The sequence below is a fragment of the Colius striatus genome, chromosome 4, assembly GCF_028858725.1.
Source record: "Colius striatus isolate bColStr4 chromosome 4, bColStr4.1.hap1, whole genome shotgun sequence".
Lineage (NCBI taxonomy): Eukaryota > Metazoa > Chordata > Aves > Coliiformes > Coliidae > Colius > Colius striatus.
The window spans coordinates 73,075,977-73,136,749 of NC_084762.1; the positions used below are offsets into that span (position 1 = coordinate 73,075,977).

The 60,773-nt window shown below is 41.7% G+C and overlaps 2 protein-coding genes across 3 annotated transcripts; both read left to right on the forward strand.

The window, feature by feature from the left end:
- Positions 1-7,811: 7,811 nt before the first annotated feature.
- On the forward strand, positions 7,812-41,624 carry DPY19L4 (dpy-19 like 4). 2 transcript variants are annotated; one of them, XM_061995516.1, is made up of 19 exons: positions 7,812-7,844; positions 11,344-11,451; positions 12,414-12,538; positions 13,307-13,397; positions 15,088-15,209; positions 16,053-16,198; positions 18,007-18,130; positions 18,704-18,838; positions 19,788-19,919; positions 20,010-20,108; positions 21,292-21,365; positions 23,199-23,357; positions 25,011-25,130; positions 26,219-26,339; positions 27,798-27,854; positions 30,223-30,305; positions 32,037-32,169; positions 33,137-33,295; positions 35,828-41,624. In XM_061995516.1, the coding sequence occupies exons 2-19, from the start codon at positions 11,397-11,399 to the stop codon at positions 35,990-35,992; spliced, it is 2,100 nt and encodes a 699-aa protein (XP_061851500.1). In that variant the 5' UTR covers positions 7,812-7,844; positions 11,344-11,396; the 3' UTR covers positions 35,993-41,624. The 2 variants fall into 2 exon arrangements, with proteins under 2 accessions (XP_061851500.1, XP_061851499.1); XM_061995515.1 differs by lacking the exon at positions 7,812-7,844 and adding an exon at positions 7,865-8,025.
- Positions 41,625-48,669: 7,045 nt separating this feature from the next.
- Positions 48,670-49,737, forward strand: LOC133625375 (protocadherin-16-like). Its single transcript, XM_061995888.1, has one exon. It carries the CDS (start codon positions 48,670-48,672, stop codon positions 49,735-49,737), a length of 1,068 nt encoding a protein of 355 aa, XP_061851872.1.
- Positions 49,738-60,773: the final 11,036 nt, after the last annotated feature.

A 60,773-nucleotide genomic window follows, 5' to 3' on the forward strand; every position in this document is an offset into this window, starting at 1 on the left:
GCATAGTTTCAGATACAGAAACCATATAAATATTTGGCACTTTCATTAGCAATATGCACCAACATGTTCAATGTTTGCTCATCTGAATTCTCCATAAATTAACCTCTTCATAAATTGCTCAGTAATGATAGATCTCTCATCCACCTACTATCCAGGTTGTCTGTTTTACCTATACAGAAAGCACTTGCATCATCAACTCAAAAACGCCCAGGATTTACAAGGAAGCAAAGAATATGCTTTTGTTTTGAGATGACTGTATTCAGATGAAATGTCAAGTTTAGCCACTTTTTGCTTGAATCAAACCCATAGCCTTCCTTCCCTCTCTCCACCTGCCTATGTATATTTGCTTCTTGTGTAAGCATTGCAATCAGGTATTACAGTAACAACTCCTATAACACCAGTAATAATACCACTAGTAATAACTATCTTGCACTAATATAGTGCCTTTCCTCTGGGGATCACACTGTGCTTCAGAAAAAATCAGTGTGGGCAACTCCTCCAGACTTTCCATTTAAATAGAGTAAGCTGAGATCCCTGCCTAGCCAGCTCCTCTCTGTCACAGCATTGCTCCCTTTTGCTCTCCTCTTCATCCAAGCACATTCATTTTGCGCAACAAAGTTTCATCTAGAGCTAGTTGAATAAGCTGTCAGAGGTACCAGAAGTGCTATGACGGTGTTCACTGGAAGCAGAGCACTAATTCAAGTGTGAGGAGGGTTGCAGCAACGCAGCTTTCTGCCTTCAAGGCTCAACCAACTTGACACATGTTGGATGGGGGGACAGTTCAAAAACAAATATGCAGCTGCAAAAGGGAGTCCAAGGTGAGTGGCATAAACAGAAGGATGGGGAGACTTCAGATGAAGGAGGAACAAAAGAGACAAATCATGGCTTGTATGCTTAGATTTTTTGCCCTGATAGAAATGCATCTGTCAGGAAGAGGAAGAGTCAGTCTGCTAACAAGCTAGTGATATTCTAGTAATGTCGTGAGCTTTGGCACGTGGAGCAAATCTTCAGAGTAATTCTTCAGACGACCCGGTTTTATCACTGTATCAATCTCTCATCTTCATTAATTACTATTGAAATTGCAGTCAGTAATACATTTGCTGTAGAACAAGCAGGAAACAAAGTATTTAAAGTATGATGAATCAGTGCTTTAACTAGCCCAAACACGATGGGCAAAGCTTGCTGCCGTCACTGGTGATTCCCCAAAGAAAGCATTTATGTAACTGTATAGTTATGCATAATTACACAGTGATGCCTGGCCTGCTTATATGTTAGGTCTATTTGTTCCATATATTTTTCATAATGCCCCATGTCTCAAAAAAGCAGTTATACAGACTGATGGAGGTGCCAGTAAAAGTATTAATTTCAAATGCAGCAGTGTAATTCAGACAGCTCCAGGTTTGGGGAGCATCAGCTCTGAGAATGAAGTCAAAGCCTGGCAATGCCAGCCGGAAGTCAAAAAAACCTCAGGGAACACAACTGCCCTTCCCAGAGAAATCATACCTCTCTGTACCAAACTGCTTGGCTTACCTTTGCTCCTTGGGAAAATTACAGCTGGGATTTTCAGAGCTGCCTGGGAGTCGAGAATCCATAACCCAGACGGATGCTGCACTCTACATTAAGAGCAGTATATAGTCCCATACACTGCTTTTCCTGCTGTCTACGAAATCCTAGCAGACAACAAACAGTTTGTTAGCTTGGTAATAACTAATCTGCCTGGTTGGAGTCTGTTTTGCCTGTGTTGGAGTCTGCTTCTACTCTCTCCACTTGAAAAGCAGCAGCAGCTGCAGAGGGCAGCTTAAGTCTGAGACATTTTAATAACACTGGATGCAACTTTTGAGAAGGGATCTAGTGTCTGCTTAGTGTTAGGGCTATGAGTTGTATTCTTGATTTATAATCTTCAAGCATCAGGCTAAACTCCTTCCTGCTTAAAGTTGGAAACCCATCAAAAGCAGTGATGTTGCCCTTCCCTCTAACAGCAGCAACAGAGCAGGACAAGAACGCGGGGCTAAGGGTGGGAGTCACTCTTTTGGGATGGGGAGATGGGCCTGACTAGCTTATTTAGTGAGACACAAATAGCAGGCACAAATACATTAAAGACCACATTGCACCACTTCTCTGGAAGATACTTATATAAAACTGAGAGCAATTTCCTGGATGTGATCAGTCATTCCTGCTGACGTCAGTGCCAGGGACGGGGCTTCAGTCACTTCCAGTCATGCTAGCCCTGCCTTGCAAGGACAACACACTGCCTGGGAAGTGACCTGGATCCCAAGGTTTGTTTTGCTGAAGTGTTTGCTAAAACATCATCATTAGCACCTGTGCCTTGCTACCAACTGCACTGTCATTGCACAAGCTCGCACAAGCGTCACTGGGAACGCCGCCACCCGGAGCCAGGGAGGCTGTGCTGCTCATGGCCGAGCAGCTGACTAACACCAAGGATGCTGCACAGGGAGGCAAGGGGCCAGGCTGCCTTTCTGTGCTGGTAGTGCTGGCTGCAGCAGGGATCAGCACCTTCTTCCTCAGAAATGCAGCCCCAACAGCCAGGCTCCAGAGACAGGAGCCTCCAGGCTTCGAAATCTGCAGGTTAAAAAAAAAAAAAAGGCTATCAAACCCAAGAGGAGGGAGAAAGTGGAAGACACAGCTTTGACCAACTGTAGAAAAACAATCATAGCTCTGACCCAGCAGAAGTGGTAGTGAAATCAGAGATGTGAGCTGCGAGGGATGACGTCATGAGCAATAAAACCCCAAACTGTATTTTAGTAAGAGCTGACCAATGTCTTAGGTGGCAAAAGGAAGTGCCAAGCTGTGAGTCATGTACCTCAAAGGGTTTTATCCTTGGATAAAAGTCAAAGAGACAGCCTAGGGAGAAAAAAAGGAGTGCAGGTAAGAACAGAGGCAATGGCAGAGCTCTGGGCCTCCTTGCAGAGCAGAGGCCAAGCAGAGGGCAAAGCTGCTATTGGCCAATCACGCTCCCTTACAGTTATTTCTGTACAGGCACGTAATACACTGCATGTTTTACAAATACAGGGGTCAGACTCCTGCTCTGGGGAACTTTGTCTACAGCACAAACAAGAACTCCAGCAAGACTAGAGACAAGTGGTACAGAAAGCAAGTCACATCACTCACAGGGTGTGCTTAAATAAACAAATACAAAGTTTTTTCTCCTGTAGTTCTCCTAGCATGACTTTATTAGCGACATAGTACTCCGCAGGCACTTGGGCTGGACGAGTAATACTGCATTTAGCCAGCTGACGTGGCTTGGGCTTAGGAAGAAAGATCAGAAGTGAGAAACTAATACAGAAAATTACAGGTCAGATAAAGGCATCTGTGATAAGGATCAATGCATTTTTGGAGGGTGAAAACACAAAGAAGGGTGAGGAATTATTTAAGATGGTACAAAAAAGGGCATGGAGAAGATGACGGGATTGTTAGAGGGCAGCAGAAGAGAAAAAGGGGCGGGATGAGAGGCAGTACAGCATCACACAAACCTAAACACAGGCTGACTTGTGAGTTAGTTCTAGATTACAGGGAAGCATCAGGAGTGATGGGCAGAAGTAAAGAAAACAAATGTGCAGGATCTCATGCTGCTTCAAGGGCAGTGTCTGAAAATGTATCATTAAAGACACTGTAAATACAAAAGGCAGAGTAGAAGACAAAACAGAAGAGGAAGATGGTCATGGTAATCACATCAGTATTGCCTTCTGTTTTGGGGGAGGATAAAAAAAACTACAAAGGCTACAGTAGAAATTAAAACATAGATTTGCCACTGGAGGACTGAAGCAAAGAGAGAACAAAGCCAAAACATGTTTCTGTGTCCCCAATTCGGTTTCAGTGTGCACATCTAAATCAGCTCATTGATTTAATGGATATTAATTAAGTTTTACAACAAAGCAGGTGACAATGGAACCTGACTCACTTATATTCTGGCAAGGCAGGCAGGAGCTGAAGAGATCAAAAGCATTAGAAGCTGTGCTGAGATAAAATAGGAAGGGAACAGCAGCTCTGCAGAGAGACCTGGGAGTCCTGATTGATAATAAACTAACCATGAGCCAGCAATGTGCCCTCATCACCAAGAAGGCCAATGGCATCCTGGGATGCATCAAGAAGAGTGTGGTCAGCAGGTCAAGGGAGGTTCTGCTCCCCCTCTACTCTGCCCTGGTGAGGCCTCATCTGGAGTCCTGTGTCCAGTTCTGGGCTCCTCAGCTCAAGAGGGACAGAGAACTTCTGGAGAGTCCAGCACAGGGCCATCAAGATGATCAGGGGACTGGAACATCTTTCAGATGAGGAAAGGCTGCAGGAACTGGGGCTGTTTAGTCTGGAGAAGAGGAGACTGAGGGGAGATCTTATTAACATTTACAAATATCTAAAGGGTGGGTGTCAGGAAGCTGGGACATCCCTTTTTTCTATTGTACCTAGCAACAGGACAAGGGGTAATGGGATGAAGCTGGAATATAAAAAGTTCCATTTAAACCACTATTTCACTGTTTAGGTGAAGGAGCCCTGGCACAGGCTGCCCAGGGAGGGTGTGGAGTCTCCTTCCTTGGAGGTCTTCAAGACCCATCTGGACATGTTCCTATCTGACCTGATCTAGGTGAACCTGCTTTTGCATTGGGGTTGGACTAGATGGTCCCTTCCAATCCCTACAATTCTATGATTCTATGAATTAAACAGGTGGAAAAAATCCCCAAGAGTTCTGTATAGTTTTATACGGCTTGTGTAGTTTTTTTTGTATATTTTTCTGACTTCTTAGGACTCATTTTAATGCTTCCATATTGTCATTATCCCCCAGCATACCCCCACCTATTTCCTTGTATTCCATGTGTCAGGTGGGAGAGGACAGTGCAAAATTTCGGTCCCACAAACACTTACAAAGGCATTATTCTTCTACAACCTGGTACAACATACACAGCTTTGAGGGGGGAAGGACATGAAACAGTTAAAATAAGCACAACCTTGGGATACTGATAATCCAGAACCATAAGCTAGAAGCCAGAAAATTAACCCCACAAACAGTTGAAATCAGGAGAAGAGGTGAAATATCTGCAGCCATCACCTGATTATTGAAACTAAACTTTACAAAAAGTTTTAGGCATGGGATCTTTATGGCAGAAAAAAAAATGTTGTTTGTTTACAAAATAAACAAGTTCCTGTTCTTTACTTTTGAGAAATGACAAACATGCCCAGTGTTAATGCTTTATACTAAGGTACATCTGCATTTGTTTACCTCCTGACATCTCCAAGAGACAGAAGGAAAGGTTGTTAACCTAGAAAACATCAGTATTGCAGACTCGTAAACAAAAAGGAAAGTTACATCTGCAGGGCTTAGAAATACTATGCAGATAGAGAAAGAATGCCACCACGCAGATACACGATGCACGTTTGTACAGAGAAAGCTCGGGAAAAGAACACAACATCCCTGTACTTCTTTCTAATGTATTACAGCAGAATGTGTAGGGCACATAATAAGCTGTCAAACTAAATAACTTCCACATAACATTAGTTACACAAAGCACTTTGGAAGATTGAAGTGCAGCCGTAATAACATTTCCAACATTACTCTAAAGATGATTTCAGTGTTTTCATTCTGGTAGAAATATAATTGCACAAAAGGTGATTTTTGGTTCTCTCACCTTCAAATGTGCAATTTTTCCAGAGAAGATCTTGGGAAAAAATTTTTAAAAAATCAAGTGAGAAGGCTGGATTTTTCACTTCTCCACTATCTGTATGGTTGTGCATGTAAAGAACTTGATGTGCATTTATAGCTTTAATGAACCCAAGGTGTGGGACAATCCACATGCTGGCACATCAGCAGGAAACTGGAGTTGCACAAGAAATGTAACAAGGTACAGTATGAAAAGGCAGGTACAAAGAAGGTTTAAGAAAAACAAAACTTAAATCATAATTGAGCAGCCATTTGTTTTATTCCTGTCCATGTACTGAGGTATGAATGCAAATACTTAAAACTATTATTGTTGTTTTGATTGCAACGATTATTTGCACTAATCCCAGCAACTTACAACAGAACAAAGTTATGAAAAAATAAACCAGATCAAAATCAATTCCATTAAAAATGCAGTGGATGATTTATGGAACATTAAAACCATAAGCAACTCTTTTAACTATCCAGTAAATCAATAACTGCTGAAGTATTTTAGATTTTATTTTAAAATCCAGGAAACTTCTAAATCTCATTTTTATGTTCCAATAGGACACACAAATTGGTTTAGTGTTTCCTTCCAGCTGCTAGAGAAGTAACCAAATCAGTCTGCCAGCAGCTGATCGGCCACTAGGCTGACTGCATGTCACTCAGTCCCAAGTCCTCAGCCCACCACAGAGATCTGTGAGCAGATCTGGGGTATGGCAGGGTGAGAACTTCTGTCCTTGACAATCTCAACACAAGAACCAAGCAATCGGGTGTCGGCAAAAACCATCAGTATCAGCAGGACTCCTTCGTGGGACCTCCTGAGGTGTGCCCCCCTTGCCCTGGCCTGGCATCCCACGTGCAGCACTGAAGCAGCTTACGTTGCCATAGCTGCAAAATGAGGGGATTGGCATGGCACATTGAAACGAACCCAACTCCACCCACATAACCAACTCAGGTTCTCATCAGGATCAGAACTCAGGACTTTCACTGCCAAAAATCCAAGCGGCTACTGCTTCAGTGTGAAATACACTCTTTCTCACAGCATCGCTACTTGTGTATTAGTGCAAACACTGCTTCACAGACTTCCCAACATGACAAGCCCTTGACTGGAGGAGCCTGTGGTGCTCCTCCATGATGAATGTTGCTGTAGCCACACTATCACTTTCTTTGCATCCCTTCTTTTGACTCCCATCTGTTGTCATTTCAAGCATAAGGTACATAACTTCACTTTAAAGCCCCTTCATCATCAGTCCGGTCCCACTAACTTAGCTACTGTCTCTAATTGCATACAACAGCGAACTCCTGGCTTCCTGAACTCTTTTGTTAAATTACAGAAAGGCCTTTTCCATGCTACTCTTTACACCCCGAAGGCATGCCCAGCTCACATTCACAGAATTACCCCATTCCTCCAAACCTTTCTTTTGCCAGGGTGCTGACAATAACCACGACAATCACTAGGTGGCTCGTATTCTGAAATACTCATCTACTCCAGTCCTTAAGGATGTTTCGTTTCTTCCTTATGCTCTTTCATTGGCTTCCCTTTATCCAAACACAGCCCACTTTCCCAAATGCAGACTGCAACTTTACTGGGGGTAGGGGCATCCTCTTTTCCTGTATTTAGGCAGTCTCTGCGACAGTGGGGTACCGGTACCATGCTCTGGTAGAAACAAAAAAAGAGCCCAAAGCAGGCGTGCACCAGGGTTCAACCAACTTCTTCCATTGAGCCCTTGCAGCTGGCCCATACCTGGTGTACGACAATCACCCCTGGACTCTCCAGATAACGCTGCGCAGTAGGGACACTTCCCCTCTCAGGAAGGGACACTTCGCAGAGGGCAGGCGGAGTGCCGAGCGAGGCATCCCCGGGAGATACACTGATTAGGGCCCCGCAGGCTGCGTGGGCCCCTCTGACGAGTGCGGGCCCTCCGGAGCCACACTGGGAGGCAGGGGCGGGGGAAAACTGCGCTTCCTTGCCTGTGTGATGCTGCTTTTGAGGGCTACCAGGAGGCGGGAGCTCCGCGCCTCCCGAGCACGCCGGTGCCAGCGGCAAAGACAGCCTCTCCTCACGGCAGAGTGGGCCCGCCGCCCGCCCGCGCCCCGGTCCGCCGCCGTGCCGGTCCGGCCCTCTCCCCTCGCTCTGCCACCATAGTTCCGCCCGAGACGGTGCCTGACGGCGGGAGCAGCAGCGGGGCGGCAGGAAGTGAGGGGCCGCTGCGCGCCGCTCCGCGCCGCTCGCCGTGTTATGCGGGAGCGCTCCCGCCTCCGGGGCCGGCGAGAGGCGGGCGACAGCGGCAGCAACGCGGGCGGGGAGGCGGCGCCCCAGAGAGAGCGGCGGGGGGCCCCGGTCGCGGGCAGCGGCCGCACGCCGGCGATGGAGGAAGGTGAGGGGGGCGGCGGCGCGTGTGTCACCCCCGTCGCCCCCCCGCGCCTCCTCCACCGCCCCGGCCCGCGGAACCGTGTGAGGGGGCACGCGCCTCACGGCCGCCGCGGCGCCGCCTCAGGCCGCGGAGCCGGGGGGCAGGGAGGGAGGTCGGTGTGGTCCTGGTCGGCGCTCGCCGAGCCGTGTTGGGCCGGGGGCCGGGGTCGGGATTCGAGGCCGGGGCCGCTTCCTCCGGCGCAGGTCGGCAGCGGGGCTGCGGCTCGCGGTCCTGTGCCAGGTACGCGCCGAGCTGGGAAGGCGGGTGCGGAGATGAAACGCCCGCCTGCGGGACGCGGAGTCGGCCTCCCCCGGCAGCGCCGGTCACGCCGCTGCAGCGGCTGGTGGCAGTGCCGGCTCGGGCCAGACCCATCCCTCCTCGGCGGCCCGCTCAGGCCCCGCTGACGGGGCCTCTTCCCCGCTCAGGGCAGCCCATCGTTTGCAGCACCGAGCAGGGGGTAGCTGGGTGGATGGGAGCCCAGAAACTTGGGATCTATTTCTCTTCTCTCGCCCGGCATTGGCTCTGTGCCAAGCACCCTGGGGCAACATCCGTCGGCTCCCTGGATGCCTCTGTGAGTGTGCTTTTCCTTTGGCATCCTTTCCGTTTCCTCATTTGTATAGTTTAGTCTGTCTAGTCTCTCTTTTCACTTTTAGTTCCCTGTGCCCCCCCCTCCCCCCCACCCCCGTTATTTTTCTCCAAGTCTCTTTTGTGCTAACTCTCTTTGTGGGTATTATGAGAAGACATTTAGTTTTCTTGGGGAAATCAGCAGAGACATGGCTGTATGTGCGGAGAAGAACACCCAGAGAAGTGCAGCAGCAAAAGAAGCATATGTTATACTTTCCTGTGGCATATTTCAGGCTCTCTGCTGTTCTCAGATGGGGTACTTTATGAGCTGGACATGGTGTCTGTGTGAATAATAGTGTATGGTTGTTTGCCCTCCACAAATGTGTGCACCTACTCTTGAATCTGTGTAAACTCCTTGTATACTGAACATTTTTTGAGTAGGAGTGGTCTGTGTGAAGGTTATGTGCGGTGAACTGGTTCCTTTTTGCCTGACTCACTGGCAAGAAGGTGAATCACTGCTCTCTGTTTAGCATGTTTGAGCGATTCAGTAGCTTGTAGAGCTCTAGCATGTTTCTGTTGGTCATCCTTCTTTCTAGACTGAGGCATCCTCAACTTGATTCCTCATTCCTTGTGTGGAAGCCATTGCACACCTTTGGTCATCCTCATGGCCCTTCTCTGTCTTATCCCTCTTTAGATAAGAGAACAAGAATTGCAGACAGTGCTGAATTTGCAGGTGCAATGAGTTATACTTTTCTTCAACAGATGCACAAAAATAAGTGGAATACGTGTTGTCTGAACACTTGAAAAAATATATTGGAACATTGTAGGGTACTAGACATCAATCTCATGGAAAACAATGTGCTGGATAGAGAGATACTAGAGGCTGTGTCATCAGTTCAAAACCTTACATTATTTTTAGTTGTCTTGTTTGACTTTCATCCTATTTAAAGGATTCATAGAAGTGGAAATGGCATTTTTCTTGTTTGGGGCAGCTTCAAATAAAACAGAAGCAGCATATTTGGCTCTTTCTTTGCTGTTGCTTCAAGATGAGCAGTTGAACAGTCTTCAAAGCCGAGGTGCAGATCGTTTACTGGCTGACATGTAGTTGTTTCAGAATTAGAATTTTAAATTCTTCTTTGGGAATTTTCTGTTACTGCTGCTGACTCTAGACTTTTTAAGAGCGTTACATTTGTAATACATTTCACTCCTCTGCCAGAAAAGAGAAAGAAATGCCTTTTCCTTCAGTTCTCACTACTTTTGCTTTGGTCATAACTAGAATAACAGGGACAGACAATTGTCTTTGCAAGACCATATCTGCCCATTCTAGTGAGCTAAGGTTTTTTTCCCCCATTTTATTTTGTGCGGGACAAGTGATTTTTAATTGCAGTGCACTTGGTGTTTGCACATGGTGTCTCCATACATGTGACATGAAGAGATACTGATGTCTATTTCATTATGAATTGATGTAACGATAAATGTGGTACTGAACACTCTAAACCTTGTTTTGTTGAATGACTTTGTTGTTGCTTTGTTTAAGAAGGTAGGCATTTTCTGCTCATTCAGTGAAAAACATTGTTATTGAGATCTTGGTTTGCTCAGAATAATTTATAAATTGCTTTGAAAATCCTGCTAAAAGACAAATACAGGTGTCCTGATACAGTCAGGCACCACTTTAACAGTTTATTACTATCTAACTTTTAAATCTGATCGTTGGGAGATAAAAATAAATTGATTTAGACTTGAAGCAATACACAACCAGAGTAAGTAAAAGCTTTGTTGTAGGATGTGAAGATTGACACTTCAGGCTTGAAGTTGAAAGGCTTATGAAAGAGTGATTTCAAATCCAGAGGAAGTCAATGGCTACAAAATTGGAAGCAATGCTGGACAGTAGATCAAACTGGAGAGCTAAAAATTCTGGAGTGTGAGTTAAAACTATTAATCACACTTCTAAAATGACATAAATGTTGTGAGAGCACATCTTTAAAGTAACAGTTATAACAGACTTTTTTCAGGGAGTCCTTATGTATGAAGACTTGCACTCTGGGAATCAGCCGTGTTGCCCTGTCATAGAATAAATCGGCCAAGGCTTCAAACTGCTGTTGTTTACAGAAAACAAGAAGCCCTCAGTCTCCTGGTGTGATCTATATGGCCTAGCAGACTGGGCTTTTAAATTATTTGTTAGACTAAAAATTCATAGGTCTACTTCATTCCAGTAGACTTGGAAGCAGGGAAAAAAGGTGATAATTTACTTTATAAAAGCATTCACTATATGAGTAACAGGCAGCTCTGTTTAAAGGTAATGGACTAGCCCAATTTTTGCATTACAGTAACCTACCTTGTCCTGTGCTGTACTATTGGAGCATAAAACCAGGATGAGAGGAGAATGGAACTGGAACCAATTTCTCTCAGTGTCTGTATCAACATATCTAACCTACTGCTTTCCTTCATTTGTGTAATGTGTTAATCTTGGAATAAACCAGTTAAGCTCAAGAGAAAACTATTTTATTTTTTAAAGGATAAGGTAGGAATAGATTCCTGTATTGTTACATTGTTTTAGTTAGGCATATGCCATACTTGAATTGAGTCTTTCTCTCAGATATATCTGTTGTGGCATTGAATCAGTACCAGTGACTGACTGTTACCTGCTGCTGTGAGATTTTCTCCACACAGTGCAATTTTAGGTATTGTGTTGAAATAACTTAACAAAAATGTCTTCAGGGGCAGCAGACCTGCGACAGAGAAAGAAGGAAAACTGCACAGAATCTGACAAAATGGCTCCAGAGGAGAGAAACAAAGAAAACTCAAAGCTGGGAAGATCGCCAAAATGTAAGCTACAGAATTTTTAGCCAACTTCTGATTTTTTTTTTCCCATTATTCTTTTACATTTTATAGGAAAATATTTGTAGCACAGTAATTTATAACAGACTTGTTTTTAATTAGGCTTTTGAATGTTTTCAAGAAAAAAAGAGGCATGGACATTAGACTTCTTTAATAATGATATTATATGTATTGCAGAGTAAAATGATAGTCTGGGATTATTTTGGGATGGGGAAGAGAGGAAGGAGGGGAGGCAGAGGGGTTAAGAATCTTACTGAGTACAAATAAATATTTTTGTTACTTCTGGAATCTTTGGGTTGGAAAGCTGAAAGGTATGAAGTAATGGTACTGAAACACAAAGAGATAAAAAGTCCTTACAGCTTTTCAAGAACAGAATTAAAACCAGGTGTAATTTTAGGCAAGTGCTTGCCAAGCTGCCAAAACCTTTGTTAAAACTGCATACTGACCTGAGGGAGCTACAGGTGAAGTAGACATCCATTAAATGAACTTAGTTAAAATTCAGATTAGTTTCTTCCTCTAATATTTAAAACAAAAAAGGAGGATAGACTATCTCAGTGCCGATACTGGATGTAATATTGCCACCTCTTTTTGTTCATATCTTTAAGTCTGTGGTGTCTGGGTAAAATCTAGAGTTTGCTTTGTTTACTTGGAAGATGTTTTTTCTTCTTGGAATTCATTTGAAAATGAAGCTTACTAGAATGAAGAATAATTTGCAGTGTAGCATGTGTGTTTCATATGAGAGTCTTACACACCAATTGTAACATCTGGGAAAGAAAACTCTGCAGGACAGGAATAACAAACTAATTCTCACCGTGCATGTGCTGTTGATGGTGTGGTCATTCTGATGCCAGTAAATTTACTCGCTGTTCAGAAATGAGTCATATGTAGGGCATACTGTTTGCTTCTGAATCCTCTGGACTATTTTAGCTGTTTTTCCTGTCCCTTTTCAGACGTGTTAATTCAGCGCTTTGTGAAACTTTTCTTTGGCTGCCTGGCAGCGGTCACTAGTGGAATGATGTACGCTGTGTACCTCTCAACATATCACGAACGGAAATTCTGGTTTTCCAGCAGGCAGGTAAAGAAAAAGTCAAACTACTCAAACAAAAGCCTAATTGTGTCCTTGAAATCAAAGCTCATTCATCTCAGGATGAAACTACTTGCTTGCAAAATCCCATGTCCTTCTACTCAGGCCTCTGTCTTTGATATAGTCTCTTTTTCTTGTTTTCTTTATCATTGAAATACCTTTCTAAAATTTGGAGAAAAAAATTGAAGCATACTGGAATTGCATAAGCTAGACAACAGGCATGTATGGGGTTTGGGTTTTTTTATGTAAGGACTGTAATACTTAGTGAAGTATTCATTCAGAAAGCTGAATGAAACTCAGTTTTGTGAGTATGAAAGGATCCCGTGTATCTTGTAGTGACTTATGCTGTGGATATGAGTTGCTCTGATTCCGAGCATGTTTGCTTAGTTATAGAGAGCATTATGTACCTGACAGGTGCTCTGAAGATGAATGTTTTGTGAAATACTGTGAGGGTGGCGGAGCAGTGGCACAGGCTTCCCAGAGGGGTTGTGCAGTCTCCTTCCTTGGAGGTCTTCAAGACTCGCCTGGATGTGTTCCTATGCGACCTGATCTAGGTGAATCTGCTTCTGCAGGAGGGTTGCACTAGATGATCTCTAAAGGTCCCTTCCAACCCCTACCATTCTATGATTCTATGAATATGGACAGTGGAGTTATAACCATGTGCTGTATTACAGAAGCAGTCTATCTGAAAATATGTAATCTTCTATGGGAAGAGATTGCATGAGGTGAACTATTTTGTAATTTTTTTTTAATCTATAGGAGCTTGAACGAGAAATTACATTTCAGGGGGACAGTGCCATTTATTACTCATTCTACAAAGAACTACTAAAGGCTCCTTCCTTTGAAAGAGGTACAAAACATGTTTGTTTTATTAACCTTGAAAAGTCTTATTCCTTTTGGAAACAGTAAAAAACTCCTGCAGATAGAGGCGGCTGATTTTATACTCTCATATAGGTATATCAGTTACATGAATTAAAAACTGCATGCTGTCCTAACTTCTCGGTGCCATTTAAAAACCAGTAGTTAACCATCCTGTATTTAATATTACTCTCATATTGTCCTGTATAGAAGTTATTATTAGGTTTGCCTGTGCAACATAGTGGATTTTCTGCCATGTAAACATAATTCATGTTTTATTTGAGAAGAGGAGATGGAAATTACTGCTTTCCATCCTCTCTCAGAAGATGGTATGGTTTGTGTCAGGAGCTGATCTGCTCCATCCTGTCCCTGCCAGAGATTTCTGCTGTCAGCTGTGATGGATAGATGTTGAACACTGAGAGATGGGGACAGGAAGGAGAACAAACTGGATGGCAATGATCTCTTCTTCCTTTGCACTCCTGCTCTTTATCTGGCATTGTCTCTGGAGCTCACTGACCCATGGTCTCTAATGCAGCAGAAAGCTATCGCCATGAAAAGAAGATGGAACACTTTCATGCTAGTTTAGAGAGTTCAGAAGGGCACCTGGGTAGCATGGGGAAAAGGTGAGAGCTTCAGGAGAGAAGGGGGAGCAAACAGCCTTATGTCCCAGTGGTCAGCTGCTGAATTAGTTCACTCACCTCATGAAACCTCATCTGAACCAGTTAACCTTTGCAGGTATAGTTTTATTGGTTGAACAGTTTCGCAGCTGCTATGTAACACAGCAGCTGTATATAGCAGGTCTTTGGTACAGTCAGTTCCTCACTATCTCTGGGGAGATTACCCATGCTGTGGATAGATGGACTGCCTTATTCAGGCATGCTGCCTCTGAACATGCAGACCCATCTGTTAGGTATTATGGGAGCACCCAGTTTCCAAAGGTGTGTTGTAGCTGTGCTGAACCCAGCTATAGGCCCTGAAAGACCTGGTTTGAGAAAACCAAATGCATACCATATGCCAAGATATGCTCAGAGCTGGAAACAATTCTCTTATTTGGCTGTTACATTGTCAATTGGGTTTTTGTTCTTTACCCCTACCCCACCCCTTTCCTAATTTGGATTATATTTCCTCTTCCCTCTATTGTCCTAAGTAATGACAAGTCTTTAGTTGTCAAATCTCAGAATGATGTGTCCTTAAAGTTTGCCAGCTTGGGTTTCATCTCAGTTCAATCCAAAGGCATATTGTGTTGAGTGATTCATAGAAGCCTCAGAAACACAAGGATGAAAAAGGTGATGAGGCCATTGTATCTGATCTCTTTGTAGAAGCAGGCTTAATACATCCTGTTCATCCCTATTAGGTCTTTGTCTTCTTAAGAACCTTCTGTGAAGGTGAGTTGTAGGTAGCTGTTTCTAGGGCTGCGTCAGTGTGTCACTCAAGAAGCTATGCTTCATCTGGTTAGTTTTGGACCTTCTACTTAAAGACTAGATTGAAAAATGTTATAAACTTTGTTGCTAAATCAGTAAGTTGGAATGGCATCTGGTACAGAAATTTCTTCTACAATTAAAATGATCAATCAGTCTGTAGCTTTAATCACCAAATCTATTTTCCCCTAGCTTTGAGTATGCTTTCACCTCTTTTAAGAACAGGTAGTGATTCCAAGAATAATATATTTTTTTTGTCTATAGGTGTTTATGAGTTGACACACAACAATAAGACAGTATCACTGAAGACAATAAATGCAGTCCAGCAAATGACTTTGTACCCAGAGTTGATTGCCAGTGTTTTATATCAAGCATCTGGTAGCGAAGTATGTGCGTTTCTCCTACTTTCTGTGCTTTCATTATGGTTGTGGCTATGTGTGTGGATGACACTTTTTATTCTGTATACAATAAACACATGTCATTTTTGTTGAGAGAATTTATCTAAGCCTCTCACCAGGTCCAAATTCACCACAATTCTGATCATTCTCTGTCATAAGATTTTTGGGGGGTTTATATGTACTAAAATTTTTATCAGTTATTCTTTACTTGTACAAACGATGTAGAAAGGTGGAGGGTATCTGTGCTACCCACTAAACCCAGGAAAGTTAGCTCTTTTGGGCTACAGAAATCTGTTCTAGTGGTGCCTGTCTTTATGCATTGCCCCACAGATAAAAGGGAAAACACTTCTGTAGATAAACCTTGTGTCTCCTTCTGCTCAGGCTTTGTTCTGCATATGCTGCATACTTGTGCCCTCTCTCATTTATCTTCCTTTTAAAAAAATATTTATTTCTTTTGGAACTATTTTTGCCACATCTTTATGTCTCCAAGTTCCTCCCCTACATAACTTCTTCTAGTAGTCCTGTGAACTCTATATCTCACTGCAGTATAAATTTATTAAATCTGATATATACAGTGTTCATGCTAAAGCAAATCCAAAAACCATGACTCTAGCAAACTGACTCCTGAAGTGTGCTCTTAATTCACACTGCTTTATTCTCCCTGGGCCCAAATGAAAAGCTTGCTTAGTACTTCTCCAGCATAGGGGCCATCTCTTACCTGTTTGTAAAGCACCTAGCACACTGTTAGCAGGATGCAAATAGTGAATAATAATCATTTCCAGCTTCAGCTCAGTTGCCACTATGTCTCTTCATTTTTATTTGTAATTTCAGGAAGTTATTGAACCAGTGTATTTCTACATTGGTATAGTTTTTGGACTGCAGGGAATTTATGTGACTGCATTGTTTGTAACCAGTTGGGTTATGAGTGGGACTTGGCTGGCAGGAATGCTGACTGTAGCATGGTTCATTATTAACAGGTAAGAAAAACATCTTTATACAATCTCAGTTTATCCATAAGGCATTTTAAAATATTAGAGCAGATTGAAATGCTTTCTATTAAACTTTGTGCTCTCATTGTGAGAACAAGCTCTCATGATAAATACAAAATATTTCCCAGAGATGCCCAGATTCTGATGGTGCTTATTTTATTCATGGGAAGGCCTCCTGTTGTCCAAACCAACCATGCTGCCAGTTGAACTGGGTTTATGTACGTGTGCGAATACAAGGATATTCTCACACAGTTCCACTTTGCAAAAATATTCCTCAGAAGGTTTTGGTTTTGTGCTGGTAAAGAATGGAAACAAATTCCCGAAGCTGCTGTAAAACAAAATTATTCTCTGTGGCCATCTCTAAATATTGTGACAGTTGTTTCTGTTTAGAAGGAAGTGATGAAGTACATTTTTCTTCTAAAGAATCTTCGGGGTTTTAGGAAGTTTTTTATATCTGTTTTCTGTAGTGGCTTTTTGTGCAAAGTGAGATCTTCTTAGGTGATCCTGATCTCAAGGCGTTTTTTTATTTTATTTTAAAACATTTCACTTAGAGGAAAATGTCCTTTCCATTTATGATGCACAACAGTAAGAGGGAGCCTAATTTAGGCAATAGGAACTTGTATTCAGGCTCCTGGTTTGTCAACAAGTAGCTGTGGGGCTTTTTGTGAGAGCACTTCAAAGAAAAAAGCTTTGGAGGAGTGAAATGTTAGAGATACACCTTTAAAGTTGAACTCTTGTGAAGCATCTTTTAGGAACGTGAAGTCATCGTGACCGAATGTGTGATTAGTAGCTAAAAATACTGTTCATCAAGCTGTTGTGAACAGTGGAAAGTAGGGAAAATGGTGAATAAATCTGTATTTTTTCTAACGACAAAGAAGATTAAGCAATGTTAACAAATTGAAAGGTCTAGTAGTTTAAAAAGCTCCAAATACTCCTCTGCAAGAGGCTTCAGAGGTAAAATGAAAGGTGATGCTTTCAAATATCTGAATGATAACGGAGCTTGAGGCTCCTTTTTAAAAGCATAGTATACACAAAAGAAGGCTATCTACCTCTAAAACCAATGTCTTTGATCACATTTGAACGTATGACTTGTGCTTCTAAGTCACTTTAGCACTTTTAAAAACTTTCTGCTACAGCTCTAGTTGTACAGACACTGTCAAGTCATTCCATGAGAAGATCCTGCATGGTCCCCATCCATCTTTAATCTCTTGTTTTGCTGGGCAGAGTATGTGCCAGTGCTGCTGCTATGAAGGAGCACTACTTAAGATTTGAAGTATGTTGTTCTTAACTGCCTAAATCAGTAATTTATAGTGTATTTCAGGAGAACTGAAAGGAATCTTTTCTGTCAGCTATGAGCGGATTTTCATTGTAATGTGGGAAAGCTGCAGTTCTGGCAGCAGTCCCCTGCCTATGGACATGAGGCCATGTGGCACAGCTTGTGGCACAGGAAGTCCCCATTGTCACAGTGCAGGTTACCAGAAGCAGTGTGTGATGTGTTGCATTTGCAGTGTTGTGGTGGGTCGGAAAAGATGGAGGCAGATGCTTTTTCACTTCAGTCCTATAAACAACACCTAATAAGGAGACCTGTTGAATAAAGGAGTGAAGTTTAGACCTTCAGTGCTGTTACTAAATTGGGAGCTTGTAGCAGCAGCGAATCCGTGTCAGTGTTACTTTACACCTAATACAGGAATAGTTCGCTTGCAAGGCCACACTGATAACTAGAAGTGACATTTAGGCTTTCCTTGACATTTTTGTTCCATAAATCCTTTAATAATTTTGTCTGTACTTTATTCTAGGACAGATACAACAAGAATTGATTACTCCATACCATCAAGGGAAAACTGGGCTTTGCCATATTTTGCATGTCAAGTAGCAGCTCTCACAGGCTATTTAAAAAAAAACCTAAGTTGCTCTGCTGAGGTAAAGCAAAATTAATTTCTTAATAAAATAAAGATAGAACTATGCTCTAGAGTAGTTACCTTTGTCGTTATTGTCCTGTTAGACAGAAAAACAGTAGGTGTTTTGCATGTTCTTTTCAAAACAGCCACTTGGATTTCAGGTAGGCGTGGGCAGTTTTTGTCAAATGACTCGTACCCTGCCCTTTTATGCCTCCATGAGGGTTCAGAGAGAACAGTGGAGTTTTGAGTTGTGTGTTGTCTTTCTAAAAGAAACTGATGCAGAATTCTTCTCACTACGTGAACTGTTTTGTTACTCTTCCTGTTGCTTAGAGAAGATGCTGGTAATTTCCTTTCCCTCTCTCTCGGTCAAAGATGTTTATTCTGATTGGCTTTAAGTGTTTTTTAGTGTTTCAGTAATTACTTTCTTCTACCTGAGAACACGTTCAATATGTTTGAACTCACTATTTTGATTATCTCTTAAAATAATAATTAATTTTCATCATTTCTGTTTTAATGACCTCTCAGGTACTTAGTGACAGAGATGCATAGGTATGAAATTAATGCTTTTTTTGTTTTCTTTTTTTTTTATCTCTAGAAGTTTTGTTACCTCTTGGTCAGTGCTTCAACATATACCTTCATGATGATGTGGGAATACAGTCATTATCTCCTGTTTGTCCAGGCTGTTTCTCTTTTTCTGCTAGACAGCTTTGCCCTGGCACAGACAGAGAAGGTATTAGAACTCTTCAACCTACTGATAGTTGGGGACTTAAATACAGCCTCAGAGGTGCCTGCCATCAAATACTGCTCAGGAGCTCTGAAGGGTGCAGACAGAGTGATGACATGACTGTCTTGCAGCCTGGGTCCTGCTGAAGTGCCGGTCGTGTCCATTGGAAGAGTAAAATGGCTTTAAACTCACTCTCTTTTCTACTCCTATGTTTGGGAGGGCTTCCCTAACAAAATGGTCAGAAGCTACACAAAGCTGCTGAGACCTGAAATACCTTTGGAGAGCTGAAAGAACAACGAATGGTCCCTCAGTTGTGCATCCTCTTTCAGCCTAGCTGCCTCTTCTTTTCTGCTCACAATAGAGTGGGGCTGATCAAAAAGCTGCTCTGCTGCCTCTGTGCAGTGAAGGGGCTCGTTTTCACCCTGATTGGCCTGCGCTCTACTGATTTAGCCAATAAATAGGCCAGACAGGTGCTGAAGGCCAGTTGACTTTTCAATACAAAAAAGTATTTTAATTGATTTTGCAAAATGATTCTTAGAAATGTTGCAGCAATAACACCTTTTTACTCTGCCCCTTGCAATGGCTGCTTCCTACATGTGTGCTACCTAGTTTTATTAGACATAACTTTGGTTTCAAACCATATCCAATTCTTATTTGTGTGTTCATGCTGTTGCATTCCAGTTACTGCTTCATGCAGCACCACGATGAGGTGTTATAGAATGGGGAGACTCTGTAAATTACTAATACTTTTGGCATTTTTATAGAATTCTTATGAAGTAATTGTGTGCTAATTACTTAGGCTGACCAGGGTGATTTTGATGTGAAATACTTTCCAGAGCCAGGTAGTACCCTGCTAGATTGATGAGTTGAAGGACAGGGACCCATTAATCCCTTGATTAACAGAGGAATAGAGTGCAGTGTTATTTTATTGTGGCTTATTTTGTTTCTTCAACAGGTGCATGAAGTATACAAAATCTACTTGTTGTCTCTCTTCTTGGGATACCTTTTGCAGTTTGAAAATTCAGCCTTACTAGTGTCACCATTACTGAGTCTTGTAGCAGCTTTAATGCTCTCTAAATGCCTTCAGGTAAATAGACTGTCCTCAGACTCTTGAGTGTAGTTTTTATTATTTAAACTGAATTCCAAATGATGTGGCATTCTTGAAATATTTTTGCAGATGAATATGAAGAAGGGTACATTTATGTCAAGATTGCTGAAAGTAATGTACATTTATTTGGTACTTACAGTCACAGTGACACTAAACTTCTTACTAAAGGTAAGATTCTCCTCTAAAAAGTTCTTTTAATGTAAATAGAAAGTTGCAGATGTATCTTGGAAAAGTCTTTTGAGGTGTTTCTTACTGATTGGAGAGTTCACAGCTTATTTCATAGCCAATTGGGGTACTAAAGTATCTATTTAAAAAGTCTTTACCAACTAAAGCAGTTGGTTTTTGTTGTGGTTTTGGTCTTTTGGGTTGAGGTTAAAGCGTAGAACAGAAATGCTTTTTGTCATACTTTAGCTATTTCATAAATGTGGGTTTTGTTATAATCTGGATGACCTCTACAACCTGGTGTAAATTTTAAAGCAGTATTCTTGTGCACAGAGAAGACCAAGTACCTGGGAACCAGGTAGAGCCAGTACTCTCAGGGTAGATGTTAATTTTCAGTTGAATTTTAACTACAACATGGGAACAGAGACCTTCACTTAATGTAGGAGTCCACTAAGGAGCTGAGATTACACAATGGGATTTTAGCCTGGTCTTGTATTTTGATTATGAACTCCCTCTTGCTGACTCTAGACTTTTACATATTTTATTTTACTTTTCCTCTATGTCTCAAACTCACCCTGGCTGTGCTAATTGACGTTGTCAAAAAGAAAGAAGTTAGCGAACCCTAAGAAGTCTAAGAAAATGCTCAGATCTTATTGTTTTCTTGTGCTATTCAGACTGGCTAGGCTTGCTGAGTATCTTCAGGAAAATAAAATCTAACCTTGAAAATATGAGTGAAGTTATATAGGGAGTACACAGAACTTTTGGCTGCTCAGACAACTTCTGTGAAGATTATAAAGGCTCGTAACATTTGCTAGGCCACAGTCCTATTGCTTAGTGCTCTTTGTCTCGCTTGAGCATGAGTCTATGCCTTTTTCATGATCCTTTATATACTGCTTAGTAGTCTTAAGACAACTTACTGACAGCTTTTCACTTGCCCTCCTGTTGAGGTACATGAATGAAATGAAGGAAATGATACTCTCAAGAAAACCCTAAAGATAGCTTTAAGATAAGATTTACAATACTATACCAGTGCCTTAGTTGGCACACTTAATCCAATTTGTTAGTTTTAGATAAATCTTGAATAGTTGATTGTTCCCTGCCATTTTGTAATATGAATGAAGTGACTTTGTGAAAGCTGCTTCCAGCACTTAAGTAAGATTTTTATTTTCTCTGCTAAATTAATTTTCAGATGTTTGTTCCTTATAAAGAAAATGAGCATTTGCTGAAGTTCATTGAAGTAAAACTTGGCTTAAACACAACTAAGTAAGTTTTTAAACTCTTTACACCTTCCAAGGTATCCAGACTTCTGAAACTGCTCTGAGAAGTGTAAAATTTCAGTGATTGTTTATAGACAAGTTAGGGAAACAGCTTCTACTTGTCATTTGGTTTAAAGATTGTATTTTAGAAAGATGCATATACAGAATTTACTTAGGCTTTGCATTTTGAGGTAATTAAGTATTTTTCATGCTCTGGGGTGAAAACATTTCATAGATTTTTGTGTTCTTTTGAGGACGAAGAGCAAAAAACTTTCTATACCTTGTCTAGTGTTTCTAATAAGACTTGAAAGGAAAGGTAATAGGGTAGAGGTGTTGGTACTAAGTTTTCATACCTTGGAAAAGACAGAGCTCTGAAGGGCATCATGAACTATCAACAGTATCTCAAAACACAATTGGGTTGTGGGGTTTTATTTTTAGTTTTGTAACAATAATACCCCAATTAAAAACCCTATATGTTTTGGAAGAAATTAGGACAAAGGCCAACTTAGAAGTCAGAGGGAATTGTTGTGATTCTAAGAAAAAACTGCATCTGTAAAAGAGTTGAATGTTGGTCTACCAGAAGACGTCATGGCCACAGATTTCCTGGAAAACTTCAGATAGAGTGTTGGTGAGGACTGAGACACCTCCTGGATACAAACCAAGACTTGCAGTTCTGTGCAGGAATTGGAACTTTCTCCTGGGAACTACATCTCTCTTACAAAACTGCTTCACAGCCTTTCAGGAGAAGTGGAAAATGGTATCACATACTTGAAATTATTGGGAAATATTTGAAAGACAAGACGTAACAACGTTGACTAAGAGGCAAATTTTTAACATACATACATGCACACCCTTATGTGTTTTGCAAGAAAAAGAAAGGACTGCTTCTGATCAGGATTTCAGTTTAATTCAGCTACCAGGTATTACAGTTTGGTTTTTTTTTCCCCCTTGGGAACTTGCTACATGTTACTTTCCAGGCTGTCAAACTCTGCAATGAAGCCAGTGATTGAGGCAAACAGGGTGGAACTATGCCTAGAAAGTCATGTAACTGTGAGCTGAAATTATGGTTGACAGCACAATAGCTTCAAGACCTGTCTTTTAAGGCCAGTTTGGACGTGCCCAGCTGTTAAATCTTTAAACTGATTCTGTCTAATTGAAAGTGGTTCAGCTCTCTAGTCTTCCCTTGGGGGCAAAGAAAAAGAAAAGAGGAAAGTGAAACGAAGTAAACCAGGAATGCATTCACAGCATCACATGCTGCACCAATTCCAGTTGAGAATACACATTTTTAATGCTTCTTGACAGAACGTATAATCTTCCTGCTCATTAACTGAGAAAGAAGAACGATCCAGTGAGTTTGGCTACAGAACTAGAATTTCAGCATAAAGGATTCTATTCTTGACAGTGCCTCAGGCTTGTTTGTGATCTCAGATGACCACTTTCCCTTCTTCATCTCCCCATTTGGAACGAGGACAAGCCTACCTTCTTGAATCAGTATCTCTAAAATCCTAATCCATTGTGACAACAAAGTGCTTTGTGGTCCCCATAATGCAGCTATATGGGAGACTGGGGTTTTGAGGTATAAAAGAGTTGTAGTCTGGTCTCTTCAGATCACAGGTTCTTTTTTTGGAAGATGAGCTTTTGTCAATTAATCTAAAGAGTACTTGCAAAGTGGTTTCAAATGATTGAAAGATAACTTTTCAAAGACAAATTTCGAATAGTTTCCTATGACATTAATAGGTTAAACTGTGCTTGATTGTGCGATGGTTTTTGTGGAGGTTTTTTTTTTTCTAATGTAGGGGATATTTGTATTGTTTTTAATGGGATGTTTTTGCCTTACTAGGAATTTTACAATGAATTGGCTCCTTTGTCAAGAATCTCTTCAGGCGCCCTCCCAAGACTTTTTTTTGCGACTAACACAGTCATCACTGTTGCCTTTCTATATTTTAGTATTAATTATCTGCTTTTTCTCTGTAACTCAGGTCATTATTAGGAGAATTTGGTAAGTAACTTACTTGTAATGGAAAATAAGAAGTTAAAATAAGAAGTTCGTGGATGTCTCAGTGAATGGTCATCACGTTTGTTGCACCATTGAGTTTACCAGGGTGTGAGCATCAGTGGAAAGGCCCACCAGAGAATCCTAAAGAAAGTCCTGTAGTGAGGAGCTTCTTGAACATCCCTTTAGTAAGGACAGGGAATTGTCATTGGTTTGTGTCACCATAGGTGCAATTCCTGCAGAGCTCTGGCTAATGTTTTGTGATACATTTGTGTCTCCTCCCATCCATCTCCTTCCCTTCCAACAGCAAAGCCATCTAATTGTTGCTACAAAAATTGTTTCTCTGTTTTCGCTTTGGTTTTGTTTGTCTCTTCAAGTGTACATGCTGTGAAGGATGAGATAGGTCAAGTTGAGAGGATTTCAAATTTCTAGTGTTTCACTGGGGTTTTTGTTAAACTGCTGTTTACTGTGATAAGGTCCATCAGCCTTTGCTGCTTGGAACAGAGCTGAAGTAAAACTGACTCAATTATTTTTAGTTTCACAGTGATTCACAGTTCCCTTGAGAGAAGGGCTAGTGGAGCTGTCTGTTTACATACTAAGAATAGCAACACTGTAGATTCTAGTGGAACTTCAATGGCTACGAAAATATCTCTTCCTAGTAGAAGGTGAATGATGTAGCTGCTCAGAGATTGGGGCACATTTCTCACTTGTGTGCAGCAAAAATCAAGGACTAAGGCTTCTAATAGAGAAAATACTGCTATTAATGAAAATGTTTACCAGGTTGGATGTGTGATAATATATTCAAAACAAGGAAACAAACTTCCCAGTTTTTTGTAGTGGTTTAAATAGCTATTTTCTACTTGGCAATGAGCAGTGACTCCAGTATATCCAACAACTTTTTAAGGATAACTTAAAATTAACTTTCTGCCACCTATTTTTGTTTTAAGCAGTTCATAATCTTAAATATTTTCCCATTTGTCATGAGGAAGTTTGTTATAAAGTTGTAACCTGAAATCACATCATGGTAGAATAAAATGTTATCTGTTGTGTGCTTTGCTATTTTGTTTGTAGAAAAAAGTCTGTTTTAAGATTTGGATTATTATTTTTATTTCACCCATTTATTTACTACTAGAATTTATAGTAACGTGACTAAAACCTGATACTGTTGTTTTACTTTGGAATACATATACCATTTTATGACATACACAGTTCTCATCCTACAGATTCCTTAATTCTTCACAAAACGAATGATATGAAGAAGCTTAGTTAGCATGTGTGTAGAGCATGCTTCATCTAAATGTTTGCAGAGTGTACATGTCCTTAAATGAGACTGTCTTTTGGTTCTAAAATGTCTTAAAACAGGATTTATGGTCATAGGCGGCAATCCCGTCGTGTTAATTTGCAACCATTGCTCCAGAGGGGTTACATTCTTAAAACAAGGGACTGCAGGTCTTTCGAAGTCTCTTCCAAACCTTAAGATTCTGTGACAGGTCACTGATGAAGTACAAAAACCAAATAAGCAGTGCAACAATATTGTATGATATGGCATAGAATGATCTCAGTGTGCTGCTGACTTAACGGTCATGAAAGTATTTTTATTGGCACTTTTACCTGAGATAATGTCTGAATTAAGTGATGTCTCATTTTCTTCAACTGCAGTGGTGAACCACTGAAAGAGACAGTTAAACTTGAGGATGGTCGAATTGGAGAGAGGCCAGAAATAGTTTATCATGTAATTCACACAATTTTACTTGGTTGTCTAGCGATGTGTTTGGAAGGGTAAGTCTGATTTTGATGTATCTCTTTTGAAAGCAACAGAGATTTCCTAATTGGATATGACACACTATTCACTCCTTTGAAATTCACCCCTTTTCAGAAATATATTTGGCATATAGTGGTACTATTTAGCAGGGGAGAGAGAAAAGATCATTTTGACTGCAGATTTTATACAGGTTGATGATGAATCATGCTTGTTCTCTTTAACATGTTTTCCAAGCTTTAATTCAGCCAAAGTCCAAGACATTAATTGAAGCAAATTTTATTCACTTTATGACATTTAAGTGTAGAATTGTGCTGTGATTCTTTTAATACAGTATTATAGCAAGATCTTGTATAGTGTATGCTCTGGAATATTAGGATGTGGAATATTCTTATCCATCTTCTTGTATCTAGGCTAAAATAAGGTATACTTTTGCTTGACATGTAAAAGCAGTAGCAAAACTATTTTCAAAGGTATTGTGTTAGTCCTTCAAGCTACAGATGCTAAAGTTTGGAAGACATTATTGTTCTAATTTTGACTGTCAACTAAATCAGCTTGAAGGTGCCAGACTTGTGTTTGTAGCACACTTGTCATCCTAAAATCTGAATATTCTCAAGTTCTTAAATTGAGCAGACTGTTGTCTAACTATGTGATTGTTTTAACTTGACTAGTCTATTCTTAAGAGGCAGCAAATTGTAAACTATTTATTAAATATTTTTCTTTCCTTTCTTCAGAAGATCCCTTAAAGTACAGTGTCTATACAGCTTTGCTAAATAGCTGCCTTTTGTCCTTGCTTGGCTGGAAAACCTCAACAGCCAAATGACTTTACTGGTCTCTCTGTTTTTCTTTCATCCTCCCCTGAACTCTGAAGGATGTTGCCATCTTTTACCTTGGAACTTGCTCCTACACCTTGCAGCAGATAATCAGGTGCCTGCTCTTCTGCTAGAGATTTCCTTGGTTTACCCTTCAGTGCCATCAGATTTGATCTCAGTTTGCTTAAACATCCAGCCTGTGTCTGTCACATGAAAAAAATCTGAATGTATTTATAAATAGCTCGAATACAGGGGCATGCACAGAGTCCCAACTGAGTTTTTGCTATGTTTTCCAGAATTAAGTATCTATGGACACCTTATGTTTGTATGCTTGCTGCATTTGGTGTGTGTTCTCCTGAACTATGGATGACGCTTTTCAAGTGGCTTCGACTGAAAGCTGTGCACCCAATATTGCTGGTGAGTTGTTGCCAATGTCTTGGGAATTAGAGCTAGCAAGCATATAACTTTTCAAACAACAATGACCTAAGACTTGTAGAAGAACCTGTTAAAAGAATATATAGTTCTGTGAGCAGTGGATCTATCATAGTCTGCTTTTTCTGTACTTTTCATTCTTAATATTGTGCTTTCTCATGTCCTCTGGTACCTGGTTATCAAGTTGTGTTCACACTGCAGCCTTTCCTCATAGGAAGCAGATCTGTCTTCATCTCTGTCTTTCACTCATCTGTTTAATTTCTTTCAACAAATCTTTGAGACCTAAAGCTCTGTCATATTTAGTTAGGATTGACCAAGAGAGTCATGCACATTTTAGGAGGCATGCAGGAGAAAAAGTACAGGCAAGCATCAATTTTGGCCTTGTTTCACTAGGCAATGAGGCTAAAAATGTGGTTGTTAACTGTATTTAATTGCTAAAGTAAATCTGCTTCATAAGAAATAGTAAGTGGACTTAGTTTGCATAAGATTTATTCACATGTGGCCATTATACATAAGTGATGTGTTTGAAAATGAGCTTGTGCCACAGTGCAAATAACTCCCCTGCTTCCAACCCTTGCTTTATTGTTAATATGCTGAGAGCTGATTTATGCATTTTTTATGCATTTGTTTTACTAATAAAATAAGAATGAGATATTACTTAATATTGAAGCTTGTAGAAATGACCATTTTATACTAAACCAGAGATTCACTCTGTCACTTGTGAAAATGCCATACCCAGTTACATCAGAAACATTGACCGTGTTCTTCCAATCAGGAGTAACAATGTGCTCATATACAAGATAAACACATTCTCTTATATACCTCAAGCTTTCTGCTGTATAGACTTGCTTTTTTACTATTAACACAGTAGATGTGTTAATAGCTCATTAATAAGAGAATGCCTTTTGTGCGTTCCTTACCAAATGTTTTCTGTACCATACAAGCTACTTTCTCTTTTTTGCAAAGCAAAAATTCTATCAGCTAGAAGATGTTGTGTTGAAAAATGGGTTTCTGGGTCTTACATATCAATATTGTTCATCTGAAAAAAAGCATCAAGAGGGCCAGAGGTTTCAAATGCTTTTTCATACCTTTTTTTTTCTCTCACTCAGATTACCTCATGATGTTTTTATGTGAGGTGTTTACTTTTCTTCTGTTCCCTACATCACCTGCACATTGCATCATTGCTATTTAAGTAGTAACTAATGAGCTGTAGTATTGATGGTAAAGCTATTGTGGGTCAAATAAGTTCTTTCGTGCTAAATTAGGCAAATAATTCTTTATGGAGAGTTTTTTCCTGGTAGAAACCTGCAAAATTTCACCTATTGTCACTCTGAGGTTTTAGACATGATTATAGCCTACCATATAAGCAGAATCAAGAAATTGTCCAAGGTTGGGGAACAGAGAACAGTGCATAACCCATTTCTTTTAACATTTATTTCCTAGGCTCTTATTCTGAGTATGGCTGTTCCCACAATAATTGGATTCAGCTTGTGGAAAGAAGTAAGAACAGTACCTATGTGATTTTTGTTTTGCATGTAGGCACAATATAAGTAAAAATGATGAGCAGATACAATGAAATATACTTGGTGAAATGAAATATGTAAGATGAAATAAATGCTGTCATCCACTGAAAATGTTTTGGTTTTAAACAACTTTTAAACTGTTTGCATTTTTCAGTATATTTGTCAGTTTAATTTGTTAATGATCATTTATTGTAATTAAGAAGTATTTAAATGAAGACTGTATTATGTTCAGCTGTTATGCTTTGGATATATAGACTGACTAAACAAAGGAAATACTGCCAAATAAAAATGAGGGATATTGATAACTGTTGCCCCAGTCTTGATTTTAGTGAGAGGGAGTGAGGTTAGATGGAAGTAACATTATGAGAGGCCATACAAATCAATCTGTTTGAAAAGCTCACCTTAAATTATAATGGAGTTACATCCTTCGTGCAGAGCACTGTGTAGAGGTATGTATATATTACAATACAGGGAAGAAAAGCTACAGATTTTTCCATGTTTAAAATAAGTACTTAGTTCTTTATTGCAAGGCACAGACAGACTGGTTGGAAGAGTATTTGGAAATTATTTTTTGAACATCTGTAAGTGCAAAAATATGGAAAATATAAAATGTAACCCTCTGCTATGCTGATGTAGCTTCAAAAGAGTCTGCGTAGTTTAATAATAATTCAAATAGAAAAATTAATCTTGCTCAACAGTGTTTTAACAGGTTTTGTAACATCTGACTTAGAGTGCAACCAAAATTTTTATTATAAGTGGATTCTTTTACTTGTTTTCTCTGGAGCAGTGGATATGCTCCTGAAAAAAAGATACAATTACTCAAAAGAGTTATGAAATGTGTTACGGTAGAGGAAACTAGTTTAGTTGACCAAATAATTCTTTTCCAGATTATTTTTTAATAAAAGCAGTGTGGGAGGTTGGACTCTAGGGGGCTTCATCCATTGTAGATCCAGCTTTTACTTTTAAGTAGTGGTAAAGGGTTTGCTCTCCAGGTTCATAACTCATCCCTGAGCTTGGAAGCTTTGATTAATAGTAATGGACAGTGCAAATGCCTTTTGGGCTCTTAGTCTGTTACTGTGGCTATAAGTGGCTGAGTGTGTAGCTCAGCATCTTTCTGCTTCGCTGCCTTCTGACTCTGTCATAGTGCTTCATCTAACTAGGTTTTTCCAAGGGATCTGGCTTCTGAGTGAAGCTGGTTCTCCTTGGGGTGGCAGCAGCGGTTCCTCTTGCTGTCTGTTGTTCTGGGGACAGTGCAGTTATCCACATACAGCAATGCTTCAACTTTCATTCTTGATAGGAAGATATGGCAGCTGTTCTTGTGCAACCCCAATGTGTCTGGTGTAGGCTGCTATCACTTAACAGCTGAATTGCCTGGGTAATGGGGGTGAAAACTCCTCAGTTAAAAGCAGGTTCCCGCTTCCAACTGTCTATCCACTATCACTATTCCAAAGAAAGTTGTCCCTTTAGTCTGGCATAACCTGTACACTTTTCCCTTTTCAAACAGAGCTGGCCTCCAGTAGCTTTAACTTGGCATTTACAACAGCATGAACATGCTCCAGTCCCTCAAGACCAGCCAGTTTCTGGCCATGCCTTTTTCAGATAAATGCTCAAAATGGCTGATGGACTGACAAAATCTCTTGTCTTAACAAAAGATCTGTTGTTTCTTCACTTCAAACCTGACAGGATAGGGAAGCCATGGTGCAGGTTTGCAATATGGGCTGATCTGAGGGAGTTGGCATTCTGACTTCCCAGAATCCCTCCTTTTCCCAAAATGTTTTTCAAGAGCATACACTGAGATATCTTCATACAATACGGTGATCGAAGTAAAAGTCAGACAAAACTCCAGGGCAGACGACTCACATAATGCTCTTCTAGGAAATTTCTGCTCTCCTGTCTCACTTGCATAGCACCTTTCCATCAAGTCACAACAGTTCAGCCTCTCCTGTTAAAGAAGGTTTACCGTGACTGATTTAACATCTTCTTGGTTCTGTGCCTTTATTTATATGCATTTTCATATGAAAACCTGAACTACAGTATTGAAGCATTTAAAGCCAGTTAAAGTTGATGAATGTTGTTGCCACATAGCTTTTTTATTTGAGTTTTCTTTTTATTATTATAAGTTCTCAAATAAAATAGAGATGAGGACTTGTGTTTAACATACTTCGGGAGTCTGCTGCCCCTAGATAAGTATAAACTGTGTTTTGCAAAGTATTCAAACAAAAATAGCAATCAGGAGGGAGAACTCAGATGAAACTCATTTTTGCTGTATTACTTATGGCCTTAATGTAATGAGATGCTGTGTGGAATTTTTAAACTTTAAATGACCAAAAATATGTTTCCATCAGTTTTTCCCTAGGATAATGACAGAGCTTTCAGAACTACAAGAATTCTATGATCCTGATACAGTAGAACTTATGACGTGGATAAAGTAAGTATAAAGTCCTGCATTTCTGTTTTACTGCTTTATGTCACAGCGTTTTTATCTCAGACTTCTCTAGAGCTACCTCTGTTCATCTGAGTTTACCCTGAGTAAGTCAGTCCATGATGTACAAGTTTGTTACTATTCCCATGGAAATAATCAGGAATTTATCATTGATTACAAGAGGAAAAGGTCCTGAAACACAAAGCTAATCATGTTTAATATCATTACTAGGCTTAATTTCCAAGCCGGACATCTTAACACTTATTTCTTCGCGTGCTGACTTCTTGTTAGAGGGTTTGTGTTGACACTGTAGTGCCGGTAGGGGACAGAAACAGTGATGTTTTTGTGTACATGTGCCAGTAGAATGACGTGCCTGAATGTGGGGATTTAGAGACTTCAGTCAAGATACATGCACCGTAATATGTACAATTCAAACTTCCCTTTTGACCAGAAGGCTGAAAAGGTTCTTATCTGTCTGGCTTGGCAGGCCATAGCAAATACTAAGCTATGTTATGTGGTTGAGACTGAGCCATATACATAGCTGGTATTGCATCAAGTTATTTCACATGTATATTTTTCCTCTCACCACAAGTTTCAGAACTGGATTCTGGCCTCGTTCAATCTAATTTTGAACTATGTCATTAGGAACTGCACTTCTGTGAAAATTAGATCCCCTGTGTTCAGAAAACTTACCTTTTACTGTATGATTTTAGAATATTATTTTCAGTATTTATGTAGTCTTTAACGTCAACCTGTTCATCTTCAGAAAAGACAAGGCTGGTAATGATGGTGTTCCAGCCAATTTCTTCTTTCTATTAGTAGTAGTGTATGTTGTTTGTCACTGCTGTAGCTCTTCAAGGCAGCAAGTGGAACAATGCCAAGTACCTAAATGGCTTTTACGTTAGTCTGCATATATTACACTTCAAGTACATAATTAATCATGGTGAATTGCTTTGAGATTCACTCAGCTAAGAGCAATTTCACTACCTTTATTTGTAGCAGCTGTTAATATTTTTAATGAAAATAAAGATTTTTTTTCCCCAAGGATATTCTTAGATATCCATATTGGAATTTAATTGCATGTCATTATTACAGTATTTTTTCTTAACATTTTCTCTCTGATAATATGAATTTGGTTTGAATTTTCTCTGCAGGAAAAGTTGTTCAAAGTCTGTAATAAAGTGTGACAGTTCACTGTTTTCTTTCAGTAATGCAGGAATACGAATACGCAAAAGATGAAACTGAACCCAGAAACATAATCACTGTAGACATTATTCTGTATCATGACACTATTTACACGCAATGATGAAATACATGCTCCTAGAAATCAAATTAAAATAATCACAAATCTTTTCCTTATGACATAACACGATGTTGTTTCTCCTTATGTCTACCCTCCTCCCAAGCTTGTTTTGCCACAAGTCAGCAAGCATTCAGCAGAGCAATAGTTTGATCCATTCCAGGACCGCTCTGGATGGTGGTCTGTGGATTTCAAGGAGGGGAGGAGAAGAGCCACCAGCCCTTACCCGAGCATGAGGCCTTTGTTCCAAACACCATATTGCTGCAGGTCTGAGATTTTCCTGGCAAGGAAACTACTGCCACTGAAGTATTAACACTACTGATATCTTCATGTACTCCAATTCACTCAAAAGATTCACACAGTGTATAGAACTGAAAATGTTGCTTTGAGAGATGCATCCTGTACTCAGCTGTGTGATGTTGATGTTGCTTTTGCAGACGACAGGCTCCTGTGGCTGCTGTGTTTGCAGGCAGCCCACAGTTAATGGGCGTGATCCGGCTCTGTACTGGATGGATGGTGTCGAGCTTGCCTTTGTATAATGATGATGATCTTCTAAAAAGAAATGAAAATGTAAGTATCAAATTCCATAAAACTGTGTTTGTTTTGAGTGATTTATAGACTGTTCCATCACATAAGACCAAAGAGCCTGATTGAGATGTGTGGGAGTACTGTAAATGTTAATGTTCCCAGGAAGATGACCATATAACGTTCCTCATGGCACACACATTTGCAGGGCTCTTTTGTGCTGCCCAGGCCAGCTGGCAATGCAAATTATATGTTTGGTGCCACATGTGAGTGACATTCCAAAGTGTTTGTGGCCTAAGGTGAGAAAAGAGCATGATGTCTTGTAAAGAAAGATAACAACACAAGGCCGATACATAATCTATAAGCTCATGAACAGGGTTCCTTACTCAGCAATATGACCGTGTTGAGTTTTAGGCTGGCTGTCATTTCTGAATGATTGTAAGCAGTCATTATTCTGAATGTTTGTCAGGGAAAGTCACAAAGCAGAAGAGATTTGCCCAGCGGCTGCCTAACAAATCAAAATTGTTTTTGTACATTAATTCTCAGTCTCTGTTTGAACACTGCATGACAAGAGTAGGGAAACCAAAATCTCTAGCAAGATACCTCCCTTAGAAAGCATCTCACAGGAACAGTCTCCCTCTTGGCCCAAATGTAATGAAAGAAAAAAAAAAATCAAATATATTAGCAGAAAGGAGAACGTAGGAGTCCAGGAAACAGGGAAGGAAGTGTCAATTGGATTATCTGACCTTCACTCTGCACAGAAACAAACATAAAAAACATTATTTCTGAAGACTTTACGGGTTGCTTGAAGTATATAAGATGAGAACTTGCCATCAGCAGAGACAAATACTTCTTACTAAGCAGGCCATTACCTCACCTGTTTTGGAGATTTCAAAACCCAACATTTTATATGTGTGTACACATGGTTTGTTGCTGCAGATAAGCTACTCCCCCCAGTATTTACTTTATCACTGAATTTTGCATTGCGTGAATATGTTTTCTTAATTTGTAGATTTATCAGATCTATTCAAAGAGGTCAGCAGAGGATATTTATAAGATTCTCACATCTTACAAAGCCAATTTTCTGGTGATTGAAGATTCGATTTGCAATGAAGTGGGACCTGTAAGAGGATGTAGAGTTAAAGATCTGTTGGATATTGCTAATGGTCATGTAAGTAAAAGTAAGAAAAAAAGAATGTTTGAATGCGTAAAGAATTGATTTTAAAAGAAATCTTCCTATAATGCTGATCTTATTTTTCTAATTGTAATTGACATGTAGACAAAGTCTCAAAAATTTGAGAAGTGATCAATTAAGTCTTGGTTTGCCTGTTTCTCACACACCTGCAATCTAACCCTGTAGTGCCCTAATTCCCCCTAATTAATGAGTTATCTACCTGTGCTGCTTTTCTTCCAATCTCTAAATACAATTTAACTATATGTAAATATTTAAGACTGTAATACCTGAAGAGGTTATTACAAAAGCAGTAAGGCCCTGCCACAGAGAGTATTCTTTACTAGCTTTAGAGATGAAATTTTAAAATGGATGAACACAGTTCTAAAACTCTGCCTGGTATGAGGACCAGCTTGCCATTCGAGTCGGTACAGCCTGGTTGGTGATGATGAGATTCAGTCTTGCTCTCCATCTGTGTTAGGTATTTGATAAGCTCTACTTTTGATGATACACATTTCAAAAGAACTTGTAATGCAAGCATTTAATTTCTTTAATTGTTTTCATTTGGAGGAGTAATTATGGGGTGATATGTTTTGAGGGGATTGCTCTTTAATTTCCCCAGGAATGTATAGTTGCAGATTTCCCAGCCAGTTTATCCATAGAGGATATTATCTCTGTTCTTCTATTAACTTCCTTACTAGTGCTGAAATGTATCTTTTTTCTTTATTTGCCTTGCTGCTAAAATGATGTATGCCGTGATTATTCTGTCATGTAACCAATATACTGTACCATAACTGTGTGAATAACCTCCACATTGATAATCAGCACGTGTTATCTCTTAGTTTCTTCTCAGATCCGTTTTTGCATAAATAAGTTCGTCCTGTTCCCTCTTCATACTCGGGATGTCAGCTGGAACAATTAACCTCAATTTCAGAATTCCGTTCACCCATACTTTTCCATGCTTCTTGCACACTTCTGTCTCATACCTAGTCCTGATCTTATCCCAACTTCAGCAGCACAGTTTTACTGTCAGATATTTAAGGTTTTGTTTGATTAATTTATCAGAAAGTGTTTCTTTTTGCTTTAACTCTGAACACATAGTTATTCAGCAGTTCATCCTAAGGAGCATTTCTCAGTACTTTTCAGAGTACCAGTTACCTGTGGTGATAGCTTCAATCAAAGGAGGGTAAAAATCATCAGCAGTCAGTACCCAGTGCAAGGAGCATGTCTTTGATAAATGCCACACACAATGCTGTCAGTACACAAAACCAGTCATTTACTATTTTTACGTCATTAGAATTGACAAAGTTACAAGCATTATTCTAGTCATAGTGGGGTGATTAAGAAGCAGAAAAGCAGGTTCACAATGAGAGTTTTAGTTAAAATCTGCTTTGCTGAATGTTTGTAATCTAAATCTGTAACAAAACAACCAGTGTGTACATTTAAATGTAGACAACTGAATGATGTTTATTTTTAGAAGGTTGGTTGGCTAGTAATGAACATCACTTACGCTTCCATTTTGTGTCTGGGTCCATAGTGGGTTGAATGCTAAAAATGATAGTTGTAGAAAAATATTGTAATGACCAACAGGAGTAAAGTATTTTTCAGAAAGTGGACATAGTTTGTTCCTGAAAGTTAATATAGCGTGTCTTCTCTGTAGCATCTGTAACTGGAGACTGCAGCACTTACTTATTCCCAGCGTGAGACAGTCGACAGGCTGTTATGCTGCTGCCAGGTCTATGGATGTGTTTTCCAAGTTGCTATGTTTAAGAATACAAGTATTGCTTTCTAGCTTGGACTATATCCTATAGTTTCAGTCTGATATCTTGTTTCTGACTCAGGCTGAGAGCATACAATTATTGATAGGGTGAGACAGATGCTTTCCAGCAGTCTGTTGCTGAATAAATGTAGCTCCGGAGAAGTATCTTTGTGTTTGGCAGCCACCGGTAGATTTTCCTCCGTGAACTTGTCCTGCCACCTTTTTTAAAATCCATTTAAATTTGTGCCATCAGAAGGAGTACTGAAGGGATTTCCTCAAGAATATCAGATAATAGATGCTAACACACACAAGCAATTTGCTTCCCAGTCAGTCTGTTGGAATTTGTAGGGTGCTAGGTTGGTGTCCTTTCAGTCTTTTGTAGGCATAGCAAACTTGCTTGGCCTAGAAAAGGTCATTGAGAAGGTCCTTCCCTACAGAGCGGGGTTATGCTGTGTGCAAGTCAGGTTTGAAGGACTGTGTAAATGGGATGCGTGGATAATTTCGACTGCTGTTGCTCTTGATTGCATGAATAAAGTACCCTGGTTTTAATGTCTACTCTTCTGGAAAAGGTATTAATTCACAAAGGCCATTTTACATGGTTAAACAAATTATAAGGGAATATGTTTTCAGCTTATTGGAATCCTACAGTATGGGAATTAAATGTGTGTTGTAAATGAAATTTACAGAGTACAGATGTAAATTAAACATACAGGATTAGGTTCTGTAATCACCTATCTTCAGTATTTTAATTAGATCTTCTTCTTTTCTGACAGGTGGTTTGTGAGGAAGGTGACAGCTACACCTACTCAAAGTATGGACGATTTTGTCATGAAATCAAGATGAACTATTCTCCATATGTGAATTATTTTACTCGAGTATACTGGAATAGATCCTACTTTGTATATAGAATCAACACTGTGATATCCTTCCAGTCCTGAAAAGTCACGCAGGCTTCTTTCTGAGGATTAATTGTGAATGAAATTCAGTTGGAAAAGCTACTTTTGATCAAGGAAATTCCTTTTGCAAATACATGTGCACACATGCAGTGTATTGACAACTTTATTTCACCAAACTGGAATTCTTTGAACCGTGACTCAACAGACACGGATACGATACCATCCTTGAAGGGAACGGGAAAATTTGTCAATTTTACAGTCTCTACAAAGTGTGACAGTCTTCCACGTTTTTGCTTTTTTTCCTCCCATTATAAATCACCTTAATCTTCATGCAAATGAGATTTCTAACTTCAGTGTTAGAGAGCTGATGTGGATAGACTTCAGTAAATGCAGAAAAACTATTGAAAGAATTCATTTAAGTCGTATAGCTTTTATTTTCTAGCAAGAAAGCAATTGCTGTCCTGAGTCTTTTCAAGTAAGCGTTGGGTTTTTTTTTTGGTTTATTGTTGTTTTAATTCTTCCTGTCTTCCACTGTAAACATTTCTGTGTTTATCAGACACATGCAAACATCTTAAGTGTAGCTGTAGTGTTTGTGTAAATCAAATGAGAAGATTTTAATTAAACACCACTTCCACAGGTTAAGGCACTGCTCTCTACATTGTTAGAGACGTAAGTGGAAGTGCTCGGACTTAGACCCAGCAGCAGCAGTTGACAAGGTCAGATCTTCATTTTGGAAAGAGATTTTCATTGGGATTTTTCCACACTTTTAATGTGGGGAGTGAGGGTGAGGTGCGTGCATCTGCCTGTCATAGCAGCCATCAGAATGGGCCAGTACACAACAGTATGCCATGCTTGTTTTTGACAGGTGTAGCAGGACAGCTTGGTTTGTTACTGATACTTGGGCACTTCTGTTTTGCCCCCTCTGCATGTGTGCTGGTGTGTGTGTGTGGTGAGGGGCAAGTGTTAAAGCATTTCATTCAACTTACTATGTGATAGTTATATTAAGATACTACCAAAACTGTAGTTTAAAACACTATAATTGCCGCCATTGATACATAATGGTGCAGTTCTTAGCTATTTTTAGATCAATTATGCAACTACACTGACATCTTTGAAAATTTGGGAAAGTGCTCTGCAATCTTGCTTCCCTCTAAAATTTGTCTTCCTTATATGACTCCCTTTGTCTCTACGACTATTTTTCTTATCAAATTATCTGTTCATCCTGTTTCTCACTGGCTGATACACTTTCAAGAGAATGAATGATGCTTTAATTCCAACTCTGGACCTAATCCCGGTGTTGTGAGTGGAAAATCCAATAGAAGTTAATCATAGTATCATCACAGAATCATAGAATGGCAGGTGTTGGAAGAGATCTTTAGAGATCATCTAGTCCAACCCCCCTGCAGAAGCAGGTCCACCTAGATCAGGTCACGTAGGAACATGTCCAGGCAGGTTTTGAAGACCTCCAAGGAAGGAAACTCCACAACCCCTCTGGGCAGCCTGTGCCAGGGCTCCCTCACCCTCACAGTGAAATAGTTTTTTCTTATATTTTCTTATGGAACTTTTTGTGTTCCAGCTTCATCCCATTACCCCTTGTCCCGTTAATGATAACTTTGCTTACATAGGTGTAGTTGGACAAAAAGCCAGGATGTATGTTTTGGAAGAGATTATTCACTCATTAGTTGTTACCTGCAGTAATGGGTATGTGTAACACCTGGCCCAGAGACCAGTCTATCAGGCATGTGGGAATGATTCTTTGGAGGCCAGATGCCTTTTAAGGAAGGATCTGACTTAGTAGTGTGAACTTTGAACTGAAAAATCTACAAACTGTTTTGCAGATGAGAGCTGCAGAATGATCCTGACCACGCTTGTCGATTACCTACCAGTTCAGAGGTTTTTAACTCTGACGTTATTGGGAGCTGCAGCGTGTGTTGGTGTATATGCATGAATCTTACCTGCTGTACACTGATCAGTTTGCTTACTTTAACAGTGCTGAGATGTTTTTAAAACTGGTTATCACTGTTGGAGTGATTTCAAAGAAAAAAAGCTTTTACTGTTGCAAAAGTCAACATGTCAGTAATCTTTTGGGGTTTTTAACTTTCAGTTATATTTTTAGGCCTATTGGTCTTGACAAGGTGTTAAATTATGCATTTAATTCAAAACCAATGTTCAGATAAATCCATAGAATGTACTGGATGTGATCATTGTGAGAAACATCAGTATAACTGAGTTACAAGTTAAAAGCAAATATCCTTTCTGGGGATATAGTCGTCATGTTGAGGGTAGTATGTTTGTGTGTCTCTGGCCAAATGCCATCTGCATTTGTTTATTGTTTAGAGTTCTTATACAATTTAAGTTTGTCTGAATCACTCTCAAGGAATTACATGTCTATGTCAGTCATTTATTCACCTGAAGTTAATCATTCATGAATATCACTTCATAACAGCAATAAGGCATTCCAGGTAGCAGACTTCAGGGTTACAACTGCACTTGGATGGGTGAAGTCGCACAGCTCACGGCTCCGTGCCTTAGACTGCCATGCCAAGATGCAATATTTAACTGTCTTCAACCGCCTGTTGTGTTTTACTGCAGTGCTGCCTGTATGTGTCACTACACAGAATGTAGCTTGAGTACTTACATGTAGAACATGCATGTTAAGAAACAACATCCATACATTTGAGGAAAACTGTCTGTAGCATGTTGGCCTTTACACATGTTTAAACAAACATGTTGAAGTTTCTTTGAACTGTGATATAGTTGTTACTATTGGTTTTGTCATAGTTTTTAAGATCTATTCTTGATACTTCAATTGATTCTGCTTTAGAAGAATCATTTACGATTTTTACCTTGCTTTTTATATTAGAGAAAATTGTATTGCAGCAGCATTGGCACAGCAGCCTTAAAGTAACAGAAGGAGCCTTTTACATGGGAGAAACATTGCTGTTGTTCCAGTAAAAAAGCATCATTTTAAAATGGGTGAGTGGAAGAGTCATATCTTACAGAGAAAATTGTGGGCTTCGATTTCTTATCCAGCTATGGATTAGCAAAAATATTGTCTATTCTAATCTCCACCTTCTGTGAAAGACAAACAGTAAGTTTCATGGTACCACTCAGAAGGACAACAGGGCTTAATTACATCAGACTTGTACACACCACCCAAGCTTGGTTTTCAACCAGGTTGTGGGTTTTAACTCCGTGAAAGGACTGGGGGAATATCTTTCAAATTTTGATCTGCTTTGCTGTAGATGTTGCAATTCAGTTGAAACATGTGCCTTGCAACTTTTATGAAACAAACAAAAGACTCAATTTGTGTTTCTTTTTATGATTTTTTTAAACCCTCTTGTCCCTCTGATTTCTGGAGCTTCCCTTGTGTCTTAATGCCCCAACCTCTGAGGGTACGTGGTGCAGCTGGGATGTATGCCAGCCATCTAACAGCTGTTCCCTGGGAGGAGTGAGAATTTCCCTAGCAATTTCTGTTGCTGTTTTGCTGACCTCCTTCACATTTCCAGTTTCTTATACACTCAATCTTTGTAAATGCAAAAAAATTACCTTGAGAGATGAGTACAGTGTTTTCAGGCACTCATCTGTTGCCATTAGATTATGGGTTAAAGTTTAATCAAACCACAGCTAAACCGACATGTACAGTTTTGTCTTAATCTCAGAAAAAAAGCTCTCACTTCCTGAATTACTGCATACTTGAACTCAGCTGATAGGTTTCCCAGGAGATGTTTGAGACTTAAGGCATTTCAGAACATAAGCTTCTATTCATAAATACTGGTTTTATTTCTTCCAGAGTAAAGGGAAATACAATTTAATACCTTTTCCATTGGTAGAGTAAGGAGGAGATACCCAGAAGTGGGAGAGCCAAAAAGTTTAACAGGCATGGAAAAGTCTTCAAACTATTTGCTCTCGTGGAATCACTGTTTACTGAAAGGTAGAAGGTTAGTGACCCAATGTTGTTCACACCACTTTATTTTTTCTAAGTCATCTACAAACGTCCAAATCTTGTGAACCTTAGTCAGCTTTCCCATGCAATTCACAGGGACAGGAGCTGTAAGGCTGAGATTTAGGGAATGAAGCACTTCTTAATGACTGCTATTAAATTCACATAACCTGTCCGTTTACCAAAAATCCAAGGGCGGAAAGCATGGGCTGTTGGTGTGAACACGTGGGCTTGCATGTTGTGTTTGCATTTGGAGATGGCCGGTTTACTGTTGCATTTTGGAGGTGTAATGAGCAACTTCTGTTATTGCTGACGGTGGTTGAGTCTATAAATCTCCCAAATGTTGATGGGCAGGTAGACTGTGGAGTGTTGGAGATGAAAGAAAAGCTGAGTTTATTCCAACACAAGCAATATTTCAGGTGAAATAATACCTCAAAGCAAATCTGTGTAACCTTGCCTTTAGTACTCTTTTTCAAACCTAGCTTTAGGGGGAAAAAAGAGGGGGAAAAAAAAAAAAGGGGGTGAGAATTCTAAAACACGGTGGGTGTTATTTTAGTAATCATTTCTGCTTCATTGTACAGCTTAAAGAAAATGTCACTGTTACGTTGCTGCACTCTTACTATGCCAAATGCAGAGCTAGTGATGCCTAAAGGTCTTCTGAATTGTTGAGTACCTCAATGAGATGTTTACTTGTGGAATTAATCTGGCATTGTTTTTTATTTCAGCACAGTTAAATGTATGTACTTCTGCCTTTCAAGTGATGTTTAAGGTTTCCTATTTATTTGATGGAGAGGAGGTGATTGTTTAATGCCTTTCAAAGTTTCAAACTTTGTAACTTCAGTAACGCAGAAGAATTACTGATGGTGCTTTCCTTGTTAACAGTGACGTTTAGCAGTAGTGTGTATGGCATATGGACATATCTATGTGCAGTTATTTAATAACCAGTCTAAGGAATCCAATTCCTATTATCCTGTTTGTTGTCTTGGACTCTTTTTTATCAAAATAATGTATACATAGTAAATATTTTTCTCTTGTGACAAACTCTTTTTTTTCTGTGAAAAAAACCCTGAAATTGTAATAAAAGGCAAGTGCAGGAGGTATGGATTGTTTGAGACAAACCATTCTGTGCTTTCTTTTGAGAAGTCTGACACCCTTTCACAAACAAACACGTAGTTCAGAATGAGTTAACCTCCTCCCTCCATGGCAGCAATAGAATTATTTTGTCTTCTGTTATATTATTTGCATATGCAATTTTCAGTCAAAGGAAGACTGTACAGAGTAGCTCAAATAGCTTCACAGGGCTGCAAAAACACTCTTGCAACTCTGGGGTGCTAGCAGCTGCATCCATATCTCATGCTGACTGTCAATCCCTGTTGAGACATCCTGGTACAAGGAGGAGTGGCAGAATATGAGGTGCTTCATATGGAGCTCTGACTGTTTATCCAAAGACTGCTTCCTACAGCAAGTATGTCACATGGAAATAAATTGCTATGCAACTGGAAATGCTTAGTGATGATATTTTTTAAATCAACTAATGTATTATCTGTCTTGAATTTTTACAGATCATGATAACATATATCGGAGCCTTCTGTCATTTGATAAGATACTCTTAATCTGGCATTAAGTGTGATTGAGTGAAATCTTTGACTGCAGACTACTTTGTAATAATTTACCATGTAATGATACGAAAACCTTGAGATTATTCTAATTAAATTCTGAAGATGGTATAAATACCCTATGAAGTGCCTCTCCAAAAATCAATCATATAGCACCTAAAAATGATCTATTTACCTCTTTAACTTATAATCATTCCAAATTCAAACATTCATCAGATTGCTTGTTTTCAGAGCTGTCGGGAACTGCGCTTGTGTTGAAGTATCCAAGCTTATCCATGAATTCTTCAAGCACCCAGACTTTGTGGTTCCTTAGCTGAAAAGGGAATGGAGGTTCCTGGTACCACATGTTGGTGTTTGAGTACTCCTCCATGTCTTCGACCAAAACTAAGACCATGGTTAGCAGCTGTGGAATACTGGGACCCAGACTAGCATACTTCAGTTCCTGTATGCTTTCACATTGCTTAGGAAATGAATGCAATAGATATTTTTTAACAGTGATGAGTTGCATCTCACTGTGACTTAAATTGCATAGAATATAAAAACATAAAGCAATATGAGTAATGCTGAGCTATTGGGTAGGTTATAACACCAGCAGTAGATACATTTGCCTTCAGAATTTTTAGCAGCTTTAACTGGTCATAGAAAGATTGAAACCATGTTAGAACTGGCTGGTTTTTTTGCACTGTTGTAGTAAATAGCAGCAGACTCTCTAAGATGAGGATGAGTATAAAATAATGCCCTAAACCATTCTCCCTTCTGAAGAAAGTCAACAAAAGACATGCAGGAATGCAGCCACCTTTGTGTTCCTGTGTTATGTTACACTATCTCTGAGGCCCTGAGGGCAGAAGCTCTGGTCTCCTCAGAGTCACTGCTGGATGCTGAAAAGACCACCTGTGGTTCCCTTGGTTGATGCAACTTCAGCTCTGGACAATAATACAAAATCACTGAAGCAGAAGTGATTGACCTGTTTATGCAATTTAAAAGCTGTGGGGAAAGTTGGCTGGGGGCTGCTGCTCGGAGACTAACTGGGCATCACTTGGTTGGTGGTGAGCAGTTGGTTTTCATTTGTATCACACGTCTGTCTTGGGTTTTCTTTCTCTTTTCATTACCTTTTTATTATTTTTTAAATTTTATTTCAGTTATTACACTGTTCTTGCCTCAGCCCACAAGATATTTTTTACCCTCCAATTATCCCTATGCTACTAGAGAGGGAGTGAGCAGCTGAGTGGTGTTTAGCTGCCAGCTGGGGTCAAACCATGGTAGTCCTTGGTGCCCAAACAGGGGCTCGAAGATACTAAGAGGTTGACTAGAATGTATTAAAAGGGAATTATAACTGTCAGCAGTTGTGGATCATGATATCGACTCATCTGTTCTTGATACAAGTTTATCTGATCTGCACTGTGCTCTTTATTTTGCTGTACCTTTCCAGGATTGGTGTTGGTGCTTGCAGTTTGCTGTGCTCTCTAGTGATTAGTGACTTGTTACTACAATGCTGACCTTGAGCTTAATCTGGTACTTTAGCTCTGTAGTGAAGTCATTTCTGTACTTTGGGTACCATCTCATGGAGACAATTAACATTTATACTTCTTCCTCTGAGAGGATTTTTGTGCAGGAGCTACAGAATGGCACCTTTGCCACCTGCTGTGATGTTTTCTCTCTCATTACAATAACTTCTTCGTATCTCCAGCATCCTTGGGTAGTTAAAATACTTTATTGGTATTTCTTAGAGAGGTTGCTTTGGTTTTGTCTAAGGTTAACAAGCAATTTAGGAATGTGACCTAAGAGAGTATGGTCATGGGTGGCACAGCATGTGGGAGAATATGGGCTGGTAGCTGAGAATTTCTCACCTCCAGTAGGTCTGGAACTTCATTCCTGAACAGCTACAGGATCCTGCTGAAGTGATAAGAATGTTTGAAAGAAAAATGCCATGGCTGTTGCAGAGAGGCACAGCTTGCTGTACTGTGTTGGGTCCCAGACACTATCTACCAAACACTGGTCGATATTATGCAGCACCCTCGGGGGGAAGAGAGGGAAAACAGACTCTGTGGCTAAACCAGATGCTACATCAGCTGCCCCTGTAACTAAAAACAAACAATGGAAGCAGAAGTCAGCTCATTTGGTAAGGGAGGAAGAATCTTCTCCTAAGAGAGACCAGGAGAAAGAAACAAAAGAGGCGGTCTGTTCTGCAACAGCAGTCACAAGAACAGGAGGAAGAAGAGACTGAAATCATAAATGAGGCAGAAACCACCCCATTCCTATCCCTAAGTATATCAATGGCACCATTTCGTGGGGCAGGACAGCAGAGGAAGCGTTTGAGGAGGGAAGGGGAATAATACAGATTGTCTTGAAAGCTGGCATTGCTATAAAACTTCACATCAAGGGATCTTACACAGGAAAATCAGATTTTAGTAATAAAATGGATGTCATCATATCCCAGTGGTCAATAAAATAACAGCTATGTCTCCACCAACTCATAAAAAAGAAACACAAGCTTTCTTAGGTGTCATGTGTTTCTGGAGAATGCATCTTCCAGATTATAGTCTGATCTCTATCCAGTGATATGAAAGAATGTCTTTAAGCAGGACCCTGAGCAACGAGAAGCCTTTAAACAAATTACATGGGAGATAGATCATTCAGTACCCCTTGGGCCAGCTCAGGAGGAGTAAGATGTAAAACGTGTGCTACCTGGAGCCTCTGGCAGAAAGTGCCTGGAGAAAGTCAAGGTCAACCTCTAGGGCTTTGGAGCTGGGGATATAGGAGATCTGAAGCCCATTACACTCCAAATAAAAAAGAAATATTAGCAGCTTATGAAGGAATTTGAGACACTGCAGAAGTAGTTGGTAGTGAAGCACAGCTCCTTTTGGCACCTCGATTGCCAGTGCTGGGACAGATGTTCAGAGAGCTTGTCCTCTCTACACATCTGATGGTATGTGGAGTAAATGGGCTGCACTGATCACGTAGTCAGCTTCAAGAGGAAACCCTGGCCACCCAGGAATCCTGGAAGTGATCATGGACTGGCCAGAGCAGTGACATTTCAGGATGTTGCCAGAGGAGGTGACTCATGCTTAAGAGGCCTCTCCGCATGATAAATTGACAGAAAATGAAAAGCAGAATGCCCTGTTTACAAATAGTTTCTGTTGTGTTGTGGGAAAACATTGAAGGTGGAAAGCTGTTGTGTAGAGTCCTACAGGATGAGTCTCAGAAACTGCTGAAGAACAAGGTGAATCAAGTCTGTTTGCAGAGATGAAAGCCATCCAGCTGGCTTTAGATACTGCTGAATGAGAACAATGGCCAGAGCTCTGAGTCTATACTGACTGATGAGTGGTGGCAAATGCACTGTGAGGGTGGCTACAGCAATCAAAACAGACCAACTGGCAGTGCAGAGCTAAACTCACCTGGGCTACTGAATTATGGTAAGATATTGCTGCCTGGGCAGAGAATCTGGTTGTAAAAGTACATAGACTCATAGAATAGTAGGGTTGGAAGGGACCTTTAGAGATCATCTAGACCAACCCCCCTGCAGAAGCAGGTTCACCTAGATCAGGTCACATAGGAACATGTCCAGGTGCCCAGGAGTCAGGCCACTGAAGAACATTGAAACAATGAGCAGGTGGATCAGGCTGCTAAGGTTGAAGTGACTCGGGTGGATCTGGACTGGCAACATAAGGGTGAATTGTTTATAGCTCTGTGGGGCCCATGACACATCAAGATATCTAGGAAGGGATGCAGCCTATAAGATAGGCTCAGGACTGAGGGGTGTACTTTATTGATGTCACTGTACAGGAAAAGGGATATAATGGATTAACCCCAGCTGGCAACTATGCACCACACAGCTGGTCTTTCATGCCCTCCCAGTAGGATGAAGGGAAGAGAACTGAAAGTGCACAAGAGAAAACTTGTGGGTTGAGATAAGAACAGCTTAATAATTGAAATAAATTAATAATAGTAATAATAACAAGCAATTGAAAATAACAGCAGCCAAAAAAAGTATACATAAAACCCATGAAAAACAAGTGATACAAATGAAAACCAGTCGCTCACCACCAACCAACCAATGCCCAAACAGTCCCCAAGCAGCAGGCCCCAGCCAACTTTCTCCCCAGCTTTATACGCTGAGCATGATGTCCAATGGTGTGGAGTATCTCTCGGGTCAGTTGGGGTCAGCTCTCCCATCTGTGTCCCCTCCCAAGTCTTTGTGCACCCCCAGCCCACTCGCTGGTGCAGTGGGGTGAGAAGCAGAAAAGGCCTTGACTCCGTGTAAGCACTGCTCAGCAGAAACTAAAACCTTCCCTACATTGTTTCCACAGCTCCATACTAGCTACCATGAAGAAAACTGACTCTATCCCAACCAAAAGCAGCACACAGAGCCAAGAGCCATCTCACCATCCATACTCAGGTCATGTCTTGCAACACTGTTATCAGTCTCCCTGTGGTTTCTGCTTCAGTTTCACAGGAAGAGTCAAGTTCCTTTGGAAAATACAGAAAGAGGTGTATTTTCTTGGCAGTGTCCTAAGAAAATGAGGTTACTCTAGAATGGTCAGTCTTATAGCAGCCAATATATACTTTAGGTACGTATACATATCTAATACAGCTTTTGAGAACTGCTTACCCTTCCTTAAACTGTTTAGCTGCCTGTTGATGAGCACGTACAGTCAACTGTGAGCAATGGAAATTTCTTTTCCCGTTTTTCCAAGTGGTTACCAGGACCACTATCCCCCACTGAACCTGAAGAGACTCAAACACAAGCCTATGCTTTGACTTTCCCAAAACTCATCAGCTGAACTAGACCTCCCTCCTTACCTCACAATTCCAGAAGAAAAATGGTTTTCCTTGAAAAGACTGATCAATACTTTCCTATTTCCAACAAAATGCAGTTTGGTCCTTTTTGGTATAGTTTGGAAGAGCACCCAAACAACCCATTATAAATGATTTTGACCATTTCAAAACAGGTATTTAGCGCACATAGAACTGCCTGACACCAGTAAGAGCAATATTCCAGCCATGCCTGTCTGGGATGCAGTCACGTAATTTTAGAGCTGCTTATCACAGCTGAACACACCACGAGTGTGTTTGCATGTCTTTACATTGTAGGACAGCATTTGTGTCCACAAATATATATATATATATATATATTTGGTTTGTCATAGGACAGGTTTTGTGCAGTTGGATGTTGACAATAACACAGCTGTTATACCCAGTGGAAAGGTTGTTGCTGGTTCTGCTCTATAAAAAAGTGCCCTAAATCCTGTCCATGGGAGCGATGTGCAGCAGAAGCCTAAATTTACACCACCAAAATGATGTGTCAATGAATGTATTAACAACGCATGGGCCCACAGGCATGAGGGAGTACTGTAAGTAAAATCCAGCTTGTATCTTGACAGGCTGCAGACACAAGTGTATGTTTCTAAATGCGTGAATGTAAGAGAATAGAACAGGTAATACATCTTGTAACATAGGCTAAAACTGGCCACTCTAATTTAATTTGCTTGTTGAGACTTGGTGTAAGGCCAGTAGGAGACAGAACATTTCAGAAGAGGGTGTGTTGCGCTGTTTCTCATTACTAATCTAAACTTGACCTAAATGGAACATTTGTTCGGGTAGTCTGGCTGGCTCATTAAGTGTCAGCGACTGTGCTGGGGGTGCACAAAGAGCAAAGGTACCCTCAAAGCTTGTTGTAGCACGTTAGCCATGGATGGATGGATGGTTACTTTCCCATTTCTGGTAAGCCACTCCTTAAAAATGTTTGGGTTTACTTCTTGCCTTCCCAGTCTGAGATCTCACATTGTGCCAGTTTTTAGAAATGATCATCCCTTCACCTCACTAGAGTAAAAATAAAGGCTGGTGGCTTGTAATAACATGATGTGATCTCCCAGTGATCACCTCTCCTTAAAACTGGTAATTCCCCGGGTGCAGAGGAGCAGATCTAGCAGCTGGTTGCCACCTTTGACCACTGCCTGTAATATTTGACCAAAGCTGATTGACATGGTTTCTGGCTTTCTCGAGCAAAGCTTCACTTCCAGCTTAGTTATGTCATCACTGAAGTTACAGCACAGCTGGCAACAAAGACCTCTGCCTTCCTAACAGTCTTCTAGTAAAAGTAGCAAACCTGTGTTCAAAACAGCACGAGGGATCATTTCTAAAGGACAAATATTAACACAGTTTGACCATCTGGATACAGAGACTCAACGAAAGGCTATTCCTGAGCTGTTACCATCACTATGCAAAGGGAGATACTGTTGTTCTTGTTTATTTAGCTGGGATGGAAGATGCTCCTGGAACTCATGCTTGGATGAGAAAGTAAATAATGTTTGGTTTAACAAGCAGTGAGGAGCTGTTGGCATTGGAGTGGTCTAGCCTGGATTCATGCTTCTGTTGATCATGGTATCACCGGTGCAACGATTCCCATGCCCAGAGTGGTTTGTGCATGTGTAGCTGGACTGATGCGTTTGCTGGCCTGACTCAGATGGGCCATTTCAGAACTGTTCTCAAGAACTGCACACACTCTTTTCCCAAAAACATTTAGCCCAAAGACTGAAATTTGAAATGAGATCATTGGTGCTATTGTTCATGCTGTATGCTGAGGTACGTTTTGCTCCCTTCTGCCAAAACTGCATCTTCCCTGAAGGAGCAGCAACTTGTATATGCCCTCCTGAGAGGCACCACTTCTAAAACAGGCCCAGCTTACATCAGAAAAATAGGTCTGCTTGGTCGCAACTAAATTTCAACGACCTAAGTACCCCAAGGCCCCTTCTCTTTCACGCAATAGTGTTTCTTCCACCGTTTCTTTTACTAGTTGCTCTTTCAGCGTGGCTGCTGCTTTTCATACCGTCCAGGAAAGCAGGAGGCTGCCCATTTCTCTCTCTCAGTCTGCCCCAGGAAGCACTGCTCCCCCTCCGAGCACAGTGGCAGGGGTCGCCTGGCCGCCTTACACGCGGGCTTTGCGAGGGGCGCCCAGGCAGCAAGCTCCGGAATTGGGAATGACAGGGTTTCTGCCAGCCCTCCTGCGCACTTTGCCACAGGCAGGGCTCTCCCACCCGTGCGGGGTGGGCTCGCACCGCCCCCGCCCACGGCTGCGAGGGGGCGGGCGGGGTGCGTGCGGCGGCCGTGCGGGTGCTGGGAGCGCGGCAGTTGGCGGCTTGGCGCGGGCTCCGCTTGGCGGCATGGGCTGGGCGCGACGGGGCGGCCGCGGGCGCCTGCGGCTCCCGCTGCTGCCGGTGCCGCTGCTGCTGGTGCCGCTGCTGCTGCTCGGCGAGGCGGCGGGGCTGGGGCGCGGCGGCGCTCCCCGCCCGCTCCGCTTCTCCGGTCAAGTGCCTGAGAACAGCCCGGCGGGGACGTGGGTGCGGGGCTTGCGTGTGCCGCTGCGGAGGCTGCTTGGTCCCCGGGAGCCCCCCGGGGAGTGGGCGCTGGAGGGCGACGGAGCGTCCCGCTTCTCCCTCCAGCGGCGGCCGGGCAGCGGCCGGGGGCTGCTGCTGCTACGCACGGCCGAGCGCTTGGACCGGGAGGCGCAGCCCGAGTACGGGCTCCGGCTGCGGCGGCGGGTGGGCCGGTCCGCCCGGGAGGCTCTGTTGCGCGTCCAGGTCCTGGACCGTAACGACCACCGTCCCCGCCTGCCACCGGCGCGGCCGCTGGAGGTGGACGAGCTGGCCCCGCTGGGCACGGAGGTGGCCCGGCTCCGCGCCTCGGACGGCGACGAGGGCGCCAACGCGCGCCTGACCTACCGGCCCTGGCCGCCGGGCGCCGGCAGCTGCCGGCTCTTCGTCGTGCCCCGCAGCGGGCAGGTGCTGGCCGTGGGCTCGCTGCTGGGGCTGCGCCGGCTGCGTCTTTGCGTCGCGGCTCACGACCACGGCCGTCCGCGACCGCTGCGCAGCCCCCCGCGCTGCCTGCGCCTGGCCGTGCGCGGCCGGCGGGCGGTGGGCGGCAGCGGGGCGCGGCGGCGGACGCGGTCGCTGCCGCCGGCGCCCGAACGGCCGTCGGAGCCCGGGGCCCGGCGTTACACGGCCCGCCTGCCTCCCGGTGCGCGAGTGGGAGACACCGTCTTCACCGTGCCGCTGAGCCGCGACCAGGCGGCGGGCGGCTGGTTCGAGCTGGCGGCTCCCGGTGCCACCCCCGTGGGGGTCGACAGGGCGTCGGGGCGGCTGTACCTCCGGCGGGAGCTGCGGGCGGGAGGCCGCGCGGAAGTGCTGGTCAAGGTGCACCGCGGCGGAGGACGAGGTAGGCGGCTGCGATGAGCCTGGACGGGCGGTGGGGCCGGGGCGCGTTCCTGCGCGCCGCTGCCGCGCGTGGGGATGGAGAGGAGTCGCCCCGAGGGCAGGGCGCTGGGCATTTGTCAGCCGAGGGGCTGCGGCCGCGGGAGTGCCGCCACCGTGGGGTATGAGGAGCCATGGGCGGCGGCGGCGGGAGCTGCCCCGCGGGCTTGGTTTAGTGGCGTGGGCGTATGCTGGCTCTTCTCGGGTACCGAGAGAAGCTTTCAGCTCTTGCTTTTGAAGGAAGAGATGAAACGTACGGATAACGGTGATTTTCTTTTTGGGAGACAGTCTGTCACGGCAGGTTCGCATCTGTCGGACCGGAGGGGTCTACTCCTGGGTTAACAAGCAGTTAAAGGGGGGAGCATATCATAACAACGAACTTGTCTTGGAGGTGGGGGGGAAGTTACCAGAGACCCTCTTCTGCTCACTGTGATGCTCCGTGACGGTGGAAGGGAGGGGGGCCATTGCCCTGCGTGTGCGCTTGCAGACCTGCAGCTCGCTGTGCCTGGAGATCTGCCGCTGTTGGCTGAACCGCACCGACGTGATGCTGCACAGTCAGCGGCAGCAGTGGCAGAAAAAAAGCCGTTTCAAAATAGATATCAATGAGCTTAAGAGAAGCAAAAAAATTAAATGGTCTTCATCGGGAATCCCAGGAGTTGGTGTAGAGAACTAAATGGAGACATTATACTGCTGTGTAGGTCCTCTTTATATCAACAGCGTATTGCCTGCATATGGTTCTCCTAATAACACAGCCAAGAGCTAGACTTGTTAAACTTCTTAAACTGTGTTGAGCCTGAGGTGTATTATGGCTATGAGAGCTGTCCTTTCCATGTTACTTTCTTCCTATTCAGAGTAAGTTTTGTAGTGTGTAAGTGCAGCTCAGGTCTCTGATAATGTTACTAGTTATCATTTGCTTGGGGGTTGTTTGTAAGTTTGTTTTTCTTAGATGTTTACAGCTGCATTGTAGAGGGAATTTTTACTGTTTTCTATAAGTGGTTTTTACAGCCTAATGCTTGGGAGCTGTGAACCGTAGAGCTGGGATTAAAACAAAAGTCTTGCAGCATGCTGGGGACTGTGGTCTTTACCATTGTGAACTGTGTGCAGTTGGAGAATCCCAGAGCTGCCTGCCTGAGAAACTTATTCTTGCAGGAATGGGCTGTGTTGTGTAAGTGAGAAACATATGATAAAAACACTGCACAGTATTTCCAGATACTGACTTCAGACAAATCACCCAAGATTAAAAGTAGAAATTCTAATTCAAGCTAAAGATGGAGTTGGAAACATGTTGCTTGACTGTCTTGTTTATAACAAAAGCAAATAACCTTTGGATCAGTGTTGTACAAATGACTAATCATGTTGTCCTCTCCAATCTGTTGCTGTACAGTATGTTTTACCACTGTCTGTGCACTGGTAATGTATTGACAAGAGATGAGCCTCAGGGAGAAAGGAATTCAATGATCAAGTGGGACAAGGTCATTTAGTCACTCCTTTAAGCTACTTTGAAAACCAAAACCATCTCATAACTTTGTACCATTACAAACTTGTGATGTTTTCCTGGCTGCTTGTTTTACAAGAAGATGATGAAAAGGTGGGAGGCTTTGAGTGTCAGGTTTTTATCTGAAGAAACCTGATGAACTGTCTAAAGCCAAGCAGAATTAACTTTGATCTTCTCCTCATGCCTCTTACTAACTATCATTAATAGTGGGTCACTTAGTAATCAATATTATGGAACATGTGCCCAACTTTTAATCCTCTCATTAACTGAAAACTAAAACTATTGGGCCATTATTAATTGCCATCTCTTATGTAAAAGTCGTGAATGAAAGTAGGTGTTTCACGGGTGCTGCTCCTCCAGTGAAGTGTGTGTCTTGGGTTTGTTAGGGTTTTTTTAGGAAAAGCAAAGACTTTGTTTTGTCACTATAATAAAAAAGATGATAAAGGAAGTGAGATAGTAACTTGGAGCACTCTTTTTTTGCAACAGTAGTCCTAGAAAGGCAAGGTATTCATGTACAGAGATGAAATACTGAAATAAACTCAAAGCAGCAATATGTGTGGGGCTGTTGCCTGTTCTGTGGGGACAGTGTAGCTGGCACTGTGAAAATACAGTTCTTCTCCCACTGAATATATACCTGGTACATGGACTGGTCATCACACAGTTTCTGTGGATTCTCTCAGTTACCTGAACAGAGCAGTTAGCATCTTCTTTAGGGATTTGTAAAATTGCCTCCTGTCTCTTAAAGTCTTGCCCTTCTGGGCTCTTCATGGCCATAGTTGCGGGATTAGGATCTGGAGTTCAGACAAGACTCTTATACAAAGATACGAGCTACAAACCTGCTGTTTCCTCATCCAGATTTTCTTTTGGGATATTGAACATCCTTGAAACACCGACTGCGCCATCAGAACAGTGTGCAGCCTGAGCGTGGAAGGGCTGGGGGTGGTGGGGAAGGGTTGAAAGGGCTGTAGCTCTCTTTCCCTTCCAAGTCTGCCTCTGTTTATGAACACCTGCAGACACCTGTGTAGGTTCTCACACTTGTTACTTACATTGGGTGAGATGTGTACAGTTACACAACTGTAACACAACTCTTCCTCCACCCACAGCTGTCATTTCTGATGCTGGCAACAGGTACTTGTGCACCCTGTGTAGAAGGTTTACGTTTAAGGCTTTGTTGTGTTTTTAAAAGTGAAGGAATGCCATTTCTTAACCCTGTTGTTTGACTCAAGTAGGCTTTCATCTCTCTTTAGGTTTATTTATTTATTTATTTATCACTTTCTGCCTTGGCTTGGAATAGTGAGACCCCCTAGTGATTTTCATGCTCCTGCACACACTAATGCTGCAGATTCAGCCCACGTGCTGCCAAACTGAAAACACCCATGGCAAGAAGTCAGTTTGTAATCTACAAAGGGTTATTTTTCTTCAACAACCAAGGCAAAACTTTTCCCCTCCCATATATCTGCTGTGCTCTGAAGAGTATCATAAAATCATAGAATTGTTATGGTTGGAAAAGACCTTTAAGATCATAGAGTCCAACCACTAACCTCACACTGCCCAGCCCATCACTAAGCTAAACAATGTCCCTCAGCACCTCATCTATGTGTCTTTTTCATACGTTTAGGGCTGGTGAGTCCACCATGTCCCCAGCCAGCCCATTCCAATACTGAGGATGCACTCAATCCCCTCATCCAGATCATTGATAAAGATGTTAAACAGAACAGGTCCCAGCACTGAGCCCTGGCAAACATCACTGGTAACTGGCTGCCAGCTGGACCTAGTTCCATTCACTGTGGGCCCAGCCATCCAGACAGTTTTCCATCCATCTCAGAATAGGTCCATCCAAGCCAGCAACCCTTTAAATCTGAGATGCTTCAAGACACTGAAGTGAGGTAAACACTAGCAGTAGTTTACAACTGAAACAAATAAAATACTTGCTAGGCTGTTCAGTATTTTCATGTTTTGTGAGATGGATCTCATGCCTTTGTTTCTCTTTCAGGTGGGATAACACCTATTGACTACTGTAACTGGATTCCAAGTAGACAGATCTTAAATCTGACTGAGAAGGCTGCAGCATAATGCTGTTCTGTGGATGTGGTGTCTTATGGTAGAATATATAATTGTAGAGTCATTTAGGTTGGAAAGGACCTGTAAGATCATCAAGTTCAGCTGTTAACCTAGCACTGCCACATCTACCACTAAACCATATTCCCAATATGATCAGTATTGAGCCCTTATGATTCACTTGAAGCAAACTGCATCTGTCTTGAAATTTCTGAAAATGCAGCCTGGACTGGAAACAGAAAGGTTGTGTGGTTTGAGTCCCTCGCCCTCCCTTAAAAAACTTTCACCAGGATGCCTGCTGGGAAGGGAAAATCTTTTAATCAGCATAATACGGCTTCTGTAAAACTGTTAAGTAATCCGTATATGTTACTGGCTATGATTTCAAATCAAGATATAGCTTAGGGTTAGGGTCTTTTTTTTATGGAGCCAAAAATGCTTCCTGGCACCCCCTGACACTTTTAGAATTAAATAAATGTGACTTCAGAAACAGAAATCTGACCTGGCAATTAGGTGTGGAGGTCATAGTATATGCTGCTTGCTGCTTTTCTGGTTTTTCCCCTCCTGAGATCAGACTGATGAAAACCATCTGTGGATACCACTGCTAAGCCTTCAGACTCAGGTGCTGACAGAGGAAAAGCTTGCTTCACTTAAACCGTGAAACCATTTTAATGGCCAGGGATCATTAGAGAAAACAGCAAGCTCCAGGATAAAGGTTATTGTGTTACCCTGTCCCTATCTTTGTAAGAATCTTGCTGTAAAAAAAAAGTATATAAAAATATGTAATGACCCAGAGGCAATAAATAAGGGGTGAGAATGTCTGTCTGATGGCTGAGAATCCAACTGAAAGCTTAAAAATTGAAGAGGTAAAGTTTATGTTACAAGTAAGGTACATAAGAAGCTATTTAAATGAAGAGAAAGCCTTTATCATAACAAGTTAACAAGAAAAGCAATAAGAGACTCTAAAACATAGAATAATCAGCCCTTTATTCTTAATGTTAGTATCTTGAATCATTTTACACAGCCTATGATTTAACATTTCTGAGTTTCCATAACATCACAACAGCACGAAGGCATTTAAAAAACTGGTTTAGACCAGACCAAAGCCACGCCATGGCTGAGATATCCCTGCCTGCTCTCAGTGTGGTCTCAGACTCCAAGAGCCCTGTGTGCCATACGGCAGGGTGTACAAGCAGGAGCTGCCTGATCCACAGCTGCCTCTTCACACCTACACACATGGCAGGCCCAAAAGTCACACATAGCAGGCTTGCACAAGCAGCTGGTTCTTACAAGCATTCCCTATACATACATAAGTGTGTGTGGTCTCTTGGTTTGGGAACTGCCTCTGAAGTGGAAGGAGGCATGTTCCTGCTGGAGTATCTGCGGAGGGCTGTGAAAGCTGCGGTGGCTCCGCTGCAGGCATTAGTGTTTCATAGAAGCATAGAATGGTCAGGGTTGGCAGGAATGGATCCAGGCAGGTTTGAAAACCTCCAGAGAAGGAGACTCAACTTCCCTGTGCGAGGGCTTCCTCACCCTGACAGTTAAGAAGTTTTTCCTTATATTTAAGTGAACTTACTGTGTTCCAGCTTTTGTCCGTTACCTCTAGTCCTGTCACTGAATGCTTCAGAAAAAAAGTGTCACACCATCCTGCTAACATCTGTCCTCTAGGTACTTATATGCATTAATGAGGTCTTCTCTCAGCCGTCCCTTCTCTAGACTAAACAGCCCACAGCCTTTCTTCATAAGGAAGATGTTCCAGTCCCCTGATCATCTTGGTGGTCCTGCACTGGACTCTCACCAGAAATTCCCTGTCTGTCTTGAGCTGGGGAGCCCAGAACCAGACACACTCTGATTTTAAAGATGTTTTCCAACCAAAATGATTCTACAATATAGCCACTATCAAGACATCTTGTTGGAAGAGTAAATACCCTTAAGCAGAGATGTACACTTTAGGGAAATCTCTGAAAGGCACAAAAATACACACAGAAGAGTTTTCATGAGATGTGTCCATATGTGTTTTAATTTTTTTCTATATTCAATACTTTTCCACAGTGTTTGTAGGATACTATGCAGTGGATGAAAACTGGATTGCAAGTGCTTTGAGGACAGAAGTGTGTAAAGTTGATGAGATACTTAACAGAATGACCCCATCGTCCCCAATCCTCAAATAGTACTGGGAATACATGTGACTGACCATAACTAAAAACATAGGCTGAGCTATTTAAAAGCAGATTGAATTTTAAAAATAATGACCAGAAACAGGGGCACCACTGCATCTCCTAACCATAGGGCGTTTGGTTATGGAAAAGGCTAATGAACTCACATTTATGATTTGCAAGGTGGTTTTTGGGAAGCTGCCTTGCAAAATCTGAGTGAGAAAAGCATAAAGTGCTTGAAAACAAACAAACAAAAAAAACCATGAAGGAGAAAAATAGAACCAAACCCAAAGATATCTTTTCATGTAATATAATGCCAGTATTAGGTGACATTAAGGGAAATCGCTTGTCTGTAGCTTTTGAGAGGCATAAAAGCTGCTTCTCAGTGCTTCAGCCACCATGCCTGTGGTTTAAGTAACTCTGCTGAGGGGTTTCACCCTGTTTCTAGCCCTGCTGACTTGCATAGATGTCAGCAATGACAGCCAGGGTCGTCTTCTGTGCTCCCTCAGAAGAGTAGGAGGCCTTATCTACCTGTCCTCTTTGATGGAGCGTCATCAAGGAGATGGGGCTGCTGGCAAGGGACATACTCATCATTGGCAGTGGCTTATCTTTAAATCACTCTGTGTTGGGAAGTAGTGTGAATTGCAGCATCTTTAAGGATTACAGTTTCTGATTACTTCTGATTTTAATCCCATCATCTTGCACAGATCCCGTTTGCTTTCTTTCCCTTGATGTTTCCTGAGGCTCCTCAGATCTGTCATACCTTTGGGAGACTGGAGTGTGAGCTGCACAATGTAACCAAGGTGGGGGGGGGCGGAGGGGGTGGGGAGGGGAGGGGAAAGAAAAACGATTGTGGCTGCAGAGAGCCCAGTCTCAGCTACAAAGCCTGGAAATAGGTGGTGGTTCTCCCATCTTCACACTGAAGTGCAGTGCTCTGTCTGCAGCACTCACAGGGATGGGTGCTAGACTGATGTCAGGCTTTGTGCAAGCTGCTGCCTCCAAACCATTTCACCCGCCTGCCTCCACAGCTGCGCTGGCTGCAGGGGCTCTGGAGCCCGAGGGAACCACTGTCTACACAAATGAGTCCTTTTTTCACTTTTTGCTTCTACCAAAACACACTGATGTTTTTTGTAATCTTCAGTATATCTGATTGCGAGTTTGGGTTTTTTTAAGTTACTCTTGTAAGTTGTAAGTTATGAGGGACATGCAAATTCATGGGACAATTTATGATAGCTGAGATAGGAATTTATTACCTTACTCATCATGTCAGGTGTTTTCTGGCAATTAAATGGTTTTTTACTTTGAGGAAATACAGATCATTTGAAAGTAATTTTGTGTTTATGTCCTGAAGATGACAAGGATTTCTTAGCCATGATAGTAACCATTTATCAGGTGTAGCTTTCCTGGTGAGGGTTCAAGAGCTGGCTTAAGCTTTTGTCGTCTTTCCCTACTACTGAGGTGTGGCCTGACAGCAGGATGAGAGGCTGTGTGGGCATCTTGCCTTGATGAAACGAAATCTCCTGTTTCAAGCTGGCTGCTTCAGAAATGCCATTTCTTTTACATGCACATGATCCATTTTGCCAGAATGGATATAAGCAAAACAAAACCTGCCATGTTTTATGCATATTTTTTTACTTCTCAGCTTCCCAACATCTGTCCCATCAAACCTACATCAGTCAGTGCAGCCCTCAAAGACAGAAAACTATCAGCTTTTAGTTGCATAGAAGACCATGTGGTGGGTTCCCCCATTCTTGGGCTTGCTGTGTCCTAACCTTTTTACTTAGGCTCTTCCTTGGGTCATGGTGGTTGAAATCCCTTTTATACCATCCCTGACATGACTGTCCCATATGTCAGCAAGAGGTAAAGCTGAAGCTTTCGGGATGTGCTAGTAACTCCAGGCAAATAAGCCCCTCTTAATATTCTCTTCTAGATTCATCATACCATTTTCTTTCAAATGTGTGATGGGGAGGCCAGGTGTTTTATGCTTTTTGTAGTCTTCTTTCACAGGCTGTAGAGCCTGCTTTCCTGACTATTTCCTTCCTTTCAGTAGATTATTCATATTGACAAAATGAGTGAGCTGTAACATCACTGGGTGATGTTGCATTTTGATTTAATAGGATGCTGCGGTTGTGTCGCTGGAACAAAATAAAACACCATTGATCTCAGAGGCTTGATCTCTTAATGCCTTAGTAGTTACAACAGTTGAAAAAAGCAATGCATTGCTGGGAAAAAACTCTCTACTTTATCAGGACTGGTTCTGTTTCACTGGCTTGTTTCAAATCAATGCAATAATTTTTCATAGTATTTGATTGACCTGTGTCTATAACACCTTAAAATCCTTGAATTTCTCATGCCTGGTGTGAGTGCAAAGAGGAGACAGCTAGCAGAATAGAAATAACCATACTGCTCAGTAGTGATGGCTCAAAGTGCTGCTTCTGAATGGCTTCTTCTGAAAAGCCATAGGGCAGAATAGTGGTGTTGACTGACATCCATTTAGTCTCTGATGCATGTTCAACAACTGTTTTATTTAGAGTATGAGACTTCCTCCAACTTAGACCTACCTTTATAACAATCTTTTCTTTGTAGAACCATGGAATCATAGAATTATTTAGGTTGGAAAACACCTTTAAGATCATCAAGTCCAACCATTAACCTAACATTGACACATCCACCACCAACCATTTCCCTAAGTTCCATGTGTACATGTCTTTTCAGTATCTCCAGGATTGATTCAACCACCTCCCTGGGCAGCGTGTTCCAATATTTAAAAACCCTTTCAGTGAAGAATTTTTTCCTAATACTGAATCTAAACCTCCTCTGGTGCAACTTGAGGCAGTTTTCTCTTGTTCTATAACTTATACTTGGGAGAAGAGACTGACACTCACCTTATTGCTTCGATTTCCTCCCTGGCAGAATTAGAGCTCTGATGTCTGTACACAGCTAACCCAGGCTATTTCATCAGCATGCTTGCAGGTTGCTTCAGTTTAAGTTTTACTTACTTGAACAGAGAGAACAGCCCTGTGCCTTCAAGCCTTAAAAGCAGAAATAGATGCTGAGCGGCTGAAGGAGTGAGCCAAGTCTCAGCTGTAGAAAGACGTTCCACCTGATGCTGAAATATATATATTCCACCTGCCGTTGTACCATGGCTCTCCAGGTTTGGCCTTATCCTGTGTTTTTCCTTTGATATGTAGTGCTGTTTGTTTCAGAAGTGTCACTCACTCCTTCCCTCACTTTCTGTTTTCAAGCAAACAGCAAAATAAAATGCAACATCCAAGGAATGTTTAAGCTAGAAATTCCCTCAAGCTGCTTGGGAATGAGGGACTCATGAACATGTAAACTTCAGAAATCAAGGAGATGCAAAAGCTAAAGAACAGGGGAATTAAAATATGATGGAGAGGATTGAACAATCTTGCTGGTACCGTGCCCCTGCCTAGAGGCAGGGTTCGCTGTACCAAAATGATTGCTGGCAACTGTTTGTCTAGTTGTGTCTCAGTGCTCTCTCAGAATCTCAGGATGGTAAGGTTTGGAAGGGTCCTCTAAAGATCATCCAGTCCAACTCCCTGCTAAAGCAGGTTCACATCAATCAGGTCACACAGGAATGTGTCCAGGCAGGTTTGAAAACCTCCAGAGAAGGAGACTCCACACCCTGTCTGGGCAGCCTGTGCCAGGGCTCCCTCACCTGAAAAGGAAAGAAGTCAATCTCAAGTGGAATTTCCTGTGTTCCAGCTTGCGCCCATTAGCCCTTGGCCTGTCACTTAAGAAAAAGAGACTGGCTCCACCTTCCTGATGTCCATCCTTAGATATTTATAAGTGTTGATGAGGTTCCCCCTCAGTAGCTTCTTCTCCAGGCTAAACAGCCCCAGTTCCCACAGCCTTTCCTCATAAGAAAGATGTTCCAGTCCCCTGATCATCTTGGTGACCCTGCACTGGATTCTCTCAAGACGTTCTCTATCACTCTTGAACTGAGGAGCCCAAAACTGGACACAGTCTCACCTCTACAGCTACTATCAAGTGCTCTGTTATCCTTATAATTAAAAAACTTCCTAACATGTATAGTGAATCTTTTCCTTTAGAGTGAGTGTTCATTACTTTTTGTTTTATGGGGTAAGGAACAGCTGACTGACTTCATGCATCAGTCTTTTGGCATCTTATGGCACTGTTAGCATGTCCCTTGCAATATCCTGAAAATCTTCAGGTCTTTCCACCTCTCTTGACAGGCCCTTTTCTGATTGTGCCCTTTGCTCTTCTCTGGGCACTTGCCAGCTAGTCCACATCTTTCCTGAAATGCAGTCCCCAGAACTTTAGTTCACTGGCACAGTTTACAGAGGGAGGTTGTGGAATCTCTCTTTTCATTCTGTTACTTGACCCTAGCGAAGTGACACTGTCAGTAGCTGGGTTAATTAAGGTATGTTTCTCAGCCCTTCCTCTTGGCCATGGATAAAATACTGACTGCTGCAGCTGCTCTCGTGAGCCACTCCCTCACGCTGAGGCTTGTGCCTTCTGTTACACTGAGCAATACAGAGAAAGAAATTCTTAGAGCAGCATGTTTAACAAATGTTCCTATGTTTACGATGCTGGCACATTAGAAAACCAGACACCACGTAATCTAAGAGTTTACTACAAGTAAAGAAACCATGTCTTAAAGTATTTTAAATACTTTAGAAAAACTCCACAAAGCTTCAATGGAGTATTTTACCTCCTGAGAATGATTACCTTTGGTGAATTTGTCCAGCGTGTATTTTTACTATGAGGTAAGACTGCTCATAAATACAGGTCTGATGTGTCAGCAGATGATTTTATTTGCAGGTAGGCTTTTAATCCCTGAGGTCTACAGTTAAAATTTGTTCGGGATTTCTAGCTTACTTTTTGCCTTTGGTGCTGGTTTTCATATATTGCTTCTGTCCTGGTCCATCTTATGTGAAACGTGGCCAAGATTAAAGGATTCCTGCATGAGACATTCACACAGCTGTGTGAGGGTTCCTTTTGACAGTGGTGTAGTCCCCAACAGATCTTAACTTCTGCTTTTCCTTGAATAGACAGTGGATTGAGAAAAATAAACCTGTCTTTGAACTGGAAGAATATGGGGGAGTTTTGGTTGCTTACCATGTTCACTGATTTTAAAGAGAACTATTTTAATAAGCCCTAAACCTGATTTGGTAAAACAGGCAACAGTTGCGCTGAGTTTGTGGAAAACAAAAAGGCCAAATTTCACCTGAGTCTGGATAAGTATGCACTTAAAACTATATCATGGCAAGGGGTTTAATTGACATGATATTTGATATGGATATTTAACTAATTAAAAGCTATTATTG

Excerpts from the sequence above, each read along its gene's own strand:
- DPY19L4 (XM_061995515.1), top strand. The coding sequence starts at position 7,887 with ATGCGGGAGCGCTCCCGCCTCCGGGGCCGGCGAGAGGCGGGCGACAGC. Across the intron at positions 18,839-19,787 it reads CCCTGGCACAGACAGAGAAG|GTGCATGAAGTATACAAAAT; the intron begins GTATTAGAACTC and ends TTTCTTCAACAG. Across the intron at positions 19,920-20,009 it reads TGCTCTCTAAATGCCTTCAG|ATGAATATGAAGAAGGGTAC; the intron begins GTAAATAGACTG and ends ATATTTTTGCAG.
- LOC133625375 (XM_061995888.1), top strand. The coding sequence starts at position 48,670 with ATGGGCTGGGCGCGACGGGGCGGCCGCGGGCGCCTGCGGCTCCCGCTG.